This window comes from Glossina fuscipes, unplaced genomic scaffold (assembly GCF_014805625.2).
Source record: "Glossina fuscipes isolate IAEA_lab_2018 unplaced genomic scaffold, Yale_Gfus_2 90, whole genome shotgun sequence".
NCBI lineage: Eukaryota > Metazoa > Arthropoda > Insecta > Diptera > Glossinidae > Glossina > Glossina fuscipes.
Genome location: NW_023998444.1, coordinates 106,435 through 178,523, shown reverse-complemented (window position 1 = coordinate 178,523; position 72,089 = coordinate 106,435). Strand labels below are relative to the sequence as shown.

The following is a 72,089-nucleotide window of genomic DNA, read 5'->3' as shown; positions in this document are numbered from 1 at the left end:
AAAAATGAAGGCTTACATAGATGCCGCCAAAAAAGCGGTTCCTCTTTTGCCATCGAATGCATACCCTACGCATGAAAGAAGGAAAAATATGTCACGCCTTGAATAACACATCTATTATCGATTGCTTGGAATACACCCACTTTTTTATATCCTACTATATTAAGTTTGCGCGGATGTTTGTCTCTTTACCCGTTTGATAAATCCTTTTTTAGGTTCAACCTACAAGTCGCAGATTTTGCGATATTTTGTGCGTTAAAGCTCTTCAGCGAAAACTATTGAAAATGAACTGGATGGAACCAGTCTTGCAATCACATCCCACATAAGGAGTTATTTTAAGAAGGGTAATATAGGAAAAATTTGCATTTTCAGAACTTTTCTCAGACATTGTTAACTAATTAGGTTTCGGCGTATTACTTGGGCAGTATGGATCATGTGGGCCCTGGCCAAGAGCAAGTTTTACGAAAAGTACGCTTTTATATGACAACAAAATCTAATTATTAAGATTTTAAAGTGGACTTGGTCCATATTAATAAATTGAACTTCAAAATTAACTGTTCGAAATTTAGGCTGCATGGGACTACTTTTGAAATTCCACCCCATATAAGAGTTCGCATCTTAAGTAGGTCTTAATGGGCAACAAATTGTAATTTTTGGTATTTTATGACCAAAGTGAAGAAAATTAAAAATTTGCTGAATTTGCAAAGCATCAGTTTTTCTCTCGGATCTTCTCAAATAAAAAAGCTCCCTTAGAAAGTGTGCCTTTCAGAGGGGAACAAGGTATAATTATGGTGCAAGGGCTTATTATGTTTATGCGGATGGGTGCAACACCCAGAAGGACTTGAGATATATCCATCTTTCCGTATGCTGCCCGATTCAGAATCTCAGATCACAGAACTAAGCTTTTCTGTTCGTCCATCCTTGTGGTGCTTGGCCGTATTCTTGTGTTCAACTTACAGGCCGCAATTTTTTAGACACTTTGTTAAAATTTCGTGCACTCGTGTATTTTGGCCCAAGGGCAAACGAAGTTGAAAATGGTTCGGATCGGTCCACCTTTTCGACCACTTATCATGTAATGATTTATTTTGAAAAGTCGTTATGTCGTTGTAAAAATTGTGGGTGGATTAGAGTATTTCATGTTGAGCCGTATCCAACTATAATCTTTTCACTTGATTTTTTTTTTTTATTTTTTGGTTTCAGAAATCGCATTGCATATTTACGCAGATAATATACTCTCTGATCAAAAAATAAGTTTGTTTGTTTATAGAACTGGAAATCTTTACTTATTTTCTTCGAATTTAATTTCGTCGCCTTGATAGTCCTAAAATAATACGATAAAAAGTCTGCCATCGCCTCAAGGGTTTAGGCGTTTGGAAGACCAATGGCATTTGACGTGCTTTTCGATAATTATTTGATCTGATTACCAATTATTTCAATCGAGATAAAATCATCACCTAGGGTTCTATTACAATCTGGTTCAGATCCTGGACAGCATTTTTTTAATCCGGAATACGTTGCCTACTTAAAAAGTGGACCATGTTATAAATAATATTATTTTTTTTTTACGAAATAGCAATGACAACTAGAAAATTATTAAAATATCCCTTTACCTAACCTAACCCTAGATTCGATTAAGTTATGGCAACATTGAGGTTAAATACCTCAAGGTGAAGCATATTTTCATTATCGCACTTCAATTCGTTATTGTGAATACTATGTTTTCATTTCTAATTTAGGTTCCGGGATACCAGAAATGAAAACCATATTGCGTGGTGTGGCTCTTAAAGAGTATTTAACTTTTAAAACTTTAGTGGCCAAAATTGTTGGCTTGACGGCAACTTTGGGCAGCGGTATGCCATTAGGAAAGGAAGTAAGTATTAAAATTGTGCGTATATCTCATATTCTCATTTATCATTTATTTATCATTTTGTTTCTCATTTACCTATTATTATGGTATTAAACAGTCTCTCTTGTTTCGTTACTTCATATATCGTCTTATAGGGTCCTTTCGTACACATAGCAAGTATTGTAGCACAATTATTAAGTAAGCTAGTGACATCATTCCAAGGTATCTATGAAAATGAATCGCGTAATTCAGAAATGTTGGCTGCCGCATGTGCGGTGGGTGTGGGTGCTTGCTTTGCCGCCCCTGTGGGAGGTAAGTAAATTTTTTGATTTCTCCCCCTCTCTCTCTCTCTCTCTCTCTGTCTCTCTTTCTCTCACTCGCCATCTTTATGATCTTAACTTTTGCTTGTTTTGATGACGCAATAGGAGTTCTATTTAGTATTGAGGTAACAACCACTTATTTTGCGGTACGAAATTATTGGCGCGGCTTTTTTGCTGCCGTATGTGGTGCTACGGTTTTTCGTTTACTGGCGGTTTGGTTTCAAAATTTGGATACTGTTCGTGCAATATTTTTAACTAATTTTACCACCGAATTTCCGTTTGATCCTCAGGAATTATTTGTATTCGCTTTAATGGGGTAAGTCGAAAAGAAGGCTTGTATGGAAGAGATTCGTCGTAATAATGTTTTCATTTCAGCTTGATTTGCGGTATTGGCGGGGCAGCTTATGTTTGGGTTCATAGACGTTATGTTTTATTTATGCGTTCAAATAAAAAAATGAACAAATTTTTACAAAAAAAGTAAGTTTATCAAATATACTATAGCAATGGACTTTTATAGAAAAAGCAAATTTTGACCAAAAACTGAAAAGTATCAAATTTTGCAAAAGCTTAAAGATTATTTAACGAAACAAATTACGCTTAACTTAAGGCTATATTCAGCTTTCGGTTGTGGAACTAAGTAAAAATTCTATAATTAGTTGCGACCCACCATTAATACCCTACAGCACTTTGCCTAATACAGCCACTCCTGCAACCTTTTTGAAAAAGATTGGGAAAAGCTCGAAAAAGCAATCCGATCCTAACAATTTTCATCCTAGGTCCAAAAATGTCTGTGTACTAAATTTTATCGAAACGTCTCACAACTTGTGACTTGTAAATTCAACGGACAGATGGACATATAAGAGTAGATCGATGCGGAAAGTGATTGTGAATTGAATGGAATAATAGGTGGGCCCATTTTTCAATAGCGTTGGTTCTTGGACTGAAGCATATCGGTACATTAAATTTCAGTAAAATATCTCAAAAATTTCGACTTGTGGCTAGCACACAAGAAAACAAGACAGACAGACGGACAAGCTTTAATCGATTCAGACGGGGACTGTAGATCGGATGAAAAGTAGGTCTCTCCCAAATGCTTCCTCACAAACTTGACATATCCACAATAATATATGGGTATAATAAAGCGCGGCGAGAGAGAGACGGGAAAGTACCTTAAACTATTTATTGCAAATAGTAAAGTCACTCAGCATTTTGGATGATAAAAAGAGAAAATCAAAACAAAATAAAGGCACGTGACCCTACCCCTCACTAATTCTTTAGATGTCTTCAAGAAATGTGCGTGTCAACGGACGGCTTATTCCTATAATGTGTAAATTATCCGACATGACTTATACAACACTCAGTTCGTCGAGCATGGTTAATATTACAGTAGCACAGTACGCGAGCAACAACTGACGTGCTTTAAAGTCGTCCCGCATAGCGCAAGAAATGATTTGATTTATATCCGAAAGATGACCGTAATAATAATAATGCTTTCTTTGCTTTTAGCCGTTTTTTATATCCGGGTTTCTTGGCTCTTCTGGTCTCTACTATTTCATTTCCTTTGGGAACTGGGCAATTTATCGCTGGCGAGCTGGCTACACATGAACAAGTCATTCAACTATTTAGCAATTTTACCTGGTCACGTGATGATTTGACCGTGGAACAAGCAGCAATTGTTACGCACTGGGTAACGCCCTACACCAACGTTTTCATCAACCTCACTTGTTATGTAATATTTACCGTGAGTTTTAAAATGTTCGCCTTTTAATCCTGTAACTGATTTGCACTTTCTACCTCCTTTTTTTTAGTTCATTTTCTCTATTATCGCGTCCACAATACCAGTGCCTTCGGGTATTTTTATACCAGTTTTCAAAATTGGTGCAGGCTTGGGACGTTTGGTGGGTGAGAGTATGCATTTGTGGTTTCCAAGTGGTGTACGTTACGGTGGTCGTTTATCACCAATTATACCCGGTGGTTATGCTGTGGTTGGTGCAGCCGCATTCTCCGGCGCTGTAACACACACAGTTTCCGTAGCGGTTATTGTTTTCGAAATGACGGGTCAAATAACTCATGTAGTGCCCGTAATGATTGCCGTCTTGGTAGCGAACGCTATAGCCGCTCTATTGCAACCTTCTATGTACGATAGCATTATCTTAATTAAAAAGTTACCGTATCTCCCCGATTTATTACCCTCAAGTTCCGGCATGTACAGTATATATGTGGAAGACTTTATGGTGCGCGATGTTAAATATATTTGGCAGGGCATATCGTATCAAAAACTTAAAGAGGTCTTGAAAGCAAATAAAACCTTGCGTTCTTTACCCCTGGTTGATAGCCCGGCAAATATGATCTTATTAGGTTCCGTGCAACGTTATGAGCTAATTAAAATGATCGAAAAGCATATCGGTCGTGAGAAACGAATGGAAGTTGCTCAGAAATGGCAGAAAGAGGCTGAAGAACGAGCACGCGAAGAGGAAAAGAAAAAACAAGAAGTCGAACAAAAAATGCGAAGACCATCGCGTTTTGAAGTTCTCCCAGCGCCGGATATATTAAGTTTAAGGCAAATAGCGAATGATGAAATGCTTCCGCCCAAGAAGCGTCAAGAGTCCATGAATAATACGCTTCAACCTCGTAAATCTATTTTAAAAAAGACAAATTCCTTTAATCTTAAGGCATTCACACCTACCTCATCATTACATAGTCCTAATATAACGCCATACACAACTATAACGGGCACGACAGAGTACCGTATACGCAACGCTTTCGAGGCAATTTTCAAGAAATCAACCACACTGCAAGACGTTCAGCCAACAAATTCGGAAGGAGTTGGCACAATGTCAGCGGCTACCAGCGCTGATGTTGTTCCAGGCACACCGACCGTGCAAAGAGCACCCAGTACACCGGGCATATCCAAAAAAGTTCAGTTGGTAAGCAATTCATTTATTTATTTATTTTTTTTTTGAAAATTGATTATCTATCGTATTTTAATTGATTTGTTGTTGATCGAATTTATGTTGATTGAATTGATTTTTTCGGTTTTAGATGATTTTTTTAACAAACAATTTTATGATAATTAATTTTTTTAAAATATAAAAAAAAAAAAAAAACACACAAACAAAATACAAAGCAAGCACAAAATTCCTATTCCTCCTCCAATTCCTCACATAATTCAAACGATGAGGATGACGATAATATGGTAATTATTTCTAAAACATTTTTCTTAAATATGTTGTTTAAAATTTTTTTAAAAAAAGCACTTAATCTTATATCTAAAATATTTGCAAGCAAGCACAGCCAATTACTAATCAAAGAAACTTTAAATGCCTCACAAAACGTCCGCCCACGCCACCACGTCATCGTCATTTTGACTCATATGAAAGTCCTTTACGACGATTTCAAATACGACCGACAATTATCATTGATTCTCCTTTGAAAAGTCACAAAATTAATCCAATTACTGACAATCACGTTGCCCCTGTGAAGACAATGATTGGTTGCGATCTTGATAAAGATACAAAAGAAGAGGTAAGTATATTTTCTGCCAATATAAGTATAAGATAACATACAATTGAAACTAGAAATTGCCTAGAAAAGTCCATTCTCTAGTGTGTGGTGGAACTGTAGTTATGTAATAGTATAAAGGACCACGGTCTACCGTTAACTACCCTACATCACTTGGACAAATACAGTTACTCATGCAAAGACTTTTGAAAATAATGCTTTATATACTCCGGTCCGAACCAGTTCCATTATTATTGGTCCTTAGTCCAAAACACATCGATGTGTCAAAGTTTATCAAAATATTTTTACATATTGCAGCCTACAGGTTGAACACCAGAAAACAAGACGGACGGACGGACAAAATTTTATCGCATTTGAAAGTGATTTTGAATCGATTGGTATAATAAAAAGTGGGTCTATCTCAAGTCCGCACAAACTTAATACGCCCTACGAGTGGGATCATATATTAGTACGGAAAAACTTGAATTTCTAATTAAGGTGACTTAAAGAGGTTCTCATATAGACTCGTCAGTTTTCGCGAATCGTACGCTCCTCTCGGACACTGAATTAAGATTAGATTGTAACTTTATTTCCCTTCACACTTTCGCGATAGTTGAAGGTAGATTTCCTTATATAATATTAAAGAAAGAAGTATGCGTACCCTGTCTTTTCGTTTGTAGAACCATGAAAAACGTGCGGATTTTTGATTAACGTAGGATTTTGACTCAGTTTAATTCGACTGCCTGTTTGCGGGTCAGCTTATCTTGGATCCCAAGGATACCAATAGTAAACTAAAATCTTCAAATTTGAAAATAAGCGCATACGCATTAATAAGAAGAGTGTAGTCTTGTAGGTACTGCGTATCCCAGTAGCTAAAAAGCGCGACTTAATAGTCAGCCTAGCCGACTCTCTCTGCCCCAATACCGTAGACCATACCTCAATTAGGGTTGATGTTCATAATTCCAGTGAGCACTGCCTCGATAAATGCTTAATATGTAGAAAACGAACACACAACTCCCACGTTGCGAATACTCCCTCTCCCTATATCTTTCTGACCACCAACCTGTTACCACACATACACCGTATCCCTTGAGTGGTCATATAAGTACATAGGCGGGAAAATTCTGCGGTGTTTTACTACTTGGAAGCAAACAGGTAGATTACTTGGATTCTTATTATATAGCGTGCGTCTCATTGGGATATGAAATCACTCTTTTTAACATCCTGCGAAGTGCAGAGTGAATAAGCTGGTAGTGGATAAAGTACATTTAACACATTCCTTGTAAAAACTTAAAAGTCACGTTGCGGCGAACTGCCAAAAATGATTTGTCAGGGACGGTTTGCAAATTTCATTCCAAACACTTCATTCTTAAAGAAGATAGTCCGATAGTCGAAAAAATTTGTGAAGTGTACGATGAGAATGCTGAAAGTAACCGTAGGACGCAGGACTCCAGAAATTTTGATCCACTTCGCTTTGGTCGACCAGTCACTGCAAAAGTCGATGAAATTTTGCAACTCGTGGAGTAAGGCTGGCAGGCAAGCGGTCAGAAAATAGCGGAAACATCAACCAAATTACAATTTGGAATCATTTGAAAAGAGCAGACTACAAAAAGTAACTCAAAAGAACCTCGGAGCCTTTTCATATCACCCGTCATATGTATTTCGGATATCTAATAATGCTAAGCAGTTTAGTCCAAGTACCAAAAAATTAATAAGAAATCAAAAAATGTATACATCGAACATTTTTGATATTTAAAGTTGATAATTGGCAGATTTCAGACTATACCTTTAGAGTTCAGAGTTGCAGAGTTACATGGTATGGCCAATGTATCGACTAATATAGCTCGTCTACCTCTAGCCTATAGTTTATTATGCCTATGACTAATATAGATCGTATACCTCTTATATTTTGATTTAAAGTCCAAGTTAGAGCTTACATGTGGAGTTTTATAGAAACGTGAACTTGGTCCAGCGAATTCGGAGTTCGAGGAAGGCGCAGCACTGAGTATGGGCAATAGAATCAAAGCGCTAATCAAAACAATTTATCTTAGTGTTAGATATTGAACAGCAGAACTCGCAGGAATATAAAGAGCATGATGTCCTATGGACATCCAAAACATTCAAGCATTCATTATTCATATTTCAAGCTGTAAAAACAACTACGTTTTTTTCTAAATTTTGACAGATTTACTTTCCGTTTTTTTTTCTCTTAAAAAATTTGTTTTTTAAATGCTAACCCTTAAGAATTTGGATAATTCAAATAAAACTGAAACTAATGACCTTTGCAATCACAACGAAGAGGTAAGGAGGCATGGCATTGGAATGATGGAATGATTTTACATAATTTTGCAGTGTTTTGAGTTGAGCATCCAAGTGCTATTAAATACGCAGGGTTGATGGAAATTTAATAAAATGCGATTTATCTTTTTTTATTTCTTCTCCTCTTTCTCTTTTTCTTATAATTTCTTATAATTTAACTTTATTTAGTCGTACATGGGAAGTATAAAAAAGTTGAAAAGCGTTCAATTGGTAGGTGTGATTTATCCACGGTATAAAGAAATTTTATTTAAATTAAAAAAAAAACAATAACAACAACAACAACAACAAAATGTTTAAGTACATTATGTACGTTATTGAAATTTTCTAAAAAATCTTCTTTTATAGCCGCGTGAGCGAGTCATTGACATGTCGCCCGAGGATCAAAAGAAATGGGAAATGGAAGAAATGCAAAAACCGATAGATTTAGAAAAGGCCAATGTTCATATCGATCCCTCGCCATTTCAGCTGGTCGAACGGACTTCCATACTCAAAGTACATTCACTTTTCTCGATGGTTGGCATTAATCATGCGTATGTAACAAAAATTGGTCGTTTAGTGGGCGTGGTGGGTTTAAAAGAGGTAATAAAAAATTAGATGTAATAAAATACACCGAACACTTCTTTTACGCGGAAAATGCTTTTCGGAGAAAACCGAGCAAAAAGAAATTGCAAAAAAAAACCATGCGATATATGGTAAATTTGGGGATTTTAGAGAATCGTGTATGATGAAAAAACCCTAAATATCTAGCCAAAAACCGTGCCAAAAGTGATAATGAAATCCATATGACCTATAAGTAAAAACAAAAATAAAAAAAAATATTTTTTTTTTTCTCTAAAAAAAAATAATATTAGTGTACAGTGAAAATTCAGTCCTTAAACATAACATAAGTAAAACTATGGTGACATTAGAAATGCAAATCTATTCCACATTTGATAACAAGCCTGCACGTTCATTATGAACTAGATCAAAAATGCTATTATCAGTAGATATGTCAGGTACATCTAGCACAGCTGTCAAAATTAAATTAAGAATAAAATCTTTATTAGGATTCATGCCAGAATAAAATATTCGTGTAAAAAAGACCGTGTAAAAAAGACCGTGTAAAAAAGGGTTAGATGTATTGAAAATTTCCCAAATTTGTTTCTATATTTAACCACTATTATTAATATTATTCACAGTTACGCAAAGCCATTGAAGATATAAATAGCAATAATTTTGTGGTTCAAGTGCAATTAAAAGATGACAACGATTGTGCTGATGATGTGGAGAAAACAAATGGTTCAAAACCGTTACTGCTGCCACAAGATTACAGTGATAAGCAAGTCAATGTTACGGTTACCTCGATGGATTCAGCTTTATCGAATTCAGATAATTGCTCGGATATTGAATTGGAAAATATACAAAAAGCAACAGAAGCGTCTGAAGAATCGGAGGAACAACAAAAGCAGCAGCAACTACCACAGATAAATGACACAAGTACATATAATCCTAAGCCACGTGATTCAATCGAGTAGATTGCCACCAAACGTCTCCTATCTAAATTCATTCTCTTCCAAAAGTAAAAAAAAAGCAAAAAAAAGAAGTTCAACTTTTTTTATATTAATTTTAAATTATTTTTAAATTAAGATTAAAAGTACACCAACCAACGCTATCTAAAATGTTTTTTTTTTTTTTTCATAACATTTTGTGTTTTCAAGACATTCGTTAACTTTTCATTTTATTTACATGTCTGATGTGCCTTTTTTTTGTGCTGTGTACGTTCTGCATTACAAAGAAGTTTCAAATTGATTGATTTAGAAGACAAGAAAAAACAAAAGAAAAAAAAAGAATAATTTATAGTTCTAAGCCCTTAAATTGTAATTGTAAAATAGCTTAAAAGAAACAAGAAAATTTTTGCCTTAAGAAAACATACAAAAACAAAAAAAAAAAAAAAAAAAATATAAATAAAATTTTATAAAATTTCTACTTACCTTGTAATTTGAAAAGAAATTGAAATGCATTGCATTCACTTCGAAAGACGTTTTGAACAATGAATGTGAGGTGCTTAGGGGAAAAGCAAAACACTAAACACGCCGATGGCGCATATGCATTGCTCGTCATGCGAGATATTTTTTTAACCTTACACCACTTGTGGTACGCAAGGTACACGGGGTATATTACGTTTGTGCGGATGTATGGAACATCCACAAGGACTTGAGAAAGACCAACATTTTATTACGCCAACCGCTCTACAATCACTATCTGAATCGACTAAACCTTGTCCGTCTGTCTATCTTTTGTTGTGTTCAACCTAGAGATCGCAATGTTTGAGATTTTTTGATGAAATTTGGTACGATGCGTTTTAGCATAAGAACCAACGCTATTGAAAATAAGGACGAATCGGGCCACTTTTTCAACCATTCCCTACATTACGCCTTATTTTGAAAAGTCATTATATAAATAACGATAGGGTATTTAATAGTGGGCTGTGTCTCACTACAGTGTTTTCACTTGTTTTCATATGATTTTTGCTCGAACAATGCATTACAAGCTGTACGTTCACCTACATATATATACAAACGCAATACAATTCAAGCGTAGTTTGATACTTGAGTGCACGATGCGAACACTTATATTTCAGTGATGATGGATACAATTTTTTTGTATATTGTTAATGACTTTTTTTGTCCCATTCAAATGTAATATATTGCATGCAAGAATGCAAAAGAAAATAAATTTGAGCATATGAGATTTCACAAATTCGTAACCTTTCCTTCTGAAGATTGTAGAATTTTCATAAGAGAGGTTAGGATAGATAGCTAGTTTAACTACATAAGTCTAAGGCTTTCTAAAAAGAAGTTACACAGATTAGGTAGAGACTAGGGCTAAGCTAGACCAAGAGGAGGAATTATTGGTTAAGCAGCTAAACTACATTAGGGAAGAAATTTAACTTGTATAAATACGTGGGAGGAACGTACCGCGATCTACATGAAGTCTGATATACACCCATGCTCCCAGCCACCCTGTTTCAGGATTTTTACGAATCATTCTTTGGATCAGAGGAGCTTACCGTGTGCGATGTAAGATGCTCGTCAAACACATGGTGTCTGATTTTACAGAAAGCTTCACAATTTCGCCATTTTCCAATTTTTTAGCGTCGATGCCCATCCCAGGCCGACATCGGCAGTGTAGTTACCGTGAACCGGTGAGATAGTACTTACTTTACAGCACAATGAGCCGGCATCTCGACAAAGATTCGTCCATAAAATTTTTCAATAGCTCTAGGCGGTGACATTCGACAGTGTAACTGCGCCCAGGTAAGCCTCTTTTTCTATAGCAACAGGGCATTCTAGGAGCAGGATCTTATCGCCCCGGTTGGGATTGATTTAACCTCGTTGTTACCGTTTTTTGCTTCACCTTAGCTAAAAAGTTACCGTGGGAAATATTATAGTGATATAAGACCAGTAGATCAATTTTTGGGCTTATACCAAAGGTTTTGCGTAAAGGCGTTAGCAGACAATGACCGGTTTGGTCGCCTTCTCCTCTAGCCGTCTTAAGTTAGGATTCCAAGTGAATCCTTTGTCACGCTGCTAGATTTTACACTTCATTTGAATAGTCAAGGGCCACATCCTGTAAGTGGACGTTCTCCAATATTAATTTCCTTTTCTTCGAGGAGGGCACAAGGATCGTTTTCTGCTAATTAATGTTCAGTCTTTCATTCTGGCGCTACTTGTGGGTTAGGCTTAGGTCCTTTTGCATGCGATCACTGAGTGTTTGTTTATGCCAGCCCACCACGGGGATTGCCAAGTTGTCTACATAACCTAGTGTTTTGAATCCCAGGTCGTTTACTTTCACTAGCAGCTCATCTATGACGGCGGACTAAATAAGCGGAGAAAACGCGCAACCTTGGGGGCACTCCTGCTCCTGCCAACTTCGAAGTAACGGCCATGAAATTCAGCAAATAGATTATTCAATTCATAATCAGTTTCAAAATACTTTTATTTTCTATAGCCGTGTACGAACTATTGCCAAACGCCCTGTGTATATCGATGAAAGCAACAAGAGCCACTAGCTTGGCTTCTATCGCCCCCTCGATGATACTACTTAGAGCATAAATTGCGGTTGTGGAAGATTTGTCGTTTTGATAGGTAATTAAACCCTTTGTCTTAAGATTTAATAGGAAAGAGACGTCTGCACATTGGTTATTTAATTTTAGAGGAAAAAAAAAAGAATTTTTATCTATTAGGAATTTACGTTAAATTATTCCATTCGCTGCCAGGATCTCTTGGGGAAAACACCAACTAGGGTCCTAGGTTTTTTAATCTGATGCAAACATGTCACGTGATGTACATGGTTTTTTAAATATTACTTCATTCGCCATCAGGGTCTCTTGGGAAAAACACTGACCACAGTCCAAGATTGTTTAAACTGCAGTGGACGTAGTAACGGGCAAAACTCGTTATTCCCATTTAAAAAGTTAAGGTATGTGAAGAACACATTAGTCAGCCCAGAAAAAAGAGATGTGATAACGGCACGAATTGTACATCAATTGCGTAAACTGACAGTCATTTAGTGATAGTTTCCTTTACGTAAATCGGCGGTTTTACTCCCGCTTGACGACTCGTTTGTTTACATTTTTTGTTTTTCTCTTTGTGTCCATGTATGAGTAACCATAACATTCGTAAATCGCTTTCGCGCAAAATAGCTATAATTTTTTATACAAAAATTAAATAAATAAATAAATTACTAAATAAATAAGAATTTTTTTTAAAAATCTAATTTTCTGTAGTCATCAAATTTACAAAAGATTAATAAAATATTCTTGCTAAGCACTATGCTAGTGTTGGACAAAATGCACCACAATGCCGTTCTGTGTCTTTCAATGGCACACAGGATAGGCACAATTCAAGTTTTATACCTTTACAGGTGTAGCACTATTGTAAACTCTTCTTCTTCTTCTCCGCTTAATAGATTCTTTGAAACCACAATTCGCCTATGATGGCACAGCGTCACCGTAAGCCTCTGAAGGTGTTTGGTGGGCTTTAGCAGCAGATTCCTTCAAATCGAGCAACAAAAGTAATGAATGCGAAAGAAAGAGAATTTTGAGCGACCCATGATTAGCGTCGGCGTGACGTGAATACATCAATAATATTGAATGAAAAAACTGTTATTTTATGTAGAGGAATGTCAAAACCATCGAATTCAAAGTAGAATCTGGCTGATCAAAATTTTTGCAAACACCTAATAGAAAGTAAAAAAAAAAATTTAATTTTGTTTTTCTATTTCTTTTTCTTGCTTACAGTTTAATTTTCTTTCACACTTTATTGAGTTTTTCGTATACAATTTTCGTCATCGTTTTCATTGTAGCTCTTATCATCATTGTAAATGTTACTAATGTTACTACTACTGCTTTTAAGTTATTATATATTAAAGGGAACAAAAACTCTTAAATGAAAAAAACTTGGTTTTTCGTGTCCCTATGACTTAAAGTTAAAAAAAATATATGTTAAGAATTTTTTCAAACTAAGTGACTAATAACTGTGATGCATACTCGGAATAAACGGCAATCGCGTTTGCTTCACTCAACTTTCTTGAGATTATTTATTGAGTGAATGAAAATTTTTGTTACGTATTACTCGATGCTTTGGAGCAGAGAATTGGGGATAAAGGATAGTTTTTTTTTGTTATTTCGCCATGCGAAGTTCTATCCGCCAGACATGACAGGAAAGAGAAAACAAAACAAATTTCTTTTCTTGAGACGCAACTCGAATATATGCGGTTATCTAAAAGACAGTTCCGAATTTCGAACTGTACCGTCTAACTCTCTTGAATTCAACCTACAGATTGCAGTCTTTGCTACTAAAGGCCAACGCTGTTAAAAATGGTTCCGCTTGGATCATTTCTTCGACCACTTCCCATATTACTTTATTTCCTTTAGTTTGATAAGTCGATATATGAATAACCGTAGGCTGGTTTAGGGCCGTGTCCAAGTAGAACCTTTTTTTTGCAATTTTGTTCAAGAGACCATATTTCATTTTTGCGCCGATGATGTACACTGTGATCAAAATATATAGCGAACTTATTTATAAAACGAAAAATTTTTCCAATTCTCGAAAAAGTCCGAGAAGTCTTTCGGACTTTTCGGACTTTTCATATCAGGGCTAGATCAATTCCGGTTTGATATTTTTCGTACGTAGAAATTGCTCTTATCTTCATCTTGTTATCTTCTCAATGAAGACGAAACAACGCCACTGCAGAATTCTTTTGTATTTATTGAATAACTCAAAATCCCACAATATTGAATCGGATGAATACAATGACAGTGAAACGACGTGGATCGAAAGGGTCTGAATGCGAAGAATGAACTTAAAGATTAGGTGTTGTTGGAACTGATCGAGACTTCGCGAGTTTGAGACACGCATTGCTTTGAGTTGACTCAAACGAAATGCTTACAATATAGATAAGATCTCTAATTGTTAACTGGTGATATCCGCATATCAAATATTTGATTTCCTTGACATGGCATGTAACGATAAATTTTAATTGTCGTCCCGGGCACCCTCTATCTTGAACTTTTTCCCGACAGTCGTTGACGTCAATATGTCTTTTGTGAGCATTCTTTTCTGTGACATAATCATCATCAATCATTCTAATTCTTCTGTAATCTTTGCAAGGTCCTCATGGCAGAATATGTAAAGGAGATTCTCTTTACGACTAAATTTGGTAAAGTACAAATCGAGACAAAAATAACGCACAAATCTGTAGCAATTGAATAAGTTGCATTGAAACACTTTATAGACGCCTAACCGATGATGCTATCGATAAGGAAATAAATAAGAAAGTTTTATACAAGAGGAGCCGAATCCCGCATATCCATCACTATGGTTTTCGTATTCCATTCTCCAAGTTCCTTTATTTGATACCCATATCGCTGGGGTTATTAAGAAATAATTAATCCACCAGGTGGCTGTGTCTACCATACTCGTTTTAGAATTAATCCATTTTTAGGTAAATAATATACCTTTATTTGGAGAATGAACAAAATAGTTTTAAACCTTTTATCTTGTTTTCGAAAACAGAACTGTTCTCAGTTTAGGTGCTTAGGGCGTAAGGGCGTCCTTCGGTCGATTTGACCAATTTTCAATATCAACCTGCGTGCAAGAACTTTCCATGTTTAAGCCAAATTTGGAACCAATAGTTTCATTTATGCGGCCAGGAAGAACAACAGACGTTACATAGATGGACCAGCAGACATGTTTAAAGCTATTAAGAATTTAACGCTTTATAGGGTCTCTGAAGATACCTTTTGAATGTTACATACAAAATGATTATATCCTCGTCCTTTATAGGCGGGTATAAAAATGAATACATAATTTCATCATAGTACCCGGGGAGTTCAAATGAAATATTCATCTAATTTTTTCGATCACAGTAGTTAGCCACGCTGTTAGCCAACATACTCGCGTCTGGAGTAGGGAAAAAGCCTTGTCGTGTTAGTTGAAAAGAAAAAAACTTTGCACCAAATAAACAAGTTTCGTCTGATACTTCTTGATATATCGTTATGGCATAGCATTAAGTTTTAAAGGAAAATCGAAAAAAAAAAATTGCAAAATACAAAAAAAATTGCATTTTTTTTTTTTTGTTTTTTTACTGGAATTTTCCATTTTTCTTTACGATTTTATTTCAGCTTTTTTTTTTTGTTTTTTTGGTGTATTTAGTATTCTAATATACTTTAAATAACAAATTCCTGTGCTTTCATTAATATTTCGTTATGATGGAAAGCATTGTATATCACAAAGAGTTTTAATTATTTTCTTTTTCATTATAATTTGAATACATTTTCTTTTCTTTTCGTTTATTTTTTTTTTTTTTTTGTTTTAATAAAAATGTACAATAAAGACTAACCTCTACTATTGTTTTTCTTTCTTTTTTTTTAATTTTATTAAAGAAAAAAAAACTTTTTTTTTTTAAAGAAAAAATAATGTTTTTCCTTTATGTAATATATTTATATATACTCGAGATAAAATTTTATATTTTTAAAAAAAATTTTTTTTTTTTATCTAAAGTAAAATGAAAATCCTTTACACCGACATTAGTGGATTTTTTTCTATTTTAAAAAATTTATATATGGCTTAAGACTTTAAAAAAACCAAAGGGAAAAAAGAATTTGTTTATGTTGAGAATGTAAGGATCGTTTGACAAATTATATACTTTTTTTTTTCGGAAAATTCCATTCAAAATATATTGACCCTTTAGAAGTACGTGCGTCCGCTGGGGTGGCTCACAGATGATCCGGACTTAAATCGCTCATTATCAAGTATCACATATCTACATATGACGTAGCCGCTTATTTGACACACGTTTTTGAACGATACGCTAAGATACGCTTTTTACTTCTTGTGTATTGAAGAAAATTGCTAAGTTCTAAAATAAAAAAAAAAGTAAATAAGAACATTATAGTCGGACATGGCCAACCATTAAATACCCTACACAACATTATTTAACACAATTCTTATTTTTGTACGAAATTACTATTCTGGGTAAATTTTCATCACCACTTAATAAAAGTTCGACTTTTCTGCATATTAGAGTAGGCTGCAAAGAATAGAACCAAATGATCCAAATTTGGTACAGTTAATTTTTTTTATTTCAAATTACTATTACGAAATAATTGTCATCATGAAGAATTGGAAATTGTACCTTTTTCCCGTATGAACTCCTGTTATCGTTCTACGAGAGGAAGTTCAAAAATTGCTCCAGCCAGCTTTACTACTACATCGTCACTTTTGCCGAGAAATTTTGAAAATAGCATTTTTAGCAGAAGTGATCGAAAATGCGGACCATTCTCAACAGCATTCGTCCTCGGGTCAAAACACGTCATGATACCAAATTTCATCAGAATATCTCAAAAATTGCGAACTGTGGGTTCAAGAAAAGGTTGTTCTATCTTAAGCCCTTCTGCGTTTTACATATGTTTGAGCTAATTTAATATACCTTATATCACAAGTGGCGTAGGGTATAACAGAATACTATTTTAATAGAAATTTTATTTTACTTTTTTTTAGAAAGCTCTACATATACGTAAGTAAGATTTGTTCCAAGATGTTTCCCCTAAGGGACTTTGATAGCTAACGAGTTAATTAATATTAGCTTGCCTGTTAAACTAAATTTTTCAAAGGTTAAGTAGTAAGAACAATTCATTTCCATATCTAACTCAGGTGCCTTTCTAGAGGCGTAGGTTTTAAAGCAATTCTTCTTCTTTTCACAAAGAAAGTTTTCGTAAAGCGTGGGCATAGGCAAATGAAACAGCTTTCACAATTAATTGAATCTTGTCTTTTTATGTAAAGGTTCTGGCCCCAGGTTCTGAATTTCGAACACGAACTTGGCTCGTTGTCCCTTCGACATTTAGAAATTCCGCATGAAATATTAAAAGTTATGAATAATGCAAAATTTTTGATTGGGATTTGGGATCCCGTTCCATTTAAAGACTTTCTAAAAATTTTTAAACGACGTCCATTTCTAATTTGACTAGGCCAGGTCCTTTCAAGGTCTAAAATTCTTCAGAATTAAAATTTCTAAATGAAAGAAACCGGGTGTTCATTCGTATGAGAAAGAGCCTCTTGTAGAGCCTTTTCAAATTTTATTTGTACGTCCCTTTTATAAACTTGTTGATAATCAAAATTTTTAAATCTAATAGAACAGGTATACCCACTCATAGGCTTTGTAAAGCTTCTAAACGATTGAACAATCGAAACTTTTAAAAGCCTTCGTCTAGTAAAACTTTTTGTGCTAATTGGAACTGCTAAATGGAGCGTACTTATAATAATCTGGTATAATAATCTGGAACTTGACAGATTTGCGTTAAAAAGCGTCATTTTAAAGATAGCTGTTGGCAAAATCTAGGAGGACTAATAAAAATATCGAATTTTTTTTTTTATGTTTATATAACGAGCAATATATATACATATATATATATATATATACATATATATATATGTATCTACATGTAAATATCTAATATATCTGCATATATTCGTATATACATATATATAATATCCATATATATATATATATATCTGCATTTTAACCATTAAGGCCAGTTGTTTTTTCTCAGATCATAATCGACCACAAAGCCCTTTTTCGATTCTTTGTTTAACTTCAAAAAACTTCATAGAGCAGTTTAGGAAGGGATTTAAAAACATCATCTTTCTTAAAATATACAACAACAAAAAATGCAGTTACGATCTAAGGAAATCGATAAATTCGGTATTAGTGTTAACAGTCGACGGTGGACTTCCGCATTGTCATTTTCTACTTAAAAAATTACTTTTTTTTTTTAGTTCAATTTACTCTCTAAAGCACACACGATATGAATGCATTACATGTTCTTCGTTTTTCAATTCTTCATTTCTCACTGTTCTAAGCATATACCTCAAAGTACAGTTGTTTCAATTATTGTGTGTACAAAGCTCTTTGGAGGGCATTTTGTTTTTTTTTTATAACTTTGAAGAATCATTCAGAGAAATTGGTATTTTATTGTCTGTCGTTAATTAGACCTTTTTTCCATCTTTCAGGCATCTTTTGAAATTCGTCTCGACAAAAGTTTGCCTAAAAGCAACGAATATTTAGGTAACGCCATAAGACCCGACACAATGTTCGAACATATAAATAGGCCATCCATTGAAACCTTTGTTAACCGGTAACAGTAATACCTACTAATAACAGCGGGTGGATGATTAGGCTAATCGAGGATAGAACTGCAAATATTAGTCGCGCGAGTTTTTGCTTTATGCAGCCGAATTCCTTCATGGTAAAAACTTATTACGATATTACGATTTTTGATATATAAAGTCCACTTTTTGAAATAAATGGATCAATTATTGGATGATGTTTTCATTAGGCTGGAACAAGCGCCCAGCTGATCGCTTCAAATGGGGCCATCAAGGCCTATGCAACTGATTCATATGCTCTTTATTATGGTTACATAGGTTATGAATATTGCAACGCATCCGTCGCTTATCTCTCGTACGGATTTAACCGCGCTACCATTTCAATTAATCAGGAAAAGTAAAGTTTTCCCTAAATTTTATTTTCTTGACACAAAACTCTGATGCAGTTATACAGTTGCGTATAGCTTCGAGATAGTACCTTTCAAATGAAGAGATCACAATTATTCTTCTATAAGCTGGAGTACTAATCGCAATCTCTCTTACCGAACCCGACCCAAATAACTTGTAGACGCAAGGCCAACCTAAGGGGCAATTCTTTAAAACGAAATAATTTATAACACAGTAAAAACACATATAGATTTAATTTTTCTAACCGGATGGTTCAATACTACTTTATAAGTACCCCATGCTGTTTTATAGCAATTTCATCCTTAATGTCTATAAGCTAAACAAAAAAATAACCTTTGATTAACCAACCAGAGGGATGCATTTGCATTTCATTCGGTTTTATGTGATGATCGTGTTAATCTATATTAAGAAAAAAAATATGTATATAAATACATATATTTATATATAAATATATATATATAAACTTGGATTTTTATTAATTTTTAAACAAATTTTCTTTTTATTGATTTTTTTTCATCTTTTTTCTTGAAAAAAAGTGATTTTTTTTCATGGAATATTTTTCAATTAAAAAATATAAAAAGTTATTAAGAATTTTATACTTTAAAGAAAATAAGTTATAAGTTAAAAGAAAAAAAAAAGGAAACAAAAAAAAAAAGAAAAAAAAAAAAAGAGTTTAAAGCTTTTGAAACTACTCTCTGCAAGATTTTCTTGTGCAAACATTTGGAAAAAAAGAAAAAAAAAAATGAATACAAAGTTTATTAAGCAAAAATCATAAGACGAACTTTGGAAATTTTCAATTTCACTTACAACCAAAACTATTTTTAAGCAAAACGATCCATCCGACCACAAATTAATTGTTGACATTACTTGATTACCGAAAAATTCTCTTAAACACTATTTCATACGTTCAACATATCGCTGCAAAATTTTATTCATCATCATCATAAGTATCTTAATATGATTTCGGCCAATGAATCGGGAAGAATTGGAGTCCAGTCAACTTTAGGGAACCACAGCGATCATTTGGCCAATATCTGGCAATCAATGGCTGTAATTTTACTGGTCCAAAGAACCGAGGAAAGTACTAATGGCGACAAATTTGACTGATGAACCCATCTAAGACGGGTTAACCAGAGCGACGTAGACTTAACCAAGGAATTGGGGAATTTTTATCTTTAGCCTAACTGATCAAAGAAGTTACTTATGAATTACGCTGGCGAAGAGATTGAAAGAATCCAAAAACATGTCCGCGGATCCAGTATAGTTGGATGAGAACACACGATACAGTCAAATGATAGTAGTAGTATTGCTATCAGCTTTCCTTGTACAACAACCTCTACACACCATACATGTAGTTTAGTTCGACAAATGAAGAAGAGGGTGAAGTATAGTAAAAGAAAAAAACATGTAGATCTAACGAGCCAACAATATCGTTTCCTTAAAAATAATTATTCTATAAAGTTAGCTATCATAATTAAATGAGAAATGAATTCTCGGACTTAAGTAAGACGAGCGCGTTACTACTTGAAGCTATCGATTATCGACTTTTAAAAGTTGGTTAATAGAATATTTTTCCTTTCCCTGTAGCAAGTTTCCAATTTCCATATCATTATTACTGAAAGAGAAAAAAAAAAAAGTGAGCAAACACAATTGAGACAAAATTTCACATGACTGATGGTACAATAGAAGAAGCTCAAAAATACCTTCATTAATTTCCTGGCTGCCTGGTCTGCATCATCATGTATAATCATTAAAAGAAATGCTTTCAATATTTCAACGAACATCTAAGTCTCTTTTTATACGAAATTTGATTTAACATGAATTAAAAAGAACTGATTCTCTTTTTACACGAATTGTTTTATTTTAAACGATTTTCAATATTCTAGGAATTTTTTTAATCTCACTCGTCACAAAAATGGGTATAAAACTTTGCGTTATATTTTTCACAATTCAGTTAGATTATGTCGATTATACCTTCGATTCTCAGAATTATGCATAGGTTAAAGATGAATTTTTCAAGTGAACTTTAAGAAGAATTTTGTAATAATTTGTTTATTATATTTATAAGAAGCTTTTTTTAAGTCTTGATGCAATATCTTTTTTTACACGAATTTGTCGGGTATCGTGTCAAAGAGAATAAGGCGTACTAATGATTACACCAATAAAAGATTACAACTTCCTTATAAGCTAATTTTATTGAAATCGAAAGCCCCTTCGTTGCTCTTTTTTTACACGAATATTTCGGAAACGTATTTATCGTGTAAAAAGAGAATTAGATGCACTAACGAATACGTCAATATAAGAACACAATTTCCTTCAAAACATAAATGAAATCGAATTGAAAAGCAAATGGACTACAATCAATGCAATCGATGGAATACGAATTTGTAGGCAACAGTTTGAATAAAGTCAGTCAAAAGGCAATTGCATAGTAAACATTGGAGTAATCTTCTAAACAACAATTATCTTAAACGAAGAACAAAATTGCCTTCGCTCATTTCAGAATCAGTGAGTGCTTCCAAAAATACTCTTCCTTTTCTTTCTTGTTTTGTTTTGTTGTGTAACACTAAGAATATAAGACTGCAATGGACGTGTGTAGATGTCATTTACATCAACGGATTAAACGTAAAATACATCAGTGTTTTTATCAAGTAATGATCACATATTGTAATGTTTACTATCTATACCTATCTGTATGAGCTCTCAGTTCTACGATTATTATAGTTATCACTATTGAGTTAGTTGAAGAAATAAATTCTAACGCCTAAGTCTTAAAGGACTTGAATCTAAGGTCATCGGCTTTATTAAAAACTTTACCGCACTTGAGATTTGAACCCGCGACCATTGAGTTGTTAGTCAATTCTACGATTTTTACACTTTATTTAAAAAAATGTATGTAATTTTTTTTTTGCTTTTAAAACCTTGAAATTCGTTGAGCTTTACTTTTAAAAGCTTTAGAAATTCGAAAGTTTTCTTCTTTTTTTTCACAAATTAAATAAAAAAAAAAAAAAGATTTGATTATTGCAAAATGTTGTAACCTCTCTATTTTCTTCTTCCCGTGTAATTTGATTCACTCTGTGATAACCTTTATAACAATTTCTATTAATTACAAAAATTTATGAAAGAAAGACGCGGCGGACATGATCCATCGGACATATATCCATTATAATCTAACTAACATAAAGTGAATAATTACAAGATATGATATATCACTATTTTTATCACCTTTCAACTATTTTCGCCGTTCAATTTACATAAAAAAATGATATTCTTATCGAGCGAGGCAACTATGTAACCATTGCTTATGCAAAGGAAAGATTAGGTATTATCTTAATAGGCATAAGATACAAGGAACAATACAAAGTTTCGGGCCTGATATTCTATTCCGTAGAGAAACTATGCATGGACCACTTACGAAAAGCAAAAGTCAAATAATGGATGGTATAAGAAGTCTCCACGGGCAGAGCAGGCTTCAAATAATTTCAAACTGTCATGTGGTGTGATGTAGTTAGTATCTCCACTATTCCCTGAGCTTGGGTGCCGGCCTTGCTACACGTGTTGCAAAATATCATCGACTGGCCGAACAGAGCGAGATTCACTTTTGACATTCAAATATCCGTAACGAAATCGAACAAAACACTCCTGGGTCTTTTTTTCACTTATAGTATTCTCGCTGTACACTTGCATGTATTTTGATTATCTTTTGTTCACTTGAAAAAAATCGGCAATTGGCATATGATGGAGCAGCATCAAAATAAGCTTCTCAAAGTGTTTGTTGACAAAAAAGCATCGAATTTAGCCATAGTTTACATTGATTGACTTTCCATCATTTGCACCAATAAATGTCGCTGATCAAAATACATGCAAAGCATGAAAACGTGAAAAGCAAAATAGTCGGAGAAAAATAAAATATGGCAACGCGATTGACTGATCTCGAACAATGGGATATGAATTATGTGCGCATTGTACGAACACGTGATTAATGCTCAACAATATTCAGAAAACGGCAACATTCTTGAGACTGTTTGTTGATAATTGTTGGCGACTACTCGAGAATAATTAGCAAATTTCACGAATGGAATGTACATACATACAATGAAAGAGTAAAGTTTCTACCATTTTACGCTATAACTGATTACGATATTTTTCGGACTGTTTTCGGACTTTTAATTTTTTAACCTGGTTTTTAAAAAAATATATTTTAATAATATATTTTAATGTTACTTTCGGATCAAAATATTTATTTATTGTTAACATAACTCGTTCTAGTAATATTCAGTTCATTTTCACTGTCGGTGTTCGTATCGTTAATATCACAGTTCGTATTATTTTCATCTGAACTATTGTTGCCGTACCTCATGTACTTCATAAGTAGAGACGAGTTATTGAAAAAATATTTTAATGTTACCTTCGGACCATACCCAAAATGTGAGTCCGTTTTTCTATGTGAAAAGGTGCGTCTTCTAGTCCGAAAAATTTGGTAAATTTTTTAAAAAAAATATTACTTTTGAAGAAAGTTAAAAGTATAAAAGGATAATAATAATAGTAATATATATATATATATATATATATTTTTTTTTGTTTTGTTTAGATGAATGGATTAGGCTCGCTAACGATAAGATAAACTTTGAGATTATGAATTCTTCTTCTCTTTTAATTTTATTGCTTATTGGTCGTCGAAATTTCCTTCAATTTTGTCTTAGTTAAGCTGTTATGTACTCAAGTTGTATTGTGGTTGTTGATGTTGTTATAGGTGTTTTTTTTTTTTTAAAACTATATGATGAAGTTGTTTGTGTGGATTGTGTTTTCTTAGTGTTGAGAATTCTATGCTAAAGTTGTTGTTTGTGTTGATAGTGTCTTCCTACTTGAGAATTCTGTGCAGGAGCTGTATTATGCATAAAGATAAACAATAACAATAATAATTTTTTTATTTAATAATCATTATTATTATTGTTAATTATTTTAAAATTTTTTTTTTTTTCATTATATGATTACTATTGTATTGACATGATAATAATAGATCGTAGAGAGAAAGTCTTTGTTTTGTTATTTTTTGATGAATTTCAAAAAAAAAAAAAGAAAAAAAAAGAGAAACTTCCCCATTAGTAACAAAAACACTACACACTTTAACGCAAAATTTTTCGATTTGATACTTGTTGCTTGAAGGTTGCTGCGCAAGAGCACAAACACGATAATTGTTGGTGAAGGGAGGTCTGCACAAGCACTTTCTTTTTTTTTTAATTTTTTTTTATAGATTTACTTATTTATGTTTTTAATGAAAGGAGAAAATGAAACAAAATCTTTTTAATATTATAAAATAATATATTATGATCTTCTTCTTCTTCTTTTCAAATATTGAATCACTTCACAATGGCAATGGGAATGCTTGGCCTATGCTTTGATGCATTACAAAATTTCAAATATCAGAAGAGGCCAACTACCACCTATTAAATTGAATTGAACTATAAAGAAAGGGCAATAGAAACGAAGATTAATTGATCGAATTAAAGTGAATAATGAAGCAGCACTAACGAGTGGAAATTGAGAATAAGAGGTAAATAAAACAAAGTTGAATGAAAATGAGTATCAAGTAGAACAGATATTAAAATTATTAAACGAATAACTAGAGGCAACAATTGAAGAAGAATAATTAGAATAAATAGAAAAAATGTTCAAAGAAATTATAATGCACATGTTCAATCAATCACTTATCCGGCTAATGGCACTTTTAAGATTTTAATCGAGCTCCTCTGAGTGTATAAAAGTTTCTCTGTATTCGAAAAATTATTGTATTTTTTTTCTTTTCTCTTACGATCTTTTGCCAGATTCTTCTTTTCTAAATGTTATTTTTATTCATTTTTTTTTTTCTTTTTTTCAATTTTTTATAACAAAAGGAGTTGAAAGTTTTATTTGATATGTGTTAACTCCATAAGAAGTAGCCCATAAATGATCTTTTTTAAAGAGTTGACATAAATGGACGATTAATGGATAGTATTCTGTAATAAAAACTTTTTTTTACGGCGCACAATTTATATATATATATTTATATATATACTTGAAAAGAAAATCTTTGAAATCTTTGAAAAAGAACTTTGTTTTTATGCTGTTGAAATGCTTTTTAGATTCGTGAAAAGAATTTTGGCTTCTTTCAAAGAAAATATGTGTATAGGAAAGGAAGAAATTCTCGAATCTGGAGGAAAATAGAACGGACGGAAAAACAATGTATTATATTAAAAATAAAATAAAATACAGAAACAAAAAAAAAAAAAAAACCTTAAAAGAACGAATATAATTACGTGGCGGACGTGAGAAAACGCAAACAACTATTACGTGAACTAATCGGTAACAAAGAAGTTTGTGTTCACACTGAATCATCTGTTGATTCGCCAAATTCTTAAAAGAAAAAGGAATTATCAAGCTTTAAACTTTTTATGTTTTTGGTTTTTTTTTTGTTTTTTTTTTTTTTTTTAGGTATTTGCCAAATGGTGGAAAATAACAAATGTTCCTTTCAGAAAGAAATCTTACTAGCCACTAGCGGCCGCAGCTGACTTATAGTCTTGTGATGTTTGTATGAAATCGTTGCCATTGCCTAAAAAATTTTGCTGACTTTGATATTGTGGCGATTTGCAATTGTTGTCGTTGATATTAATTTGTTGCTGCTGCTGCATGCGTTGTAGACGTCGTTGCATTAACAAACTTTCACTGGGTGGCGATAAGCCGATACCTAGCGATGGCAATGCCTTTTTATTTTCGTTTAACAAGAAACCAGTTTGGCTGGCATTATTGTGTCCAGGCTCTGAGGAGCGTGCGGGAAAACGTCCCGAACCAATGCGCGGCGGATTAACGCGATAGGTTGGCGGTTGTTGTCGTTGTTGTTTCGACTGTTGAGTATGGCGTTTTCGTGCGGCGGTAATCGTCGGATTCACGTTCGAATTGCGTGCCGAAGCGTAGATACAATCATTGCGCCAATTGTGTATAGGGGACGATGGTGATTTCATAGCATTATAATCACCATCATCTGAGGGTGGTGTACCGCCACTGCTGCCAGCGCTGTTATGGCGGTTATGATAATAATTGGGCAAAGCAAAAGGTTTCGAACGGGCTGCCACAGGTGCTAAAGGAGCTAAGTGTGGACCGCCGCTATGGGAAAAACTCCCTAAATAATTGCGTTGATGATTTCCAGCCATACCGTTATTGTAATATGAACGATATTTTCGATATGGCTGTTGTTGCTGATTATCACCGCAATTGTATCGATTATTGCCGCGTTTACGCCAATTCTCAATAGGCTGAGCCTGAAGTTTTCTATTGCCGTTGTTATTGTAACGCTTTTGTGGCTGTTGGCGATAGTGCGGCATAGATTTTTGTCTCATATAACCTGCATTAGAGAAATTATTGCGATTAGTTTTGAAAATCATTCCTAAAGATTCCTCCATTTCATCATCATCTTCAAGTTCGGCATCGTAACTGTGGTAAGAGTCTTCAACATCAAAATAAACCGAACGTTGTGGATTTAAAGGTGATTTTTCTTTCTTTACAAGTTGCAGTTGTTGTTCAACATCTCCTTTGACGTTATCATGGTTGTCATCATAATAATAATAATTAACATCATCATCATCATCATCATCGTCGTCATCATCATCATCCTCACTAGAATCAATTGGTGGGTTATGAGAAATTGTTGTTTTAACATGTATGGTCGGCTTAATAGATGGTACGGAATCGGAAATTTTAACGTCCTCTTCTTTTTTTGGATGTTGAACTGCAACTTGTTTCTCATCATCATCATCATCATTATTATTATTATCATCATCATCATCATCATTATCGGGATTAACAATATAATTATCTTTAAGATTTTTGCCAGTCTCAACGTTATCATCTTCAGGTAGCATTGCCTTTAAATCACTAATACTTTCCAATATATAGTCGTCGTTGTCGTTGTCGTCGTCATCATCGTCATTGTATTTATGCCCAATATCATAATTATTATCATCATCATCATCATTACAATCATTATAACGGTTTAAGTAAAGACTTGTTTCTTGCTCTTGTACAGCCTGCATTTGTTCATCGTGTTCCTCACCGTTATCAGTATCAACAATTTTATTAAATAGCAATAATTCTGAATTTTCCTCATCGTCGTAGATATCATAATAATCACGTTTCCAGGAACTTGTAAACTCGGCGTAATCCTTTGTTTGATCCTCCATTTTTTCATTATTATTTTCATTAGAAACATTATCGCCTGCTTCGTCATCTTGCGTTACTGTTCTTAACGTATGATCCAGACAATAAGCGGCCTCATCGAAATCTTCTTCTTCATCTAAATCACGCCACAATGAATGATAGTTTTCTATAGCCTCGAGTTGATCATTCATTTCATTATTATTATTATTATTGTTATTATTGTTGTTGCTGTTGTTTTTGTTATTATTATTGGCACATTGATAATGATTATTGTCCTCATAATAATCCAAAGCACACCATTCTTCGTCTTCAGCTAAATCATCATCGTGCTCATGTTCATGCTCAGCGTAAACATTAAGCGTTGAAAGGATACCTGAACGTGAATCACCTCCATTACCGTTACCATTACCATTGCTACTACCATACTTATTTATTGATTGTCGTGTATTTAATAGGTTACGGCCGTAAGAGGGACGCTTGTTCGCTATCATCGAAATACCGGCCGCATTAACAGAACGAGGCGTAAATAAATTCATTTTCATTTCGCCGGCGTCTACACAATTTTGTGAAGGTTGATAAATATTCGGACGTTCCTTTAAGTAATCGTAACGCATAGAGAAGTGTTGCAGAATGACACGTTTCACAGCCATTGCGGACTCAGCAAATTGTGAAATTTCACGAGCCGATTGATTGCTAAAGAAAAGAAATAAAAAAAAAAAAAAAACCAATAACTAAAATAACACACACACAGCCACAACAATGAACAAATTTCGTGTTGGAAACATACCGCCGTATATTGCCGGCGGTGCGTAAAGCTTTAAGTCGATTTTCCATTTTACGACTATTGGGTGGTTCTTCTTCCGATATTTTGATCCAAGGATGATTTAAAACAGCCTCGGCACTCAAGCGTTTCGGTGCTTCTTTAACTAAAAGACCGCGTATCAAATCTTTGGCCTCTTCGCTAACATCTGTCCATTCGGGGTCGGGAAAACAAAAACGTCCTAAACGCAAAACAAAATGTTTTTCTCATTAATATTTGCACTAACTTAATAATAATGTAGTAGTATGTAGTTTACCTTCTTGTATGGACTCAAATAATAATTCCTGACAGGTGCGACAATTTTCACCACGATTCCAACCGCAATCTTGTTGGCAATTACCCGAAAATGGTGGATAACCGCAAAGCAATATATATGCTATAACACCCAAAGACCATAGATCGCAACGTTTATCGTAATAGTTTGCTTCACCTACAAATAAATCAACTACTTCTGGTGCCATAAATTCAGCACTGCCCACCTATTATTAAATAAAAGGAATAAGAGAAGTAAGAGAGAATATAGAAAATTATTACTTAAAAATCGAAAAATTTTTGTTACTTTACCGGCACTGCAGTCCACCTACACCAGACATTCACAATTTGAAAATATCTATGGATTTATCGTAAGTGCCGCGGGTAATATATACAAGATAATTATTAAATATATATATATATATACAATTAAATTTAATCCCAGATGTTAACGTACGGTACTGAGAGGTGATAGTTTGGTCCCATTGATTACTGATTACTACTGATATCGATGGTTAATTTTTTCGATATTTTCATTTAACTAAAATCTCAGAGGGCTACTAATGAAGGAAAGGGTATTCTACATTGCCAGTAATGGGAAATAATCGTCCGCGGTCATCTAACGTGCAAAGGTATTAAAAATTGAATTTCTCTTGATTTTTTTCTCTTATGTACCCGTCACTGTAGGATACGGGGTATATTAATTTTAATAAAACGCCTGAAACATCCAGAAAAAGAACCTTCAGAGACCCCAAAAAGCATGTCAATTTTATGTCAGCACTAAATTCTGAATCGATTTAAATATGTCAATCCGTCCTTCTCTGTAATGTCTACTACTTCTCCCGGCCGCAAAAATGAAACAACTACCTTCAAATTTGACTTAACTTCTTGCATATAGGTTGATATTGGAAATGGACAAAATCGGCCGAAGGACCCGTCTACGGTACCACCTAAACTGAAAAGAAATCTGTTTCTGAAAAAAAAAAAAAAAATGTTTTTTTTTTTTTCTCAATACTCACAAACTACAGCAGGTAAGTCTATAAATACTTGAACGTATCTTCTATGGGCGATACTGTGGTAACTACGCAAAAATTGTCTACCTGGTGTGGTATTGTATTAAAATTTAACTTTTTTGTCAAGATTTTTAGAACGCCTACAAACAAGCTTCAAAAACCCTATCAAATGCGTATACTCTTGACGAGTATGAAATTCGGAATGCACGTAAGCATATCTCTCTGTTTGCTTGTCCATCTGTCCGCCTAATCAAGCATGTGCCATACGCTGCACACATTCTCCCGTTTACAAGAATGATGATATCGCCTATAAATTTGTAACATAACTTGAAAATGATCAAAATCACTTAAATGACACGCCTACAATGCCCACATTCTCAGGCTACAATTCTTTAGGTGCTTTTTGCTCATAACCTACAACGAATACGCGATATAAATTTCACGGATTATTTAAAAAAAATAGGAAAAATCGACCACGGCTATCCAATACTATAGGGTTATTTCGATGATGCTTTCTTGTAACTTTTTTTGTACGATGACAGTCAGTGATGGGTATAAGAAATTCGGTCATAAGCGAGTACAAATTTCTTAACTTCTCTTTTTTCTAAAGAGAGGGAGGTGTTTTTACTTTACGTATCACTGCAGGCCTGTTTTCCGACCGGTTTGAAACATTTTTGAAACCCACCATCGCGCAAGAACTTCCAATATTCCTGTTCAATTCCAAGTCGATGGCTTGGTTTTTGCGGCCAAGACAATGTTTGCAACAGACATTACAAAGCCGGACAGACGAACATGCTTAAATCGATTCAGAAATTGATACTGATCAAGCATATATTATACCTAGTACGGCCCATGAAGATCTCTTCTGGTCGTTGCAAACGTTTCGATAGATGAATTTAGACCCTCATCCCTCGGTAAGGGATGTCTAGTCGATCGAATCGAATTAAATCGAATTTTACCGCGTTAAGGTAAACCTATTAAAACACTTCCTTTCTTTAGTTCTTTTCATTACACTTGCGAATGCGGTGTAGGAGATGCAGATGTTTTCTTTCTCTTTATCGTTCACCTACCGGTGTAAGTAATTGCGGGGTTGCCGCCGGCGATGATATGTCGGTGGTAAATTTTATGCCAGAACCCAAATCAAAATCACATATTTTAATTGGACATAATTTGTCCGGATAAACGCATAAAATATTCTCTGGCTTAAGATCACGATGAGCAATTCCTTTCTTGTGCAAAAAATCCAAGCCGGAAGCAATTTCCTTAATAATCTGAGCGGCTTCATGCTCGGAAAAGCAAATATGTTCTTGTATACGTGTTAGCAATGGGCCGCCGTTGATTTTCTCAAATACCAAATAAAATTTTTCATCGTCTTCGAAGAATTCGATTAATTGCAAAATGCCTGGATGTCCCTGACAATGATGGAATGTTTCCACTTCACGGAATACCCGTGCTCGGGCATGACCGGGTATCTTATCGATAACTTTAACAGCATATTCTAAATCAGTATAGACGTTAACGCATGTTTGCACAGAAGCATAAGCACCTTCACCCAAGATTTCGCCAGTTAACTTATACAATTCTACGGAGAAAAAAAGCAACAAATTTTTAAAAAATTAGATTGAAGGTTGATTAATAAGAATAATTCCTCAATTAGTTTTTCTGAGAAATGGAGCATGAATCTATTATTGGATTTGCCATCTATAACCGAAGTATACTGAAAAGTTCTATGGGAAAAAGATACTACGACGAATCTTAATCAAATGAGCTTACCCTAGGGAAAAGGGCCAAAAATGCAGAAAGGGAATAATTAAGAAGAGTAAAATCGTATATGCTTCTTTTTTAAGTGCTGGCCGCTGAACAATACCAGGGTCAGTTTAATGCGGTTTACGCCGAGTCTACCATAACTTTTAATATTGAGTTGATGGCTACGCGTAGTGGACCGACAGCCTTCATTAATTTACGAGTTTTTTCCGGTATCGAATGTAAAATGTAATTCTACTATGGGCCACGGCCGACCATTAAATACCGTATATCACCCTACAGTTATACATATAATGCTTTTTCAAAATTATATATTATACGGGAATTGGTCGAAAGAGTGTTTCGATCCGAACCATTTTCAATAGCTTTCGTCCTTTCCAAATTTCATCAAAATATACCAAAAATTGCGATCTGCAGATTGAACACAAGGATACTGGACGGACTGACAAGCTTATTAGATCGTTTAGTATGATAAAAGGATGAATCTACATCCAGTCCTTCCGCGATGCATATATTCGCAAAAACTTAATAAATCCTTGCATCACGTGTAGTATAAGCTTATTATAGCCTAGCCTGAGTTTTTCGTTGAAAATTTGTGGGCCCTTTGAGATCATTAAATTATTTTGACTGCCCATTCTAATATTAGGTAGATGCTCGGAATCAAAAACGTTGGGTGATATCGTGATCGCTCTCGTTTCATCGTTTAAATTATTGACGTCGGACCAATGCGAGATATGATCCAAATTATCGTTAACTCGTTGAATCAGATCCTCCACCAGTCCCCATGGGCGAAATTTGATCATCGTCTGTCTGCGTGAATATTGCAACCTTGAGAACAAGTAACTAGGTCGTTAATGAACAATATGGGCCCAAATACAGATCCTTTGGGTGTACCAGTGACGTAGCCGCCGACTTTCACGCACTGATACCGGTTATCAAGGTAAGACCAAACAAGCTTGACTGCCACCGGACCAAAGCCAAAGCAAGATAACAGCTTTTTTAAGAGCAAATTATGATACACAGCATCGAAGGCCTTATCATTCTATCATTCCCTCTATCATTCTGTTCCATGCAATCTGATCAGTTCTTAACTGCTCGAAAACTTTCGACTCAGCAAAAAAATACAGAGAATAATTTTCACGACATTTTCATAAAATCTTGCATACCCAAGAACGAACGCTACTGAAAGTGATTCGGAGCGGATCACTTTTTCGACCACTTTGAAGATAAGGCTTTCTTTTTGGAAAAGTAAGCAAGTAGTTAAAAGTAACCAAGGTCGTGTAGGGTATATAATGGTGAGCTGTCTCTCATTGTAGTCTTTTTACTTGCTTTAATTATCGCTAAAGGGGTACGCGCTTCTGATCACTCTGTCTTGTAGCGGCCATTGTCAGAATATGCAGAATTTTATATTTCACACAAATTTCGCGTAAAGCAGCACAAAAGCTTATAAATTTCATCAGTTATGATCTGCACACGTTCATATTTCAATTGTTTCAGTTGACATTTTAATAAATTAAAAATAATTTGTTTGGCTTTGTTTTTTGTTTTGCTTCATTTATATCATTTATTCACTTCTTCCTTATATTTATTGGCATTTATTTTGCTATGCACAAGCCGATCACAAGCGATTCGTTGAACGTGTTGTAACGAATAAAAAGCTTATTACGATTCAAAATCAGTTGAGTGCCATTAACTTATAAAGTGACAACAATGAGCGTAATTGTATTTTCACATGTGAGTCCACTTCATGTCGAGTGGGATAAAAAGACTCCCAAGTAAATAAATGGATCATCACTCATTTTCTAAGCTGTGATCTCTTTATTTCTTCTTTTTTTTTTTCTAAGATGAGAAAAATTTGGAAAAGCTGCTGTCATTATTGGATTTTCGAATAAAAGAGATATTCTAAGAATGGATCGTCATACTTTACGATTGGAGTTAGAAAGAAACAAGTGGAAACACTATAGCGGGCCATGACCCACCACCGTTAAGTACCCTACATCATCTTTCCGTTATTTATGTAGCGACTTTTCAAAGAGAGGCCTCATGAGGGGAAACTGTCGAAAAGTTGGCCCGATTCGAACCGTTACCAATAGCGCACGTCCTTGGGTACAAAATTTCATCAAATCTCGAAAATCATGACCGGGGGGTTGAACACAAGAATAGATGACAGTCAGACGGACAGACAAATGATTCTGAATGGAAAGTTATAATCCGTGGGTCGGTAAATGGTCCTAACTGGTGCAAATCCTTCTGGATGGTGCATACATCCACACACAAACTTAAACTTGTTGGCGTAAGAAATTTCATCAAAATATCTTTAAAAATTATAGGGCTGCGGGTTGAATAGAACCCAATCGGACGGACAGACAAACGCATCTGAATCGAGCGGTATAATAAATGGATCGGTCCATGGACCTATCTCAAGCCCTTCTGGGTGATGCATACATCCACACAAACTTAATATGCTCTTGTATCACAAGCAGTGTAGGATGTAAAAATGTTGAAAATGATCAGACGGGGGAGACAGAAAATCATATAACTTATTATTAGGTAAAACACTCTGGATTAATTTTAAGTTGTTGGCCGGAGTTGATTACGCCGCGACATTAATTTGGCATTGCTTTGATGGTATTTACCTACGAGACCAATTAATTTAAGTTGCAAACAAAAAAAAAAAAAAAAAAAAAAAAGAATGAACTTTATATTGGCTTTGTAATATTACCTTGAAAAGTAGTTGAATGTAATGAGGAGCTGGTGCGCTTCTTTTTGCGACGCTTCTGTTGCATTTCCTCCTTATGACGATTGAAATTGGCTTGACGTTCGATTTCGGTCATTTTTGGCAATTCATTTAATTCGTTGCCGGAGACATCTTCGCTGCTGTAGCGTGTCATCATGTCGTTATGACCACCTGCAAGAGATAATATAATAAAATGTAAACACTTGTGCTCGTACGTATGCGTACTAAAAATATAAGTATTTTTAAATAAATAAATATATCTATGTATGTGTTTATGCATCTTTCCTTTATTAAAACCCGTCTCCTCCCCCAATCATATGATAGCAGCGTGACATCAATTGCAAACACAACATTTATACACAAAGGAAATGCACTTTTAATAGTTTGATGAAACGGACAGACATAAAGACAAAGAGAGAGGGAGAGAGAGCTAGGCATTCAAGTATCCATGCAGCTCGCATTTACATACGCACGTAAATGCTTTAATAAATAAATACGCAGGGTGTTATATAAAGTCTCCGACATGAGCGTGCAAGACAGCAGCACTTGTCCGCAAAAGTTGCGGAATATGTTCGTGCATGTATCGACCAGAGAGTTTTTTAGGAGAATAAGTGAACATACGGGAAGCCGTCAGTACACGTTTTTGAAATGTCGTGTACCTACGGAAATTAAAGACGAGTTGAACGCTGTGAATACCAGCCACTTGGGTAGCGATCAATGTTCATGACGGCGTTCATTTTGACATATTGCACGAGTAGCCGAGTAAGTAAGAATCGCGACTACCAAGTCCATGGCCACAGTTTCAAACCTGATTACGATAGAAGTTAGTTATTATGGTCGTAGCTGTGGCAAGTGCTTAGCCGGTGAAGACTTAACTCTTGGCGATTGGACACAAAGACCTACTAGGCAACGATCATTCTATATATTTATCTCTTTCCTGATTTCTTTCTGACCGTTACCGAGTTACGCGAACAAGGGTCACGAGTATCCCTGAGGGGTTGGTCGCAACAAAAAAAAAGAAAAAGCAAGACTAAGGAACTACTGGATTAATATATATGTTTGAGAAAATTGACTCCACGTTTTCTTATAACAAACAAAAAAACTGAGTAATTAAACGAGGGCTACAACGGTAAAATTGCATGAAAAAGGGCTCCACTTGCCACCTTGCCAGCTAAAGTTAACGGCTACAACAACAAATCTCGCAAGAATGCTCTTCAGAAAGAAATACAGATTAAATGAGGAGGTCATTATGGAAATTCAGGCTTATTTGGAGGGTTCTATATAGAAAGTATATATGTCGACTGCTTGCATCATTCTTGAAGGTAACGGTATACTAGTTCATGAATAAAGCCGAAATTTAAAAAAAAAAATCTTTACTTAACTCGCGGGCAAACTGTTCAGACAACCCTGGTTTACGTATGTATATACATACACACATACATATATACATACGCGCATACATATATGGTTACGGACATCCATGTATACACAAGTGCACATATATCTGATATATGACATGCATCAGAATATATAAATATATATATATGTTATATATATCAGAATATATATATATATATATATGTATATATAAGAAACTTGCACAACCATGTCACTCTTGCATATTCTCGCGGGAGCATTTGCTTTGATTGAAAAAAAGAAAAATTCTTTTTATATAGCTTTGCACTTTACAACTCAAAAGACGAGGCAAAGGCGCACATTTACGCTTATGATTAAAACGCAGCAAACAATATCATCGGATCATATCAATATGCCAGCAGCACATGCTTGCGCTTATAAAATAGAATTTATATACATTACTCGTTCATTGTACTTAATGAGATGAGGTTTTTTTTTTTGTTTTTAATACCCATCACTGAAGGAATGGAGGTATATTCATTTCGTTAAAATGTTTGCAATAATCCCGGGTCGAGGACTTGAAAGACACTATATACAGTATAGTATACATATACATATATATATAAGAAGACTATTTGACATATATATGTATATATATATAGGGGGACGTATATATAGTATACAGATTTTTAACTAGAATCAAATTTGGAAACGATCTAGTTATGTTTGTCTGTCCGAAAACTCCTTTACCCATGTATGTTATGCGGGGAGTAAGCAATCTCCCGATCACAAAAATTAACAATCCATAATAATGGATCGAACCTGGTCCATTTTTTTTTTTTTTCTTTCTTATGCTGATAAAGCGTCATGATTATTTCAAGGCGAAACTTACGATATTACGTTTTGCATCTGACAATTTTAAGAAAGTCTTCCGGTGGGGCCGATCGGCAAACAATGGAGCCTTATTTGTAGTTCTATTCCTCAAATGCTTTTGCATGACATATCCTACACCCCGGGTACTTACTATCTAAAATAAATACAATTCCATAGCCAGTGTCAAGAGATTTTCGAATATTTCGAATGTAAATCAATAGAATACGCTACGGTAACAATGGTTCCATTCGAAGATTGTGAAGCCAATATAATGACCATAACTCGATTGAATTTAGCGTGAGTAGTACGTACTTCTATTCTATAACGTCTAAGAACACTCTGTACTCTAATGATCAAGTCCTACTGAAACTAACAAGTAAGGTTACATTCCGGGGTCACGGTCTGCAGTTCGCTTTGCGATCGGACGGGCGAGGAATGAAAATAATATATATAAATAAAAAAAGGTATTGGGTATAAAAGATTCCATCACAGCCAATTATAATAATTTTTTATTTGTTTACATATAATATTATCATTATTTTTTTCTTTTCTCAACAGGAACCAATTAAAAATTATGCGCAATTTTTTAATTACTAATAGTAAAATAATAAACAACCATAAGATACGTATTGAGTTACGTATACATTGAATTGAATGTAAAATGTAAAATCGACAGTTTGACTTGGAGGAGGGGATGGAGAAAAAGTACATTTGCGTGATATGATAAATACATGCTGCGGATAACTATTAAAACTCAAGTTTTTATCGTTAATTAAATGATTGACTTCTTTTATCGTCAACTAATCATAATAATAAGGGGACGAAGTCTCCTAAATGTTTTTTGCAACATTCATTACTGATAATACACAAAACACATACTTATTATTGGTAACAACTGCTACTACTTAAAGTATCTAAAATCCTAAGCTTCACTGTAGAGGGAAGGAAAGTGATATGTAATGCGACATCGCTCACGTTTTCTCCTCTTCCCCTTTCTCTTGCCCTACAGTCTGACACTGTCAAATAACTATAAGTGAGTAATTCCGGTAAATTATTCGCCATAAATTTAAAATCGATTTCTATTACACATTCCGTGTAGAAAGTGTACGGAGTGATTAAAAAAAATACAAGTGTATAATATAATAAGCAAGAAAATTGTATTTGGCTGCGATTCAAACATCCTTTGTAACGAACAAAAAAAAAAAAACAATTTTTTTTAAATTTTGTAAGCAGAGGTCGTCTCAGATTATGTTATACTGCGGTCGTGGGGTGATAACTGCGCTTTAGAGGGAAGCATAGATGTGCCGAAACCCTCACCTCCTTGTGGTGATCCCTGGACAACGGCTTCGGCCGGCCAAGAAGGGTTTAAGGCTTTGGACCATTTATAACTCGGCGACGAGTTTTCTGAGAGATGGTGTAGGAGTTCACTGGAAGATGAGCTCTATACTCAAGAAAGCTAATTACTACCAAGGAAATTTTAACCATAAACCAGCTAGTAACTGGTTACGTAAAAATACGTAGAGGTAGTAGTTAGTGAGTGCATGGTAGTTCGCCCGCCATGTCAGTGCAATGCCCGAAGCTTAAATATCTCGATGAAGGGTAGTCCGGTTTTGGCTAACCGGGATTGTATAGTTAATCCAAAGGCAAGAGTGGTCTGACTCTGTTTCAGCCACGTAAAGCAATGCTTTACAGTCTAAACATGGGAGCCACGGGGGTCAGGAGCCCGCTCACAATAGAGCCATCTGTGCCTGCGGGTTAATAATGGACTTAAGAATTTAAAGTCGTAACTAAAAATAAGAATTTTCTCATATAATTATGGATGATATAAAAGGGATTTGACGGTAGGCTTTTCTCCCCTTTTACCTATTTTACACTTTAAATTCTACATTCATGGATGCCTGCGGGTAATGGTGGTAATTGATCAACTGCGCTTTGTGGAAACTACGGTGGAAACGAGCGCATTTTTCCCTTTTGAACGCATAAAGTTGATCAATTTGTGAGCCCCGACTGCTTGGGTGCGGCCCTTCGGGGACTACTCGTGGTGGTTGTGGATTCACCGTTTTAAGCCAAACAAGCCGAACAAATCGAAGTGCGGCTAGGCCTCAACACTGACCAGAGTGGGCTTATTGAGCCATACACAATAAACAATGTGGACTCTGGTGCCGTTTAGGCCCCTAGTTTATAGGGATTGTCTAACTCGCCAGAGGGTCTGGGTTACGCTTAAATAACCCGCGTGGGTTGGGCCACCGTGGGATTAAGCCGTCAAGGCAGGCACCCACGTGAAACCCATGTCACAATCTGTACTGCGGTCGTATTGTCTGCCCGATGTGGTTCAATTTCAATACCAACCTACCTTCAAGAACTTCCTGCCAAATTTAAAGCCGAAAGTTTCATTTTTGCACAAACAGTTTTTTACAACGAACTTTACACAAGCAGGCAGATAGTGAAACGGACAGACGTACATGCTTAAAACGTTCAAAAGTTTGATGCTGAATCCACGAATACTTTGTGGGGTTTCTGAAGCAAACGTTTTGACAAAATGAATATACTTCTAACTTCGGGTTATGTTATAGTGTGGTCGCATTCTTTGGCCGACTTGGCCCAATTTCATTACCACCAGAACTTTGGAAGAAAATTGGATAACTAAAAGAAATGTTTTCCATGAAATTGCGAGCTTCTCTCCGAATGTTCCCATGAATCTCTTTCAGTTAGTTGCAATCATTAGATATGCTGAGGTGGACGCGTGACAATGAAAGCATCAACGTGTGTTTCCTAAAGCGAAGGGTTCAGTTAAGCCGCTGAACCACTTTTATGCTTGGAACTGTTGGACATATTGAAATTGTTCACGTGAAATTGTTCACCAAAAGATGAAATAAAGCAACAGATTTGTTTGTCTTTTTATCGTATATTTCCCAGTTAACGGCCATAGATGAATTTTGAAAAAAGACACCATTTCCTTATGCTTACGATCTAAGTAAAATATTGTAGTAAACTGCATACAAATACTTCCGAATCTAAGAGGGCATGAAAAGATAAGTCCCTACGACAATCTAAGAAGGCGTGCAAAGACAAATTCATACAACAATCTAAGAGGAGATGACAAGATAAGTTCCTAGGAGAGAATCTAAGAAGGCATGATGACAAGATATAAGTTCTGATCGATCAATTTTCACGTCCGCAACTGAAAATATTTGCAAATTCGTTGACCAAAGTTTCGCTATAAAATTGAAAATAATTTTCTTACTTGGTCATCATAAATTACGTTAAAAAAGCTACTTAAGAGCAATTTGTCGTATCCCATCACCAGAGTCATCCTTAAGCGCACTTCATTCAGATGCATTCAGCATTCAAATCATTTTTATTTCTTTAACGTGAGAAAAGTGTTTTCTTTTTCCGTCTTTTCATTTTTATTGCTTTTACGATGCGCTCTCGAGAATGATGATGACGCACATGACAGTTCATTTATGTCAGCATATATTTATTTTTAATAAATGCAGAAAAAAATTTAATTTCCTTTTTATTCTACTTTTTAAGGCATCATAAAATCTTTAATCAACGGCTTTGCTTTTTTAAACCTACCGCCAAAGGATGAGGAGTATATTGCATTTTTCGCAAAGGATGCAACACCCATACATAAAGTATATAAGAGTACGTTTGTCTGTTCTTCTATGCATAATGTCTATGACAAGTCCTCTCTCAGTCACAAAAGTTAAGGTAATGCCTTAAGTCACACATCCGGCCGAGCAATACAAAAGAAATGAACAATTCGCTCAAGAATCGTACAAGGCGGGAGCACTTGCACTATGCAAAAATATGTATCTACGCTCATTACCCATAGGTTACCACTAAAAATTACTACCTACATTCTATGGATGATCTATACTATGGAACATCAGTACAAAAGGGCAAAAGGCGCCTCATCTGCCCGCATCCAATAGTATACAAAGTATCGAAGTTCGCTACTTTTGGTCGAATATAATTTTCTTAATTTTTCATTATAGGTTTGTTCTATTATTTATTTATTTTTTTTTTTGCTGTTTTGGATAGTCAATATATAGTAGATGTATCGAAAAGTTCTGTCCGCTTTTAATATAAGACAAAAATTACTTTTTGGGAATATAGTCCATAACCGTTCGTTGACCTGACTTAAGCCTGAAACCTGATTTTGCTCTAATATCATCTTGATAGTATCGTCGTCGATCAAAGATGAACGCAGCTTGTTAGAAAGGTCAAAAATCGCCTATTTTGTTTTGTTAAGAAACTATACCTTCACCAAAATCTTTCAACCAAACTTCTATACGCTTCTGGAGCATTTTTTCCTTCCTGAGTAGCTTTTGCGGTCAGAACAATGTTTACAACAGACGGACAGACGGACATGCTTAAATCGATTTAGAATTTGATGCTGACCAAGAATGCGTATATATGTTACTGTATAGGGTATTTGAAGCTTTCTTCTGTGCGTTGCAAACGTTTTGATAAAATCAAAATACATCCTTCATTTGCGGTATAAGGCGGGTAACGCGCCATGAATCTATATTTGGTTTTCCCAAATTAGTGAAATTTAGTTTCTTAGAAAATCAAGTAATTTTCTTGAAAACTCAAATTCGTAAGAATATATCACACGGCAGAGAAACAATTTTTAAATTCATAGCTTAATAGAAGATGGCTCCTCCCACTCAAACAACTCCTGGTTAATATGAAAATTCGTACGGAGAATGGTAAGCCACCATTTTCGATATCTCTTAATTAAAAATCCTTAACAATTTGAAAAAAATTGCATAGAACTCGCTAAAGGAATATATCTCGGCATTTTATTATTCCGTTATTCTTAACGAGTAAAACTGTTTTATTCATCTTTTATCTTTTTTAGCTGCCTTTGAAATCCTGAAAGTATTTTATTAATTATAGGGGGCCTGCGTTTCAATTAGGCAAATGGAATTCATCCAAGAAAAATATTTGTTAATTTTTTTGTTTTGTTTTTTGTTTTACGGATCGGAAAGTAGCTGTAGGCGGATCATTGCATCTTTTTCTTTAAATCTTGAGACGATTCCCGTAAATTTTAAATCAATATTTATTACAAATTGTATATTTAAATTTATTAATTAATTAATTTTTAATTAATTAAAGTAATTTAATGAATAATTATTTAATTAAAATAATTTAATTAATTAATTAAAGCAATTTAATTAATTCTCAATTAAAATTAAATTAAAATTGTTGTACCAATAGAACTATGGAATCGTCTCCCACTGTACGAGTAGTTAACAACAGTGCATGTTAGAATAGCTTAAATGAATTATGCAATAAAAAAATTAAACGTAATTGCGTAATTGCTAATTATACATTAAATCATAAAAAATATTAATTGCTGCTATAAAACTTTTTCACATTGACAAAATATAGCCTTGATATTGGATGGTAACGAGCTCCGGCTGCATAATTTTACAATGCTAACAATAAAAAAAAAGAACAAGAACTAATGTTAATGAACTTAAACATTCAATTAAATTCATCATTTGTTTAGATCTCTCAGAGCTCATACTGGATTCTTTTCATATAAATCTTTTGTGCACGGGCTTAAGTAAACTTGTAAATAAAAATTACATTTCCATTATAGGATGAGCTACCGCATAGCCGCGGGGATAGCATTCACGATCGCCAATAACCGCAGACTCGTATTTCGTTGCTGCAGATAATACTTTGCAAGTAGCCAGTGCGCTAACTACTTAGACTTTTGTTCGGTCGCAAGTAATGTAAACAAGTATGTTGGGTTAAAATAAGTCGGTAACTTAAATGTCATCAAAATATCTCCAATATTGGCGTCTGTAGGTCGAAGAGAAGAAAATAGACGGACGGACGGACGGACAGACAAACAAGCTTATTTAGAATCATTTGCGCTAATTACTTAAATTTATGCTCTTTTGTATGTAATGTAAGTAAACAAATACAATACTATAAGAGGCCAGGTCGCGCTATTTAATACGTCTTACAATGATTCATATGGGACGTTTCAAAATAAAGCTTTACACATGAGATGTGGTCCAATTCAAACTGTATTCGGTAGGGTTTTTCTTTGGGCTAAAATACGCTGGTCATTGGCATCTGGAGATTGAGGGGAAGAAAACAAGCAGACTGACGGACGGACGGGTGGACAGACAAACAAACTTATTTGGAATCGTTTTCTGAATCGTTTGGTATAGTAATAGATGACTTTATCTCAATAGATTCAGAAATTGATTTTAAATCATTCAATATAATAAGAGGTATGCAAGTGGCGTAGAGCGTAAAAGTACTTTTCACAAAGATAAAATATTCGCCATCATTATCTATGATCGTTTGCTTCATATCAGAAGACTTGTGCATGCCTTCATTGTAGAAAATTTCTGATTTCGAAGCAAAACCGATATCAACCCCTATTTTCGCACATATTCAACTTTTGTGAGCTACTAATTTGCTAAATATGATTGCATCGATCTGAATCAGGGGTAATCCGGAGGAGTATACGCAATCGGGAGAAATTCCCAAACCAAGTTGAAGATCACTTACTGGATTGCTTTTGGTTTTTCATATTTTCCTCGATTTTTTTTTTATACCGACCACCAAAGGGTGAGGCGGGGTATATTCAGTTTGTCAAAACGTTTGCAACGCTTAGAAGAAAACATCAGAGAGGTTTTTCAATACCTTTATAACACAACAGAGACAAGCTTCGAAAACTTTCTAAATTATATAAATTCTTGGCCAGTTACAATCCTTGAATGCACCTAACACATATCCCACTTTTCGTCTGTCCATCTGTCTGTTTGCGTATTTTTGCAGTATTTATGGTAAACAATCTCCCGTTAGCGCAATTGAAGATATCGGCTACAAATTCGTAAAACAATTTGGAAGAAATTTAAATTTTTCCAAGGGCACGGCCCCCATGCCTATGCAACAAAAATTTCTATTTTGAAAATAGAAAGAAAACGGCCACGCCCATTCTTTTCTATAAAGTAAGAAAACATTGTTCTTTTACTTTATTGCCTTTACTTATTTATATAGGATAACGGTGATGGGTACAATACGTTCGGTTTGGACCGAATTTTAATTTCATACTTGTTCGATTTTTATTCATATCGGTTGAAAAGCCCTAAAGCGGTTGGTTTTTTTTAAATATTTTTTTTAAAATAATTTTTTATTGCCTTTCAAGTGCATTCCTTTACTTATTTTCTTTATCAGTCGTGTGTTTATTTGCTATTAATTTTTTTATTTTTTTATTTAATTTAATTATTGTACATTATTCTTCGCACTCATATGCCATCGATTTTGTGCTACTTATGTGTTTTCATTGTTATAATCATCATACTTCACTTTTCGTTTCTAATTTAAATTTGCAGTTATTGTTGTTGTCGTTTCTACTACTGCTGCTTGAAACAAAAAGTTCATTGCATTGTTTAGAATGCAACAATTGCTTGATAAGAAATTTTTTTTTTATTTTACTTTTCTTTTTTTTTTGCAAAAACAAAACCATTCAGCCATTTAGCTTACTTGCCTGCCTGGCTGCCTGCCTGTTTGTCTGGCTCACGTACCTCTCCGTCTGTGCCTGTCTGTCTGTCTGCCATAGCAATAGTTTATCGCTTATATATAATTCCGCTTGATTGCTATTGTTAACTGTGCACAATAGTGTAGAGTTGTAAATAAGATAAACAGAAACAACAGCCCACCTTCCCTCGAACCTCACCCCCTCCCCCCCTCTTCTTTCTCCCTGCCCAGTATGTATTTCATTCTTTCGCCTCTTTTCTTATTGCATTCATTATATGATTATTAATTAATGTGCTAATGGTTGTTGTTGTTTTTGTTGTTTTTATTGTTGTCGGCGACTATATGTGGCAAATGAGTGCTTATATGACACTTTCAATTGAAATTTATAATTTTGTAGTGACAACGACAGAGCTGCATATACATGCATGCATGTACAAGCAAAAGCAGAAACGTAGACAAGAGGTCGTTGATACTTTTTAGAAAGAGGGTCAAGGAATTGAAAAAAAAAAAAAAGAAAATTTTTTCTATAAAATAGAAAATATTTATAAAACAAAAGACAATCATATGTACATGTATATATCGATTGAATGCTTCTTGCTGCCTATATATGTATTGTGATCTGATCTATACAAATTAATAAATTTTTATTATGCATGTATCCAACAATACACACAAACAAATTGTTTCGCTTGCTATGGATAAATGCGTGCATAAGAGGCCCTCGCAAACAGACAGCAAGGACGACAAAATCTGTCGTCAAATTTTAATTTCCACTGTACATAAAATTTTCCGCCTTATTTCCTAGCTCTCCAAAAGAGCGCCGCATGTACGTAATTCTTTATCGTTGGAAATGTTATATAAACCTATCTTCCTTCCCACGAACGAGCCAAATTTTATTGCTATGCCCAACCGAATCAACAAATTTGAAATGACAATAGATTTGTGGAGGAATCAACACAAAGAAATTACGTCACCTAAAGCGGCAATTTTGTTGAAGAGAGGCGATCTTCTAATCGCTTAGATTTCGATTAGTTTCTTGGGAGGTAGCAGATGGCGCGCTCTTTCAGCGACAGGAAGTTCACCAAAGGTTACTATCAGAATGTGCTCAGAGGTGAAGGGTATGAGACGCGCAGTCGGCTTTCAAATGTTTGGCTATTTCTGGACATGTACCGCGACAGATTGCAGATGGTTGATTGTGCAAAGCCAATTTATGATTTGATCAAAGATTTGTAAATAGTAAGGGCTTTATTTCGGCGGAGATCTGTGTGTTTGTTGGTTAAGCGCCTTCATAATGATTGCAGAAAGGTTAGACTGGAATTGATAATACCAGGGAGTTTAAAGGACGTGCATTGATTGACATTAACGCCATTGATGAGTAGGTTGATTATTTTATTAGTCCTAATTTTGCTTGGCTTAAAATGTAAATTGAACTTTACGCATATTTCCTAGAATTAATTAATGATTTGCTTTTCAAGCTAGGTTTTCAACAGCCTTGTTGAACAATTTTCCGACCGAGACTAGCAGAAAATCATCGGCATAATGAAATATGTTGCTATTCGGGTCTTGGAGCTGCATGGCAAATGCAGTAGCCTGGGTTCGCAGCAAAATCATAACCTTTTCTAGCGCTCAAAATCGTAAAAGCCACTATCGGCACAAAAATCGTCGAGTATTTTTACGTCGCGACATATGTTGTGGATGGATTTTGTTGCCAGGAACACAACTTTAGATAAGCACGTCCTTTACACGTTATGTTATCCATCTACTTTCTCAATCAAGAAAACTCGATTGCTTTCTTGTTAGACCTAATGAATAGTCACAGTTGTCAAGTTAATCTATTTCTCTTTGGTTTTTTAACTTTGGCCTTGAAATCCAATTTTATGCGACTAAAAAATCAATCGCAATTTTTACTTAAACTTAAACTCGATCAGACATGAATATGCCGGGATTTCGTTACATTGATCGCCGCGATTACGCCATTTTTCGATTTGTTGTCAAGTTTTGAAGGAGAAATGAATCCTAGCAACTCTATCATGTCCCTCATTTGGATTCCTTGACCTTGAATTATGAATCCTCATTGTGGTTACATTTGAGTTGTATGAGGAAAGCATTTAAGCAAATTTATTGGAAACCCTGCAACAGTCACTGTTCTGTTAACAACTGAATTTTCTAATGATTTTGCTAGAGAAAAATCCGCACAGAAAGATAACCTGCCAACTAGGTATGACAATCCGTCTATCCGTGTTTATTGGATCCCATAAAATTAGATCTCATAAAATGTAATTATAATGAACGTGTTTTTGCCATAATAATAAATTTTACAAAATATTCTTATCATTTTATCGAGTCGTTTTATTACAACTTAATTTCGCATTAGCATATTGCTAAAGAGGTTGACACACAGTCACCTCGTTAAGTCGAATCGACTGTAAACGATATCTTTACTTAGATGCTCTTGAGATTAACGATAAAAATAAAAGGGTAAACGTACGGACAGATAAAAGCAAATCAGAGAGTTGGGGTAAAAACGCAAATCATTGGAGCGCGGACAAAACAAAAAAAGAAACAATCCGCAGAACTACAGTAAAAATAGACTGACGTACGAAGAGACACAAGCAAATCAGAGAACAATAGTGAAAAGAAAATCATTGGCGTACGGATAGGCAGGCAAAACCAATCCGCTGAATAATAGTGAAAATGAAAAATTGAGCGAAGAGAGATATTCGCTCGACATTCACCTAAGGTAACGAGTTAAAATATTTTTTTAATTTTCATTTTAAAAATTCGAATAATAAGCGCGTACCGGACGAATGGCGAAATGACTTCTGACACTGTTAAATGTATTCATATATATAATATCTCAACGATGAAAGACATGGTAAGAGCAGTGATTGAAAAAACATGTCGCATTCATTTGAATCCCTGGTTCGTCTCATTTGGTGAAAAAAAAAAACTCTTGCGAATTTTCGTTTGTAAAGTGGAAGTATTTATATAATTTATTAAATAGACTGGCACATTGGGGCGCCTACCTTAATGTTCGTCTGCGTACGCACAAATTTATGCCCACAAGAAAATGAATACAGTGGCAGGGCAGTTGAATAGAGGCAATGAGAAAAATAAGTTTACGCGATCTACACACAAGTTTACAAGATGTACAATGAATTTACGTGCACCAACAAGTCTAGGGGTATCGGTCGACAAATTCATGTTTAGAAAAAATTGTACTTTCACACAACACAAGGTTAGGTAATTCCTTCGACAGAGTTGCATTTAGAAAATATGAAAGGTTATGCGTAACCGGAAAAATGTTTTTTAAAACAAGATATCTTTCAATTCCATATGACTGGATCGACCCGGATTTGGATAGCTTTTCATAGATTGATTAGCTGCTAATCACACGATATTTAATCGAATTATTATAGATGGACAACTGAATGAATCATATTTAATGCATTCGCTTCGCTTCAATTCATCTGCACGACTACCTCTCTATTTTTTCTCTCTCTCTCTCTATTCATTTCTTTCACGTGAATATTCGATATTCATCCATTGAACTCAGCGAAAACGTAGGCCACAATTATATTAGAAAAGATCGTAGGTAGGTCAGGGTGCAGGAATAGGAAAATTTCGAACTCCTTTTTGCATTTATAAGGTTTAAGAAGTGTTTTTATTGGATATAAAGTGAGACATTTCCTTCTGACCGTCACCGTGTTATGCGTACAGAGGACATTTTCTGATTTCTTGGTTATATCAAAAAAAAAAAAAATTACTTATCCCCTACAAGGTAATATATAAACGTTATGGCTTCTCAAACTCAATTCACTCCTCTCTCGCCATACGTGATCTTGTAATTATTGTGCCTACGTTGTTAGTGAGATAACATATCATTATTATGTAATCGGTAACCGAATATAAAAAACAACAAAAACCAAAATAAAAACATTAAGTAAATTGATAGACATGTGGAGAAAGCAAATACAATTACGACAAACATTAGATAAATAACTATTCTTTTTTTTTTTTTTTTGTAATTTCAAGACACTATTGCGTAGTTTTTTGAAATGAAATCAGTCCCCGGTAGAAGAAGCAAACGAAATTAAAATTTATAGAGAGGCAATAATTTTCAATGTTTATCGTCGACAGACGGCCAACAAACATAAAAAGTAATAAAATCCGTACAAAAAAAAAAAAAAAAAAATTAACAGCAAAAAGCATAGACAACTAAAGTATCAAGTGGAAGACAGTAGAAAAGTAGGAAAATTATATTCAACTATGGCCAAACCTATTATATCCATTACCATGGTGTAGAAAAAAACAAGTTACATAATGAATAAAAAGACCAGAAAAATGAAATTTCGATACTCTATAATAATGTTACGTGGGCATGGCCGATTTTTCCGTCTTTGCACAGATACTATAGAATCACCCATAGAACACTCTTGAGCTTAGCTTCGTTTAGAGCAATGAGAAATACTTGAATTTTTTTTTTCCCCGGTTGTTTGTTTAGTTGTTGTTCCCCGGTTTATTATACCCTACGCCACTTGTGTTACAGGCTATATTAAGCTAGCGTCGGCGTATGAAACATGCAGAAGAGCTTAAGATAAATCCATCTTTTATTACACCGATCAGTTCAGAATCATAATTGGAGTTGATCTCAGCCTGTCCGTCCATCTGTCCATGTAATTTGTGTTCAACCCAAAGGTCGCGATTTTAACGATATTTTGATGAAATCTGGCACTTTGGCGTGTTTTGACCCAAGAAAAAACGCTATTGAAAATGGTTCGGGTCGACCCACTTTTTCAACCTCTCAATTGCAATTTTCAAAATCGCTCGGCAAAAGTGACTAAGTAGTAGTATTTCGACATTCTAAGTTGGTATGAAAACTTTGGATCAACTGGGGCAATTTTTAAATGGCTACTCCTATAATGAGAACTGAAGTTCATATAACAAAAAGGTATAATGCTTCCATGCTTCATGATGAAAATTATATTATAATGGGTATTTATTTTTTGGATCCAATCCTAAAAAAGATTTTCACGAAAATTGACTCTTTGTAGGGCAGAAAAGTCTAAGTTTTAATATGTAGTCATGAAAATTAGCCCATATTATAAAAGATTCATATAAGATAAAGAAATATATTACACAATATGATGTAGGGTATTTAATGGTCGGCCTTGCCCGCAATGTTCTTACAATGTGTTATACAACAGACGTGTCCTTCGGAAGGTTTGGACCATCTGCAGTAGCAAGAACTCCGTACGATCTTAAGCCCAATAAGGAATATTATCTTGAATTTATGCGCCATTCGCGTAAAATAATACGAAAAAAAAAACGCGGAACTGGCGAATCGTATCGATGGAAGAGCTCATGGCTCTGCCAGAGGAGGCATATGAAAAGTGCATCGAGAATTGGAAAAACCCTGACACATATGTCATCTGTAAGGGGATTGATTCACTTTGGAGGATATAGAAGGGATATTGACGAATAAATAAATAAATATTTTCCGAGAGAATTAAAAAATCATCTTTTTTTGTTATTCTTGAACATACACATCACACATAAAAATAATAATGGAAGTAAAGAATAAGCAACTAGGCGTGTAAGATGTGTAATATTTTGACAACAACAACTCGCAAAATTATTATATATTACAGAGAGGTGGAGTCAATACGCCCAAAGACGCTAAATTTCTCGTCAAACACTCCATTTTCATGAATAATCCAAAAGAAAAAGAAAAAAACAAACGACCATAGTTTTTCATTTACTGTAGCGCCTATTAACGGATGACTGATTTTGGCGACAATTTTATGCACAGACAAGAAATGTTTTTTCTCTTTTTTTCTCTTTTTTTTTTTTCTTTTTTGCATTTAATGTGCAGTTGTGATCTAAAAAATGTAGCAAAAGGCATTTAAAAATAAAACGCAATTTCTTTTTAAAACATAAAAAATAACGTTACGATATTTGTGTGATAGTTATATACACACAAAATTACCATTCATTTTTATCGCCCTTAACGGTAGCCATGATGAAGTTATTATATTAAATTTATTTAAATAAATATTTGATAGCATTTATCTATCAAAGCAATTTTCGCTTGATTAGGCCAGCAAGTTCACTCAATCGCACTATAAATATATTGATAAAATGCTTAATTTATAGCCAAGGTCTCAATGCAAATCTGTTCTAATGACGTAACAAATACGAAATCAATATATTCCACCTTAACGCATTCATTGCAAATTACCCGCTAGTTCGTAGTGTTTTTTCATTTTCGCATGCATCGCGATCATTAACTTTGTCAAAACGTTTGCAACGCCCGGAAGGAAGTACTACCAAGCCCCAAAAATTCTTGATCAGGATCAAATTATAAATCGATTTAAATATATCCGTCTGTCCCGCGTATAGTAAACATTCTCTTGACCACAAAAATAAAGATATCGACAGGTTGGTATTAAAAACGGGCGCAAATGGTCTAAGCAGAAGCCCGCACGTGAGCGTAAACTGCACGCAAATGCGTTTGTCTTCAGAAAAATTTGTCAGTTTTTGCTCTTTACTCAAAAATTATCAAAGTTTGAAGGCTTGAAATTTCCACACTTACTTTACGAAACACCCTACTACTGGAAGAATTGGCCATGTCCATCCACAGTTACAAGTGTTTGAAGCTTGTCACTTTTTTATGCTTAAAATAATTTGTTACATTCCTCAAACGAAGATATATTATCTACCTAAAAAGAGGTTAATTCGGTAGAGGCCCCGACGATCTGGTGGATTATTTGTTCCAGCGAGATGGATATCAAATAAAAGAACTTGGAGCGTAGAATTCGAAAAGCTTAGTGTGTTGGTTCCAAAATAATGTCACGGCATAGTGAACTAATTTTTTCGTTACAATAACGTTGAGAGGGCTATCAGATAAAAAGAGTTGAAGAGTAAAATGCGAGCAGCTAAGTGTGTTACTTTTAAATTAACTGTCAACTTTACAACTTAGTGGAAAAATTTTTTCTTAAAAATACCTTCGATATGTAATGGAAGGAGTTGGAGAGTAGAATGATATAAAGAGTGTTAGATATAATTTAATTATGATGGACGTGATGATGAGTATGTGAAATTCGGCACCTGCCGAATATTACTTTCTTACTTGTTTTTTCTTTTTTATTACTTTTTTAACATTTTAAACGACTTTATTCACTGATGGACATAGTTTAGAAAAATGAGTTCTCCTTCGTTCTTCGATAGGGGTGTGGTATGGACAAACTTTCGCCAAAAAACATGGGATTGATAAGCAAAAGTGCGTATGTAGAGATCGAATACTTTTAATTTTTCGATTCGCTTCGATACAAAACAATCTCAAAATCACATTTACCGGCTGCGTCTTCAGCATCATTTATTCATTTTTATTTATTTATATTTTTTTTTACATACATGTTACTCAGGGCAAGTTCCCTGTTCGTGTAACGGTGACAAAGTGGGTAGTTTGAAGTGGATCTGTGTGCTCAATCGGCGTGCGTGTTATGCCTTTACCGACTGAACATGAACTATAGCTATATAGCTACGAAAAAAGTAAACTCTACTGCATTGAAATTTGAACTCGCGAACGCTGACTTACTACTCGCGGTCCTTAACTCCACCCGGCTACACTTACAGATGTGAAATTTTACTCTTTGTTCTTCTTGAGCTCTAAATATTCTAGATCCGTAAATACCGACCATTCTCGGCTATGGAATAAAGTCAAAATACTATGTCTTTCGAATGTCGCTTGAAACGCATATAAGCTTTTGATCAACAATTAAAAATGTCGCACCATAATGATATTTAGATTTACTTTTTCATATATCTCTTTTTACTGAAAAACGTAATTAACATAAAAAGAACATAAAATGTTAAATATATGCACAAAAACAACAGAAATACCGGTAGTCGCAAGAGCAACAGAACGGCGCAAAAGAAAATCTATACAAATAGGAAATAAGAATCAAATGTATATTAAAGATAAATAACATATGCTAGTATGCATGTATAATAATATACTTGTACGCCACTACATATATATATGTATAGACATATATGCTTAAATAATAAAAAGAAACACAAGTGTATTATCATCATTCACTTCAGTAGCTTCTTTAGACTAAGAAAATATCTCATATGTTTGTTTGTGCATATATGTAAAATGTAAGTATATAAATAACGAGTAAGTATGCAATGCTTCCAGGGTGAAAAATCTGATATAAGTAATGACTTTCCGGAAGAGTTGCGTTTATCTCATGCATGTTCTTTTTTATACGCAAGCTTGCAAGTTAATGCCGAAAATGAAATAAAGTGAATGGCCAAAGTTTTGCTGGCTAATCGGCGAAGGAAGAGGAAGAATTTCCTAATATTCTATTATCAATTTCGACTACGCTCAACTGTTGAGTAATCTGCTGATTGTTACAAATTTCAAAGATTGCTCTGTGTTTTGGTCTGCATTGTGGGAGCAGTGCACGGTGTCTGTGTTTGCTCGAAATTGCAGGAAACATGCACAAGTATCGCGTTAGACTCGATTTCACCGGAAAAGACTAATAACCTCAAGTATCGTCACATGAAACCTTCACCGCAAGAAAGCAAGTAGAACGTCCAGAGACATATATCGACAAGACCTGCGAGTTTCTTGTGTTCCGCAACAAAGATCCGATCCGATGTAGATTGAATACGCAAGAACAAATTCGCACAGAGCGTTTGTCCGGGAACGAGCGTCTGTCAGGGCAGCACTCATATGTTTGATACGTATAAAAAAGCCCAAGTGTCAAATGAAGTTCGTCTTCACTCATAAGCTAATCACCTCCGAGACGGCGACACTCATCGAGTATCGCGGAATCAAAGCCTCACGGCAAGAACGCAAGTAGATACCCCGGAGACGTTGACAAGACTTGCCACGAGCCACCATATGCCAGCAATTCAGTTTTCGAATGGCTGTCTTCTGGTTAGCCACACATCACACACCTACGCATCCCTTATGATGCAAAAGTGTGCTGAATGTATGCAACAAAGCCAAAAAGGACTTGAGATAGATCCACTTTCTGAATCGATCTAAGCTTGCCTGTCCGTGTAATCCTATTTCTAGTTCTTTGCCTTTTTCTATTTTATACTCCACTTGCCGTAAAACGGGTTGTGCGAATTTGTGCAATATCCAGATGAACTTGAGATACCGTCCTTTATTAAACTGATAGATCCATAATTATTTTCCGAAATAATCTAACCTTGTCTGCCCGTCTGATGTCCGTTCACGTAATCCTCGGTTTAACCTACAGGTTGTACAGAAATTGCAGCATAGGTTTAACGTGCGTTCCTGCCTGTAAGGCTTAACCTCACGGTGGCCCATGCCACGGGGATTATTAAGCGTAACCCACGCTGCCTGGCGAGCTAGACAATCCCTATAAACTAAGGGCCTAAGGGCCGCCAGAGTCCAAGTTGTACAGGTGGATGGCACCCTAGCGCTACGAAATTTGTCGCAAGGACGAACGGAGCACCTTTCCATCCGTTCTCCATATACGGCCTGATTTTGAAAAGTCATATTAAACAAAGTATTTATTTAATAGCCGACCGCGTCTCACTACCGTGCTTTCATTTGTGTTCCTTTATTATTATTCGCCCTTTCCTACACAGATATATACTCATCGAATAGATAATGTGAATTATGTTAATCATCATGAAGCATTCTTCAAGACGTAAAAAAAAAAAAATCTCATTTAAGTTCGAAATATATTTACTAAAAAAACCAAATTGGTTGGTGGAAGAGAAAAAAAGATTCAGATAAAGACGAACATACATAGCTCATTTTTTTGTTTTCTTTTTGGCTTGTTTTGATTGCCTTCGTTCTTCTTTTTTTTTTCTTTTTTTTTTTCTTAATTAAACGTAAATATTTACCGGTCATGTTTTCAGCAGCAGTTGTTTCGTATTTAATGTGAAGGAAAAATAAAAATCCAATTAATTATTCAGAATTTTAAAGCACAATTTTACGATGCTTGGTTGCAGTCAGTGTTTGCCGGTTTTTATATTTATACTTTTTTATATATACATATATTATGTATATATATGTGGCTGGCTTTTTGCTTTTTTTTCCTTTTTTTCCTTTTTTTTTTTTATTTTTTAGCCTAATTTTTAAAAAGTTAAAAAAAAAAAAACCAAAATTAACACGCGAACTAAACAAAACCCATGCGTTTTGTTCATATTAAAAAAAAAAAATTCTCTTTTTTTTTTTAGTCTCAAAAGCACGACTACGATAATAACAACAAAGAAACAAGCAAACTCAATATATACAGGTTTCCCTCGTATAACACGGTCAATTCGTATCGTACTATATTGAAAACGTGTTATACGAAGCTTTTTTATATATGAACGATTTATTTACGATATAATGTAGAATAAAGTGAGAAAACGATTATAATCGGCCGTGATCGAATCTTTCATATCTATCACCATTGTCGTAAAGCAAGGGAAAGGAAATTTTCTTATTCTACAATATAAGTTAGGCGGCACGGCTGACTTTTTCCATTTTCGGGATAAAAGTTGAAATTTATATATAAATGTATGTGTTGTACTTAATGGGCAAGGCGGAATAAACAGGGACAGTCAAGGTGTCCTCAGTTTCTCTTACGTAGGAGTGTCCTTTGACCGATTTGGCACCGATATCTTCTTTTTTACGAACAGGAGAATGTTTACGACAGACAGATAGACAAGCGCACAATCGGACAAACTTAGGAATATTCCGCATTCGATAGTGGCCAAGAATTTATCAACTTCGTGGGGCTTTTAACTGTGCTTCTATACGTTATAAAGGTATTGGAAAAAAATTGATAGTAGTATTGATATACTATAATATTGTATTGGGTGGGCGTGATCAATTTTTACCATTTTTGTATAGATGCTATAGCATTACCCATTGAATATATATAGTAAAATTTTTTGAAAAACAGAGATGTTCTCAGTTTACGTGATTTTGTAGGCGTGTCCTTTGACCGATTTAGTCGATTTTCAATACCAATCCGCGTGCAAAGACTTTCAATGTCGCATTTTTGCGGCTTGGAGAATACTTCCTACAGACAATCGGACAGATGGACATGCTTGCATTGATTCAGAATTTGATGCTGATCACAACAAATACAGATGTACTTTGTGGGATCTCCGAACTCTTTAAAGGGATAATAATATAAACAAATAATAAATTTCTCTTTTTTATCAGACACCCGCAAAAACGGGCATATGCGTTCACTATTGTTCTTTTATTGCAGAAATAATGAAGCTATTCGAGGCCACGCTTCGTATATGTTGCATGTAACATGGCAGCAAAAAAAGGCCTTACCTTCGACTTCAAAAAAGATCTTTTTGATATGGTTTATGGATTCAAAATATCATTTTTGCAAATGAGAACCATATTGCAAATGGCGCCTACGGAGAACACGACAAAAACGTGAAGCGATTCAACCCACACAGCGCGCATTATTTCGACGTTGTTGTGCGAGAAATTTCCAGACATATAATCTCACGTTTTACTCACACGATTTGACTATCAAGTTCGTGCGATTTTTCGCCGTTGGATTTCTTTTTTGTAGCCTCGCAAATGGTCGAACTTCATACGAACAATTCTCGAACTCTTGACAAAGAACCTTCTTTTGTTGAAAGAAACTTTTTTTGCTGTACTTTGCGGGGAACTAACTACGGCAAACATTACGCAAAGTACGTGAAACATTAATAGTGCAGTAAAATGTATTTGACTCTAATGTTACGACGCAGTGGCCAGTGTCTAAAAATAGGTTTGCGACATTTCATAAATGAGCCACGCGTTCGCCCAAAAAGCAAAGGTTCAGATTATAACGAACTAAAGGCCATCGTTGAGTTGAATCCAGTTCAGAGAGGCTATGCATTATTGTGTTTTTTTTGTTTTTTTTTAGTATGACCAATCCCTGGGGAATACCTCTCAAACATGTAATGGTTAACCGCAGCCCACGCCCTATCTCTTGCCTGCCTTCCTAAACGGTTAAAGTGTAAATGAGTCACGCGTTTGCCAAGAATCAAAGGTTCACATTGTAGCGAACTAAAGGCCAGCGTTGAACCGGATCCATTTCAGAGAGGCTATGCATTATTATGTTTGTTTTTTTTTTGTAATATGACCAATCCCTCGGTGGATATCTCCCATAGGGATTGACCGCAGCCGACTCTCTATCTCTTGTCTGGTTGCTCAAGCGATTAGTGTTCTGACTTTACTGAGTGAGTTCTTTACTACAGCTACCGACCGATAGGGGCTACAGTCTACCGCATTGAAATTTGAATTCACGAATGCACTACTCGTTGACATTTGATGATATATTGAGCAAACAAACAATAAAAAAAGATAAATTTTTAAAAATTTCATCCTTGACGACCTTATATGTGACCGATACGCGTTACTTACCTACGGTAGTCTATAACGAATAAATAAACAATTTAAAGTTTGCTTGTTTCTTATGCTCACACATGTATATATATGCACGCATTATAAGCTTATCATTAGCAGACAGCATAGAACTCAAAAAAATTGAAGGTTTATTAAATACGTTGATAACGTAAAAAACAACAAAAATAGAGATAAATAAAAGCACTTTTTTTTTTGTTTTTTTTTTTTTTCTACGCAATTTTTAATAATTATAATCACCAACGACCCGTGTTTATCAATTCTTGCGAATGATTTATTCATTAAATAAATAATTTAATTTCGCCGTAACGTTTGTCTGCATATGTTTAAAATACGCCGCATAATACTCATTAGAAATTTGAAAAATGTTCTTTTTATTTATTTTTTTTTTTTTTTTGTTTTGTTTTTAAAAGCTATAACACACTCGCTTATTGTGTGTGCGAAGGTTTTTTTTTTCTTGTGTGTTTTTTTAAAACAGCAAAAGCAACCACCAAAACAGGTCTCCTATTATACGGGAAAGAAGAAGTACAAAAAGACAATATATAAATATATATAAATCTAAATCTACATATATATATATATATATATATATATGTATATATCGCTTTTAAGAATAATTGAACTTACATTTATTAAGTAATCGAGTAAATTATCATGAAAAGCAAGTTATATATATAGATAGATAAGGTAATCTCATAAGTAAGTCACTATGAATTTATTACCAAACTATTAATTGCTTTATTATTTAGAGAGTTTTTTGCTTTCTTTCTTTCCCTTTCTCTCTCTCTCTCTCTTATATATATATATATATATATATGTAGATAGATGCGAGCAAAATAAACGAATAACAATTCTGTAGAGAAAAATACATACTTAAGATATTTTATTTAGCAAATAGTAATAAAGAGGAAAAGAAGCACATGGTTTTCTTCTTCTTCTACGCGCACTCTCTATATCTCTTAAAAGCATACATTCGGGATAATATAAGCTATTTAATAGATACAACATAGAATTCCGTTGTACCTTGTCCACAGTTATGGCGGATAAATGCACCATCCAGAAGCAATTGAAAGCGATCAGAAGACAGAAATGGACATTAGTTTCCATTCCAAGTAAATCCAAGTAATTTATTTTTCTCGACTTAAGCTTTCGATATACTTCAACATATTGACATGTTTTGCATCAGGGACGTGACTTACGATGAAAACTGAAGTCTAATCATGGATTATCTTAATTTGATCAATGATGGAAATTCTAAATTCTAATACCGACTTGGCCCAGGAGCCAACTCTGTGATCGAAATTAAACTCTAATTCTGAATAATGCCGATCTTCAGCCCAACGGCGAACTCTATAATCGAAATTAAAGCCTCATTCAGAATAATGCCGATCTTTGGCCCTAGAACGAACTCTATGATCGAAATTAAGGTCTAATTCAGGGTAATGGTGATCTTTAGTCCAAGGAAGAACGCTATGATGGAAATGAAGTTCTAATTCTTCATAATGCCGCTCGTTGGTCCAAGGGGGAGCCTTACGATGGAAATTAAAGTCTAATTCAAAATATTAACGATATCTTGTCCAAAGACGTTGCCTATAATGGAAATTAGTATCTAAGTCTAAAAACCCAAATTCTGCAGAGAAGTATTATTGTACACATTTCTACCACACCGAATGTCATATACAGTTACAGAAATAAAGAATAAAAAAATCTATCGTCAAAAATACGTAGAACGATCAGAAAAATCAAATTAAACAAGTGAAACCGTTATACTGTGCCACTAGCCATTAAATGTCTTACATCACTTAAGTTATGAATAAAGTTATCCATTTGATGACTTATTGATGACTTAGCTATTATTGTTGATCGATATAAATCATTTTCAGCAACATTCGTCCTTCGACCATAACATGACGGTGTACATAATTTCAACAAAATATCTTAAAAGTTGCCGTCAGTAGATTGAAATTAAGTAAACAATAGGGACAGACGGACAGACAGACAAACTTAGATCTATACAAAAAATGATTCTGAATCGAAGGGTATAATAGGAGATGAGCTTATCTCAAATCATTCTGAGCGTTGCCTACATCTGCACGCATTTAATATATCCTTGTATACCTTATATATAAAATTTCCTTTCATAACCATTTCTAAAGAATATGATGATTAATGCTGTGCTTTGTTAAAACTACGTAGGAAAACCCGGGAGTATGTTAAAGTCCTTCAATTCATGTTCAAAATTTCAAGCTAAACTAAACTAACTAAAGTAGGAGGACCTACCCTCCGCAACCCATAACTCTTTCTAATCACCATTGCGCCTGCACTAATAGAGGATATCCAGTGACTGGCTGAGCATAAAAAAAAAAAAAAATCCTAAACTACCGATCTTACAATTAGTGCAAATAAAACCATGGCCTATTATACCAGAAAGGAACCTTTAGCTACATCTATCCTTTAGGTTGTAATGTATGGTTCCCCATGCCCCTCTTACAAACACGAACTCAGAACAGCGTCTAACACAATTTCATCGCAAAAAAATAACTTATGAAAATAATTTCTTGTGAAACTTATAACTGGACGCAATTCGTGCAAAGATGTGTTTATGTGTAACAAGAATCCACATTAACCCTTTACCGAACAGTTTAATGAGTGCCCTCACGGAAGAGACAACATCTGATATGTAATTCTAATATTTACTAGAACCGGAACCAAGTTTATTACGAAATGACTTAATGCAATAAAATAATCAAGAAAAAGAATAAAACCTTTTAAGCTGTAAATGCTCACGTTTATTCTCTACGCAAAGGACGGAGGGACGAAAGCCTACACGAAAACGTTGATCGAGAAACACACGCTTATTTATATGTAACTCTATATAAGTGTTGCGATAAGTAATATATTAAAAATAGTTTGCCGTTTTTTCAAAGAAAAACAAAAATAAAACCTCTGACTAAGAGTAAAATTAACTTTAAACAAACAAGAACACTATAGCCGGGCAAAGTTAACATCTAGATACCCTACACCGCATCGCCTAGTACTATAATTTACCCATACACTAAAGATTACCCATTATTTTCATGCAAAGGCTTACTCTTTCCATAAAAGTCCGCAGATTGGAGGAGGACCGAAACGTTACATGACTTGCTCGGAACTTGGCAAACTTAATTTACTTTCTAAAAATGTTATTATTTTTCAGTTTTCGTCATTAAGAGCTAGAAATTATAGGTTTGTCCACATGTAAGACCTCGTTTTTCATAATAACCTCTTAACATGTTAGGGTCTAAGAGATAGATCCATGTAATCCAAATTTCCCATTGTTAATTTTCATTATAAAATATCAAAAATTAAATTTTGTTCTAAAAGTATTACTACTAGCGAGGAATCTTATGAGTAGAGGGGAAGTTGATCCATTTAATTTTTATGTCAAATCACTTTAATGAACAAATTTTCATCACAAAACACTAACAATTAGCCCCCAGGGAATCCTTACATATGCAGTGATATCCAAAAAAAATAGACCTGTGGGCCCAAATAAGCGGATTGTCATCATAAAATTTTGGAAATTCGACCTTTTTGCCTTATCGTGATTCCGCTATCGTAGGAATGGTTATATGAGAAGGGGTTCAAAAAAATTGCCATAGCCGGTCCAAAGTTTTCACACCGATTTGATATGCCCAAATACTGTTACTTAGTGACTTGCATAAAGAAATTTTGAAAATTGCAATATTGTTTCATATACAAAGACTTCTTAGAGCAAAGCATTATATGGGAAGTCGAAGAAAACGATTCTGAATTGCTCGGTATAATAAGTGGTGGAGTTTTTTAAGCTGTTCTGTGTGTTACGTACGCCCACACAAATTTAATATGTCTTGTTCCATAAGCGGTGTCAGGTATTATAATGTAATTCAAATGCGCAATTGGAGAAAAAGTGGTTCGACCCGAACAATTTCCACCAATAGCGTTCACCCCTACGTCAAAGCACGTCAATGTACCAAATTTCATCAAAATATCTCAAAAGTTACGATCGGGAGATTAAATATAAAAACGCAGGACGGACAGACTCACACTTATAAGATCGATTAGTACAATAAAAGATGATTTTATCTCAAATCGTTGCATATATACGAACAAACTTAATATACCCTTACCACAGGTAGCATAGCCTATAATAATAAACGCGAATAAATGTAAAATGAAATCAAATAAAGAAGAGAATAATATGTAAGAGAAGGGAAAAGAAAAGAGAGAGCGAGAGAAAAGGGAGAGAATGTTTCGCCGGTATGGCCACGTAATGTGATTATACAAAAACGAAATTGAGTAGAAGAAGAAGAAGAAAACAAACAAACAAACAAACAAACAAACAAACAAACAAACACCTAAATATCACTTATGTACGTACGGAAAGAAGTATTCGAAGAGCTTCATTTAAATAAATAAGCAAACCATGATAGTTCAGCTCGTACGCACACATAGATAGAAATAAAAATTTTGATAGAAAGTACAATATGAAGGGCAAACGAAAAATAAAAAAATTGCGCATATGGAGAATAAGACAATAAAATAATAAGAAAATAAAATCAAAACATCGTATGATTTTAACAAAAAAAGAGAAAAAATTTCTTACTTATTTTGCACGTTTTAACAGGCGGCAGACAGCGAACTAAGAAGTGAAAACAACAAAATTAAGTAAATTTGTAATGCAATGCCTTTCTATAAATTGATCAAATTTAGTAAAAGATCGATTGACCCAATATTCTCTCATTTATCAAAGTTGAGTATAAAACTTCTCATTAACCCCTAATACCGAAGTGTGGGCCCCTTTTCAGGCTTATTTTAACTTTGCACTTTAAATATCCTAAAAGAAAGTGAGCCAAGTTTTTATGAATCTTATGCATCATTTTTGATGTATTATTAAGAAAACACGTAAGGACCTTAGACTGGGGTAACGCCGTTTATTACATACCCTACATCACTTCGCCTAGTCTACTTGTTCGTTCGCTGCGATAGTAATGCACGCAAAACAATAATTGTTGTGAAAGCGCGCGTATTGGAAGGTTCGGTTTTTCTATCAATAAAAAAATTTTGGGGTTCAGAAAAAATGGACATACGTGATCCAAATTCGCTACTGTTAATTTTTTGTTGAATCGCTTCTATAAATTTTATTTTATTACATGAGTTATCTTCTATGGAGTGGGGCCAAGAAATAGACCCAAGTTGTATCAATTAGATCCATACAATTTATTTATTTAATTACTATCATAAACAAACTTTCATCACAAAAAAAACTAACAATTAACCTTTTTGGGTTTACGTACCACGAGAATATTTATATGCTGTGCTATTCAACAAATAGACTTACATGATCCAAATTCGGTAAAGTAGATTTCTTTGGTAATTTGCTATTACGAGCTCACTTTCGCCATGAAATATTGTAAATTCGACTTCTTCACCATACAAAGCTTCTTCATTCTGTAAGAGCGCTTATATGATAGCGGGTTCAAAAAATTGCCCCCAGCCCCTCCAAAGCTTTCACACCAATTTTGAATGCCGAAATATTACTACTTAGCCATTTTTGATCAGAAATTTTAGAAATTGCTATTTTCCCCCATATAACGGCTTCTGAGAGCTTGAAAAGATGGACCGATCCGAACCATTTTCAATAGCATTCATCCTTGGACCAAATTTCTTCAATATATTTCAAAAATTTGCGATCTGTAGCTTAAATGGAATTTTACATGGACAGGAAAAAGACGAACGGACGGACAAACAGGCTTAGGCCAATTAAAATTATGGTTCTGTATTGATCAATATAATAAAAGGTGGGTCTATCTTAAGCCCCACGTCCGCACTAACTTAATCTAACCTGTACCACAAGTGTTGTAGTGTATAATGAATGAATTGCCATCTTAGGCGATGTTGCGGAAGGTGTCTAAAGGTCAGCCTTGCTCGACTAAAATTTTGTTATTTGTTTTATTATTTATTTTGTTTGGAAAGTATTTTTCCACTTCGTTTCGTGAAGTTATCAAAACACCTTTCTAAGGAACCAAGACGTTTTTTATGCAATCGCTGCTCTTTCTCTATCGTATACAAAAAGATTTTATTTAATATGTTTCAAAAAAAAATTTTTTAAACCTTTTAAAAATTTTTTTTTTTTTTTTTTTTTTTTTTTTTGTAATTCAAAAAAACAGGTTTACGTTTAAAAAAAAAAAAGAGAAATTAAAGAGTTTTGTTAAAACAAGCCACTTTTCTAAAGAAATGAAGACAAGCAAAACATATAATTTTGTATTTAATATTTGAATTTATAGAAAATTTAATTGTACCTTTAGTTAATGTTTTCCGTGAACACGTTTAAATAAACTTAATTTTTGTGATAAATTTCTCTTAGCCTTAGTTAATAAAATGTTTACACGTTTCTTACCAAAAACAGAGAAAAATAAATAAATAAATAATAATAACAATAATAAATAAAAAACAAAAAAAGAATATTACATATCGAAATCATGAAGACAGAGGAGCAATAATAACAAATGGGAGAAAAAACTATTACTTGAATTGACGCCAACACACAAGTAATCCACGCCTGCAGTGGTGTAATTGCTAGAAACTATTTAAAAAAAAAGAAAAAAGACTGATGCAATCCAGAACACATCGATGTACATTACAACAAACACAATATAAATGTAAAAATAATACAGAAAACCTAGACCGAAATATAGTCTTTACCGTTAACCAGCACAAAGCGCATGTTGTGCTTATAAAAATCACGTTAGGGAAATTTAATTTCGCCATCATTTCATTTTGCCCATCGTTCTCCGATAAGGGCTGAAAAGCAATCAGGATAAGCGACCAATTTTCTCTTGTTTCCTTTAATCATTTTATTTACTTGTTTTTTTGTTTTTTCCTATCCATTGCCAAAAAAAAATAGAAGGGATATAGCAAAATATTCCAATATATCTCATAAAGCAGATATGCAAGTCAGCATAAAATTCTAAATCGATTTTATGAGATCTAATACAATGTTATCTTGCTCGCGTTGATATCCGAAGAATATCTCCTCTCTGTTCTTGCGTTTTAGTATACAGAGATAATCAAAAAAAAGAAGAAAACTAAAATATCAAGTGGAATATCTATAAATGACTTCAAAAAGAAAGAAGTAAGAAAGTTATATTCGGTTGGAAGCGAATCTTGCATATTCGCCATTACTAAAGACTTTAGCGCCGCTTTATTGTCACCAAAAGGTGAACGGAAAAAAATTATTTATATTTGACTTTCCGCTAAGAAAATATGAACGATATTTTTCAGAAAAAATTTGTCCACCATGTCGTGACGTCCATCACAATTAAATTAGATTTAATACACTTTGCTTTTCGTATTCTACGCTCTAAGCCCTTTTATTTGATACCCATATCAAATTATTAAAAGAAAACATTATTCCACCAGGTCACGGTGTCTACCATATTCATTTTGGAATTAACTAAGTTATATGCATACATTGTATATCCATTTGAGAAATATACTAAGTAGTTTTAAGCATTCTCTTTTGTTTGCTTTACCTCAAAAAAATGAAAGAATTTAATTTTAATCATTTGGAACTTTCCGTGGGCAAGGCCGATTTTTTCCATTTTTAGGCGTAGAGAGTAAGAGCAAGAGCTTCGTAAAGTAAATGCAGAAAATTTCAGCCTTTTAGCTTTAATAATTTTTTCCAAGTAACGCGCAAGAACCGTCAACCTTTTGTTAAGAAAAGCAGAGTTTCGTTCAGTTTACGTACCAATGCGGACTTCTGCTCTGAACCAAGTTGCCCCTTTTTCAATAGTAACCTGCGTGCAAAAACTTTTAATGTTTCTATCAAATTTGAAGTTGATATCTTGATCTTTCCGACCAGGAGAATGCCAACAACAAACACCATATACGGACGGACATAGCTTAATCAATTCAGAATTTCGCGCTGATCGGGAATATATATGCTGTGTGGGGTCTCCGAAGTTTCCTTTAGGAGTGTATCCCCATTCTTCAGTGGTGGGTATTCTCGGTTTATCGACAAAACATGCTAATCCAGTGCCAAAATATTTCCGCCGTTTTAACGGATTAGCATATGGAAAATTATCCGGATATCAGTTGCATAAAAATCTTTATGTGAAATGCAAACTTGCTTGGAATTTATGGTAAAAGCTACTAATATTGTTTTTAGAAAGGAAAAGTTTTTCTTCCAATCATTATAAAATCAAAAGATCATATATCATACTGAATATAATTTATAGGTGAGGTGAACTAATAAAAACTGATTATTTGGTTATCATCAATAACATTATAATCCATTAATTAGTTAACATTGTAATCTATTATTTAATCAGTTTTTTTTCCCCCCTTTTTTGTTAAATTATTAGCCAATCATCGAATTATTGAAGCAAGTCCAAGTCCACGGAAAATCATACATATGACTCATGTATTTTTATATGTCGAAATCTTAACAAAAACAACAAGCGCAATTGTTATAAAAACATTTTCTTTCAAATGAAAAAAAAAAAAAAAATCGATAAAATTACATATGTAAACAAATCTGTTATAAATATGACCACCATGCCAACTGAACCATGAACGAATAAGAGAGGGAAAAAGAGCACCCTCCTATTGCCTTGTAATGATAAAGCAAGAGAAGCTTTTTATTTTGGTTTTTTCGTTTTTTTTTTTTTTTGGATTTACAATTAACGTTGGACAAGCATATCTCTACATATGTGCACGGCTGCTAAGTTGAACTGGTTGTTGGCTGGCTGACTGCTTGGCTCGTTGATTGTTTGCTTGACTAGCGTTGGCTGCCTGTCTGCTTCGCTAACTGTGTGACTACTATGCCAATATGACCTTCATGACGTTTATTGCACTTTTGTAAGCATTTTTATTTATATGGGTTTTCATTAATATTTTAAGAGCATTTAGATATCGCCACTGAGCGCACCAAAAATAAAATTTCCTTGAAAAACCGGTATTAAGAATAAGCAAAGAAGCTGCACGCCATATATATTAGGTCGAATTTTGTACAGCCAATATCTGCCTGAATGAATATAACTAATTTTGTTTAGTTTCTTTACATTTACGTATATTTTTTTTTTCTTTTTTCGAGCCCATTATTATATGGCCGATATCGTTTATTATTTAATTCTTAATTGCTATCGTAAGGTATTTACATTAAAAGAACAGCAGTGCAGAAGACTAAACGAACACACTAAGGGCCAAGGATTAAAGAGTAGAGATAAGAGTAAGAGAATCCTAAGAAAGAGCCAGAAAATAGGTTATAATATAAAATTGATATCTATTTTCTATTTTGTCAAATATCTTCTTTTGATATAAGTTTTTCGCCTCTTTCACCCTGCATTGTACATTGTGATACAAAGGGATACGTGAAGTTTGTGCGGACTTCTGCGACACCTAGAAAGGCTTGAGATAGATTCATTTTCTATTAAACCGATAAATTCGAATGTAATTTGGAAAATCAATCCAGCAAGTGATACTGTCTTGTTTCCCTGTGTTAAATCTACAGCCTGTAATATACAGAAGGGCCTAATTACATCGATCGATTCACAATCGTAATCTTATCTAAGCCTGAGTGTCAATCTGATGTCTTTCTATAAGAAACTGGTATATTTTGAAGAAATTTGATACACAGGCTCGGGCCCAAAGATGAGCTCTATTGAAAATGGTTCGGACCGGTCCACTTTTTTGTGGAAATTTTGTACAGTGACATGTTTTGATCAATAGAATTTTTGATGGTAGCCCAGGATCCACTAGCGTGTTTTTTCTAGTTGTTACATAATATTTTAAAATTCTTGATTATCGATATTGTTATGCATATTAAATACCGATTAAACACTACAGCAACTATGCTTTAAAAATATTTTTAATAAGTAATTAAACAATTATTTATTTTGATTTCTCTAACCGGCGAAGTTTCTGGATTCTATATTGATTCAAAGTCATATAAAAAAATGAAGCATCCCATGCTGTACAGTATATCAGACGAAATGACAAAATTAATGCATCTTCAACTTAAGGAACAGTAAGATCTTTCTTGTAGAAGGACTGAATATTGAAATCCACCAACTCAAATGAATAGATAAAGCTAGAAAAAATATTTTCTTCAATATTAAATGAAGAAAAATGATTTGGTTTTGCATTGCTGTTGTTGATAACATTACTCAGGAAATTACCGTCCTTCATGGCATTTTTTTTTTGCATTTTATTAATATTTTTGGAAAAAAAAACATAGAATGCTTACCTGTTAATTGATTGCAATTGTTTTTATCTGGTTCGTTTGCATTAGCGGCAATGATTGAGTTCCCACCGTCATTGCATTCAGCAACTGTAGTATCGATATTGTTATTAATATTATCAATGCTATTCGAATTGTCGTAACTACTACCCCCGTTGCCACTTTCTGTGGCGATGTTCTCTTCTAGAATTCGTTCAACCATAGTTTCTAACACGTTCGCTCTTGTTCAATTTTGCTTTAAATAGCTCACACAAAATAAAAACAGAAAAGAAATCACGTCTTTTCTTGCAAATCACACAATGTTATACACGTTTTGCTCTTAAGCGTTTTTTTTTTTTTTCTTTATTTTAAAATTTTCCGGTAAAAACACTATAATAAAAACAAAACTGGCACAATTGCGTTAAAAAAAACTGTTCCGTTCATGTCCCCCCTGGTCGCTTAACCAACGATGTTTACAACGTTTCACCGTTTATAATATGGCATTCAATAAACGAAATACAACACTGCTTACAAGGTTCGTTCAATGCACTTTTTTACGACGTAAATGTACTTAGGCTCTCTAGCTTTTTTTTGCACATTCGTTTCACAATGTCTCTCTCAATTTACTGCAGTTGTGTGGCTTTTTTTTTTTTTCTTAAACTTTCTTGTTGTGTTTTATTTTCTCTCGTTTTTCAAAATGGTGGCACCCACATAGCTGTAATGTTAAACGTCGAAGTTTTTCGGTAAATTTTCCCAAAAAAAAAGCCAAGACACACTACTGTGTACTTTTTAAGAATTCTGCAATAATTTCAATTGGAAAAATTATGAAAATTTCGCTTTCCTCCTTTTAAAATTTCCAGGATTGTTGGCCACAAAATCTGCGTTCTTTTGCGTTTCTATACGGAAACTGTTGCTACTGATTTGGCTGATTTGCGCTGTGCAGAACGTAATTATGTTTCGCTGTTGCGTTGATAGCAGCTGTTAAATTGCGCAGTGCTTATATATGAGAAATTTTTGCTTTTTTTCCTGAGTTTTTCTATCACTTCTTTTTACAACTAAATCGACCGTTTAAATATTTTGTTGCAATGGCAAAAATCCTATATATTGTGTCCAAGTTTTTAACAATAAATTGATGCTAATAAGCCGCTTGATGAACGCTGCGCATGTAATTGCAGTTGCTGCTTTCGCATACAACTTCGTACTTTTCCAAGCTCCGAGCTGTAGTTGTAGTACAAATAAATACTTTGTAGAAATCCTGGCTTAAGATCTGACTTTTGTTGTTGTTGTTGGTGGTGATAGTTCCTGAGAATCTACCATCTGCTGTTTCACACATTACAGAAAAAAAATTATACGAATTTATTCTATCGGGGGGATAATATCTGCTCACACACGCATACATTCAAAAGTAGGTGTGCTGATTGATTAAAGAATACTCTGGATCCTAGATTGTTACTTTACACCTTTTTCCCGTTCTTTCCTGGTAAATAGAGTGCGGATTGGCATTAGGGCTTGGTATAGTTGGTTGATTGATTAACGTCGTTATTGTTAATTCTTGTTGATGTTGCGTTGAAACAAAATAAAAATTCGCTGAAAGTAGCGGACAAAAGCCGTTTTCTTTGCGTTATATCGCTGTCTTTTACTTTTCTTTAGCTACCGCTCCATTTTTCACGCAGTGATGATGAAATTCCGACTGAACTGAAAAATTGAACAAATATAGTTGCTGGTCTTCTCATAATTATTTTACACATGCAGAGTCGTATTTTTATATCTTAAGGGGACTAACACAATGGATCGTTATTCCTATTTTTCGTTTTGAGACTGCAAAAGTTAATGGGAATTAACAAATCATGAAAAGTAGAAAACATTGTGCGGCTGTCAATTGTGTTTAACACTTACGGGTTTTTAGACACGTAAACAAATGTGATTCTTCTTGTGGGAGCCTACCCTATTTTCTAAAAAATGATAATTCTTTACCCTATTTTCTAATAAATGATAATTCTTTACCCTATTTTCTAATAAATGATAATTCTTTACCCCATTTTCTAATAATCTTCCTTCATAAGTTAAATGAAATTATGAAGGAAGGCTAATCAAGTATAAAAATTTTACGCCTCGCTTTGGTTTCCAACTATTTATCTCAACAGTTGAATGCGAAAATGAAAGCTAACTTTCAATTACGTCGTTACCCTTCAAATTTTACACACTGTTGCGAAATAACAGCAATAAGATCAGCAATTGACGAAATCAGCAATCGAAGAATGGTCATTTTTTCTAAATTTTGAAAAATTAAAAAAAAATTAAAACAATTGTGAAACTGGTTAATTTAATTTACATAAGAATGTTATTTAAAATAAAAAAGCATTATAAAATGAATCAGTTATGTGTTGAAAATATGGAATTATTTTTACGAATATTCAGTTAAGGCAAACATCTTTTCTTTTTTGGAAAATTTTAATTTAGTCATATCAATTCAATTGTTAATAATAAACATTAAGATTTTCATTTAATTTATAAAAATTATTTAGAGTTTCTTAAAAAAACGTTGAGTATAAACCTATAATTTTTTTTTAAAAATATGATTGCCAACACTGGTGTCGAACACTTTTCATAATTCTCATAGGGAACAAGGATTGTAAAAATTGTATGAGCAAGAACAAGAATTGTAAAATATATGAGCAAGAACAAGAATTGTGAATTTTCTTATTGCAATACATGTTCGCTGAACAAGATTACGTTTTTTGATTTTTTGCCATATTCTTATACAATACTAATACAATTGAACTATCTGTGCGTGCGAATAAGGCAAAAGCAATTACAAGGTAAAGAGACTTTTCGTTTACAATAGCATACAATTTGTTTATTATCCGCGTGAAATGTGTTTTTTCTTATGGATGTTTTAGCATTTTATGATTTTGTTATAAATTTACAGGGGGCTTTCGTATAACCCAGACATGAGAGACAATGCAAATATTTTTCCTTTGAAATGCTTGTATGCCTATTAGATTATTCAAATAGGATTTTAAACAGTATTGTGATTTTTACTTTTTTATTTATTTTAAATAATGTATATGTATATATATGAATGAGAGTAGAATTGGCAGTCATTTTTTTTTTCTTAATTGAAACATTTTGCAAGTTGTTTTTTTTGATCATTGATGCTGCAAAAAATACCATTTATTTAGACAGAAAAAAGAAATTTTAAGAAAATTAAAAAAATATAGTAAATCCGAAATTTCCGAAGTATTATTAAAGTTGAGAAGCAGTTGATCTTTATCAATAAAAGTTTTTTTATATCGTAAAAACTGCTTTCATCCTTAAAATTATCATAACAAAAAGAACGTATCACGAAATGAATTTTTAAATATTGTTTAATTCATTTTAATGTGAAAAAAATACCTCCAAACAATCGGCTTTGGATAACAATGTACGTAAGTAAATAAGAAAGGCGTGGATCCACTACAGGTACGATATGTGATTTCGTAACGTTTCATATAACTAAACATATGTTTATAAGTACTATTTTTAATATAAACGCCTATTCCATTCGAATGCTAGTAAATTTATTTCTTTCCAAATGAAATAATCACATTGAGGACGATCCAACCAAATGTTCAATAATGCGTCATCAATGGATTGCTTAAAAAAAAAAGCAAAATTTCAATGGTATTTACGAGTAATATGCTTATATATGAATATGCTTCTCTTCGTAACTCGCATGCGAACAAAGAGTCTTATTCTACCCCAAGACGAAGGTAAACAAAGATATCATGCGTTCTCTGTATTTTTTTTGTCCACAGAGCTCGCATCCGTTAAAAATGGAGCAAAGATAAATTAATTGAGATTCAAAAAGGATCGAAAGAAATGCTTCAAACGCCATCTAATCCATTCTCTATTGTACAACAGACGTTTTATTGAATAAATTAGAAGGTGAGAAAGGGCTGCTCCCTCTTTGGCACGTTACATTAGACGAAGTATGACCGTGACCAAGATGAGGATTTTTTGCTAATAATAGCCCCGCCGACTATTGGTAAACAAATTTAAAAAATGTGTTAAAAGTATTCCAATCATATAAAATATATATAAATGCTATCGAACACGAAATCAACAAGCAAAGAAGACTCGATGAAAACGTAAGGAAAAACAATGTAATAAATTCAATAAATCTAGACATATAAGCCACAAATATATTGGTTTGGTACATCTTAACTTAATATAAAAAAAAAGAAGAAATTATTCCAATTGTAGCCACCATGGGTGTAAAGGAATTGAGAAAGTTATGTGCATTCAATTACAGCATTTAACGGAAAAGATCAAATGTAGAGAGAGACTAGAACAATTGAGTGATTCCGATTTGTAATTGCGATTACAAATTGAACTCAAATCAAATCTTGCGGCATTTTTTCAGGAATATGACAAATACGTTTACGATTCCGCCAAATCAAGTGCGGGATACGTAAAAATTTTTAATCGGCAGCTTCCCGGGTATTGTAACATTCTATTACTTGAGAATGTAGGTGAAGGCTTTATCAGATATGAAATACGGTAAGCCATCTTAATGCCTATTTTAAATTTACCCACTTTCTGACCCTCAAATGAAACGATACACCAATGAACTTTATGGCTTTATAATTATACTGGGCTTCACATGCGAATAGTTGTCAAGGTCCCGGAAGAGCGGATTATGTAATGAATGGTCGTATGATAGTATACTCCGATCACTCTTACTTTCATTGTTAAGAAATTATGAAATAAATCTTGTTGAAATAATTGGAAGTGTGCGTTTAAATTTGTGTAGTGCTGCTAGGAACAAGGATTTCCTTTCTAATATAGATTAAGGCGAGAAGAGTGGCATATGTAATTGGTATTATGTTTGCAATTTTTGTCAGAAAAAATATTGTACATTTCAATTTCTTAAAGGGCATCTTAACGACCATTTAGGATTTTTTCCTTTCAAATGCAAAATATGCCTTAAATCGTTCACTTCGCGTTGCTTTATTGAAAATGTTTGGTTATTACAAAAAATACAATATTAAAATTTAAAAATTATTCGAGCGTAAATATGCGGCAAAACTGAACCCACGATTCACCAGTTATTTTATTAACGCCCTAAAAAGAATCATATAAAAAGTAATAGAATAAAAATAACAGGTATATGAAAGCGGAGTAAAACACACACACACATTCACCTGAAAGACTGAAGTAGCTCCAATAGCTCCTTTACCTAATACGCGATCGCTTTCGAAATCAGCGAAATCATCAATAATGCTTTAAATGCTGGCTACATTATAGTACTCTTGACGTTGCCCATAGGTTCATTCATTTTTTGAGTGTTTCCTTTAGTAAGTTCCGTTAGTAAGTGACTAACCTCCGCCTTATTATATGCATTCTTCATTCGGCAAGCGTCTTCTGATATGCTGTGGCTGAACGAAATAGCAGCAGAAGTGTTAGTGCGATCATCCAACAATTCTTCTTCTGATGCCATAGTAGACAAAGGATATTCCGAATTGGAATTCACATTGATTTTATGATTCTGATAGTAGCCTACAAGCTTTGGGTAAGCTTTGGAAAAGGTTTGCGGAATGCTATTCTCGTATAACAGTACTCAAATACATATTTCCAATTATAAATACAATGAGAGGTTCGGAATATTCTCCTTTGGATTCGTAGTATGAAATTATACAAGAATTTGTGAAACAATCACCATATCGATCGAGCTATACGATTTTAAACATTGTATAGCGGACATCCACGACCCATCAACTTTTGTAAGCTCAATACATATATTAGCAGAATTTAAATGGGATGGCGCATCAGTTAATATCAAATTGACTTCGACTGCAAGTGCCGCATTAGCTTCATCAATGC

At 34.2% G+C, this 72,089-nt stretch overlaps 2 protein-coding genes across 10 annotated transcripts in view; one reads left to right on the top strand and one right to left on the bottom strand.

Moving 5' to 3' along the window:
* LOC119638531 (chloride channel protein 2) overlaps positions 1–9,533 on the top strand; it is a 51,243-nt gene extending 41,710 nt beyond the window's left edge. For 6 of the 9 annotated variants that reach the window (XM_038035386.1, XM_038035388.1, XM_038035383.1 and 3 more), the window contains exons 5-16: positions 1,734–1,867; positions 1,999–2,155; positions 2,269–2,479; positions 2,539–2,640; positions 3,670–3,904; positions 3,972–5,090; positions 5,291–5,359; positions 5,449–5,688; positions 7,909–7,965; positions 8,152–8,193; positions 8,329–8,562; positions 9,162–9,533. In XM_038035386.1, coding sequence (XP_037891314.1) covers positions 1,734–1,867; positions 1,999–2,155; positions 2,269–2,479; positions 2,539–2,640; positions 3,670–3,904; positions 3,972–5,090; positions 5,291–5,359; positions 5,449–5,688; positions 7,909–7,965; positions 8,152–8,193; positions 8,329–8,562; positions 9,162–9,497 — 2,936 coding nt within the window. In that variant the 3' untranslated portion in view covers positions 9,498–9,533. The remainder of the gene's footprint in view (positions 1–1,733; positions 1,868–1,998; positions 2,156–2,268; positions 2,480–2,538; positions 2,641–3,669; positions 3,905–3,971; positions 5,091–5,290; positions 5,360–5,448; positions 5,689–7,908; positions 7,966–8,151; positions 8,194–8,328; positions 8,563–9,161) is intronic. The other 3 variants (XM_038035392.1, XM_038035393.1, XM_038035390.1) reach the window with 2 other exon arrangements.
* A 12,397-nt stretch (positions 9,534–21,930) lies between these two features.
* On the bottom strand, positions 21,931–67,899 carry LOC119638480 (putative uncharacterized protein DDB_G0289263). The gene is made up of 6 exons (XM_038035287.1): positions 66,252–67,899; positions 33,802–33,987; positions 30,386–30,897; positions 28,307–28,529; positions 28,018–28,231; positions 21,931–27,923 (listed from the first exon to the last, which is right to left on the bottom strand). The coding sequence occupies exons 1-6, from the start codon at positions 66,445–66,447 to the stop codon at positions 25,565–25,567; spliced, it is 3,690 nt and encodes a 1,229-aa protein (XP_037891215.1). The 5' UTR covers positions 66,448–67,899; the 3' UTR covers positions 21,931–25,564.
* Positions 67,900–72,089: the final 4,190 nt, after the last annotated feature.

Excerpts from the sequence above, each read along its gene's own strand:
- LOC119638480 (XM_038035287.1), bottom strand. The coding sequence starts at position 66,447 with ATGGTTGAACGAATTCTAGAAGAGAACATCGCCACAGAAAGTGGCAAC. Across the intron at positions 30,898-33,801 it reads ACATTCAACTACTTTTCAAG|AATTGTATAAGTTAACTGGC; the intron begins GTAATATTACAA and ends TTTTCTCCGTAG. Across the intron at positions 28,530-30,385 it reads CCCCGCAATTACTTACACCG|GTGGGCAGTGCTGAATTTAT; the intron begins GTAGGTGAACGA and ends ATTTAATAATAG.